The sequence below is a fragment of the Apium graveolens genome, chromosome 8 (assembly GCF_009905375.1).
Source record: "Apium graveolens cultivar Ventura chromosome 8, ASM990537v1, whole genome shotgun sequence".
NCBI classification, from domain to species: Eukaryota; Viridiplantae; Streptophyta; class Magnoliopsida; order Apiales; family Apiaceae; genus Apium; species Apium graveolens.
The window spans coordinates 187,041,486-187,113,574 of NC_133654.1; the positions used below are offsets into that span (position 1 = coordinate 187,041,486).

The 72,089-nt window shown below is 35.6% G+C and overlaps 2 protein-coding genes across 3 annotated transcripts; both read right to left on the minus strand.

Annotated features, from left to right (window-relative positions):
* Positions 1-23,263: 23,263 nt before the first annotated feature.
* LOC141677824 (peptidyl-prolyl cis-trans isomerase CYP23-like) lies at positions 23,264-31,323 on the minus strand. Of its 2 annotated transcripts, XM_074483897.1 has the most exons (8): positions 31,111-31,323; positions 29,866-29,979; positions 29,625-29,773; positions 28,937-29,009; positions 28,753-28,842; positions 28,584-28,623; positions 23,854-23,936; positions 23,264-23,768 (listed from the first exon to the last, which is right to left on the minus strand). In XM_074483897.1, exons 1-8 carry the CDS (start codon positions 31,237-31,239, stop codon positions 23,748-23,750), a joined length of 699 nt encoding a protein of 232 aa, XP_074339998.1. In that variant the 5' UTR covers positions 31,240-31,323; the 3' UTR covers positions 23,264-23,747. The 2 variants fall into 2 exon arrangements, with proteins under 2 accessions (XP_074339998.1, XP_074340000.1); XM_074483899.1 differs by lacking the exons at positions 23,264-23,768; positions 23,854-23,936 and adding an exon at positions 24,444-28,503.
* Positions 31,324-42,549: 11,226 nt separating this feature from the next.
* Positions 42,550-43,170, minus strand: LOC141680206 (uncharacterized). Its single transcript, XM_074486496.1, has one exon. The coding sequence runs from the start codon at positions 43,168-43,170 to the stop codon at positions 42,550-42,552; it is 621 nt and encodes a 206-aa protein (XP_074342597.1).
* Between the last annotated feature and the right edge of the window lie 28,919 nt (positions 43,171-72,089).

A 72,089-nucleotide genomic window follows, 5' to 3' on the forward strand; every position in this document is an offset into this window, starting at 1 on the left:
GCAAAGCGAGTGTTAGAGTCTAATTTGGTTAAAGTATAGATTTACAAGTGACTTTGGTTTAATTCCAACTCACATATTGTTTATAGGTTACCAGACTCGTCCTGAGCCATTTGTAACCCTCAGTCGCTCAGGCAAGTTTTCTACCCGTATAAACTGTTGTTGTGATGTATATGTGTATATGCATGATCTTGTGATAAATGCATATTTGTTATTAGCAAATTCTTGCGATATATTGGAGCATGTGATATGGTATATATGCATGCCTGTTTCGTATTCTTGATTTATATATCTGTTGGTTCAAATGCTTATTAGTTGCATAATACCTATGCTAGAGATAAGCAGTATTTGAGTTTACCCTTAGTATAGGGGATCAAAAGGTGAACATATTTCTAAACCGGGAGTCGATGTTCCCGAGTATATTATATATATATATATATATATATATATTAAATATATATATATATATGTTGATATAGTTTTCAAAACTATTAATCGAATAAGGTTTATTCGATAACTTTTATTTTATTAAATGAATATTATTTTGAATATTCATTCGAGGGCTTATGACTCTGTTTATTATATTTAATGATTATTAATTGGATATTCATGGGAGGATGTATGACTCCGTTTATTCTATTTATTGAATATTATTTATAATATTCATTCGAGGTATTATGACTCCGCTTATTATTTATTAATATTCTTTATTTTATTAAAGAATAATGTTTCGATAATCAAACTTATTTTCGATTATTCAAATAAGGATAGTACTTTCATATAAGTATATCTTTGGTTATTTAATATCCATTTCAAGTATAAGTTTTAAAACTTCTACTTCGATTATTTTTATAAGGATTATCTTTATGAGAATATTATTTAAATAATAATATTCAGATATTTTCTAATATATCAGGACTGATTTACTTTATTAAATCAGTATTACTCCAAACACTCTTTAAAGTGTTTTCGAGTCTTCATAATGATTCTTAAAGTTAGAGTGGACCCCAAAACTCATTTTTATATTTAAGATCTTCCTTTCAAAGGGGATTTAAATACTCGCTCAAAACCTGGGGGATCCATCTATGTGGTGTATTTTACATTCGCAATGTGGTTGCTGTTTGAGAAAACAAATGAATTGATTACTTACCCAACGTTCGGGAAGTAAGCCCATCTAATTGAGTCGGCATAAGCGACAGGCCGGGGTACGGTCTATCAAAGTGTAAGTGGCTGGGTGGCAGTCCATCAACGCGTAAGAGGCCGGGTGGCGGTCCAGCACAAGGTCTTAATACGACCAGGGTGATGACCGGTGGGGGATTCATCCATCTACTAGTAGAAAAGGTTACTTATTGGTATCTTTGCCTGATCAGCAAGATATCGGGTTTATGCCAAAATTCTTTTCCTTTCCAAAATTCATTGGATGTTACAAACTCTGTTCATACCTTACATAACAGAGGTTCCAGGAAATGTTTAAGAGATATATATGTGGATATATATCGGGACTAAATAAAGTATCTCGTAACTTTATTTCATTCAATAATATTTCAAAGATTGAATCTATTCAAGTCTTAACTTGTGGTCTCATCTATGGAATGACCTTTTTAAACCTATAATACTTTGAACAGTGGTAGTTCAAGTAGCCTTATAAATGATATTAGTATAGTGAAGTATTTGGTAACTTCATCTTCCTTTAAGCTTATATCCAGTAAGTAATTATCTTACACTTGATAAAGGTTTTCAGTAAGTTATCTATTAGATACTTGCATTATTGATTACACTATATATTATCTTGCGAGCTGTAATGCTCACTCTTGCTTTATTTCTTCATCACACAATAACAGTTAGGAAAGATGGCCAGGCTCAAGCAGACCCAGCGCAAGAGCGTGGGAAGCGCCCCACGCCTTCCCGTTGAGATCGTAGCTGCTATAGCTGCAGAGGTAGATCTATCTGTAGATCAGACATTCTACTTTTGAGAATCAATTATGTATAATTATAACTTGTGGCAGATAATGGCAATTAACTGTAAACTTATCAAGTAATCATTTTGGGTTGTAATAACTTTTAATTGTGGATTCAAGGACTTGTACTTATTTCAATTTCATCTCTGAGACTATGACGTGTGGTGGTGTGTGTTAGTGTGGGGTCACAGCATGAGGTTGTTTATTATTAATTAAGTTAAGTGATAATTGTGGGAAGAAAGACCGTGACGACCCGGATCCCTGACCCCGGATCTGGGGGTGTTACAGGCCTAACTGCTTCTGGCAAGGCAGGAAGAGGAATGTTTAAAGTTCCCATAATAGCCCCCAAAGAAACAAAATTTTACATTTGTAGGTGTTTGTGGGAGTCTATTAGGGAGACCTGTTACTATAGAGACTCTATTTATAGATTGGTTGAGGTGGAGATTGGTTGTTGTGAGTTGGATAAGAGAGGAATACCGAAAGTTGCTTGAATAGATTCTTTGATTCCCTCCATCAACAAGGCCGATGTTTCATACCTGGTTTTGTGAAGTTGCTCCAACTTGACCTTTATGTCATTATTGCTAGAGATTTGTTTTTGAACAACTTCATGAAGAGCCATAAATGATTGCTTTAAATTTTTGATGATGAGCTCCACACCAGTCATATCAAACTTGGCCATCTTCTCAGAAAATTTATTGAACTTATTTTTTATCTAAATCAGAGATGGAACAAGTTGATCAATCATGTCTATCACCAACTTCCTTATCTTGTCTTCATCACTATCCAGTGTCTTTTCCAATGCTTTAATAATGGGATGGAAAGCTTTGAGTTGTTCCTTATATACTTCTGTGATAGCATCACTTTCTATGGACTGGGAGCCTTGGAATTGCTTCCTATGATGGTGACATACTCTTCTCTGAATCTAGCCAACACCTCATCCATAACCAAACTAAAATCCTTAGATAACCAAGCATCCACATTCTCATCCTGCTCAGCTTCATCAACAATCTTGTTCTGTTGTTCTTCAACATCTTCTTTATATAACAAAAAGATAGCTTGATAATCCTGATTGGACATGTCAGTTATGAGTAACTGTTGAGTAATATTTGCAAGGCCAACTAATTAATCTACAAGGAGATCATTCATTGTAAATGGATGAGTTTGAGCATCCAGCAGCCATTGGGAGATGAGGTGAGAACGGTGTTGAGTAGTGTTTGAGGTAGATGGGATACCTGTTTGATTTGAGGTGGAGGGAAAAAAGTTGGTAGGTAACCCTGTGACAGGAGTCACAGTTGAACTCACAGGGGGGACTGTGGTTATGACAGTGTGTTGTTCACCAATAATAGGAACCTCCATTTGAATTGGAAGGGATTTGACCAGGTTACTGTCATGTACCATGGCCTCAAACCCTTGTTCTTCTTGCAAAGAACTGGCACTTGAATGTGCTATACTTGCCTCCCCAATAGGTGGATCATTGGCAATTGTACTCTAAGCTTCAATTATTAGTGCAATTTCAGCTAGGGTTTTGAGGGGAGTTGTCCCCACTTGAGGAACCTTCAATTGACTTGGAGAGGATTTAGATAGCTCCCCCTCAGGAGTACTACCCTCAAACGTATCAATCTGTGAAGATTTTTTAGCATATGAAGGTTCTTGAGTAACATCCACATGGTCTTCAGTTAAAACTAATGAAACCCCTGTGGTTTTGATGGTGTCATCAAGGTCTACCCCTGCTAGTAGCCTCTCACCATCTAAATGTGGTTCCTGGGTGGTGAGCACAGTTTATTCAGCAGTGTCCCTTGATTTTGGCAACATTGAGAATTGGATTCAAGTATTTCATTACATGATGAAGAAATTTGAGATATGAGATCGGTGATGTTAGCACTGAGTGTTGGAAGCTCCCTCTGAATGAATGAGGGAGCGTCAAGTGATGTGCTCTCAATATTAGTTCCAACCTTATTTCTTTTTTCATCAAATTGAGAGTGCTCAAGTTGGGGTGCAGACTCTTTACAGATTGCACTAGGGAAAGTGCTTTGTTCAGTAGAGACACCCTGTTGAGAGGATGCCTCTAGAGTCTGTTTGATTCCCTCTTTTACAGATCCATCCTTTCGGGAGGATACGGAGTTAGCTTCATGAGTGATCAGCTCAAATTTCTTAGTCTTCTTTGGTTTTCAGACCAGGTTAGACTCTGTTTTTGTTTGTTCCTCACCACTCTCAGTAATTACAGTTAAGGGTGTCTGCTTTCTCTTCTTCTTACTCACTCCAGCCTATTTAGAGGATGGAGTGGTTGGTTTCCTAGCTTATAGTGGTACTGAAGAAAGGGTATCAGTTGTGGAAGGCCCCTGTTGGTTATCCTGTGTTTGTACTTCCACAGGTACAGGAGCCATAACTATGTTAGTTACTGCACTTGACCTCATGTCAGGCATAGGGTAGGGGTAGGTCCTAAATCTTTCTTACATGAAGTCAGTGAGATTTAGTGCTACCTCCACCTTATTCTTTGTAATTAGTGACCCAAATAAAATTTTGGACACTTACTTACAATTGCCTATTTTGTTTCTATCAATACCTTCAAGCATATGTATGTCTGCAACTTTATAACTTAAAGTGGACCTAATAAATCTAGGAAAGAAAATTTCCTTACCTCTTGTGGCCATCGGCATTGTGAGCCTTGTACTGAGTTCTTCCAAGATCAATAGCCCCACATTAATGTGCTTGTTATGAGCCATGGAAAACATCAGTTTCTGGACCACACTGGATATGTTGTCATACCCAGTCAACCTGCAGGTGAAAGCTCTCACAATTGCATCAAAGAGAAAAGACCATTCCCTCTAGAGATTCTTTTTGTTCAGGATGGACCGATTGAACTTCTCATTGTAGTTTATGAGATCCATAAACTCAGCTAACTCCTATTGAGTTGGTACTTCCACCATGCTGGCTGTAGGAATGCCTAGTGCATTATTGACATCCATAGCATCAAATTCCATTTATCTACCTTGAATTGAACAGTTCACCACCATGGACACGGCTTGGTCCTCATGCACTACTGTATTGATCACAATAAAGTTCCATAAATCATTCAGTACATCCAGATACAGGATTGGATTGGTAGTAAGAGCACCTACAAGATATGACTTAGAAAGAAACTTCACAAAATATTTGAAGCTATCAGGAGCCTGGTTAGCATCTATGAAATCCAAGTAGTTGGTGCCCTCCTTTGGAATGAAAGCTCTGACATTGTTTGCAGCCATTGTAAGTGTTTGAATTTGAGTGGGTGAGAAATTTGAAAGAGAAAGAGCTTGAAATGAGAGAGAATGGTTAAGATTTGCAAAAACTAGATCAATTGAGATCTCGAAAGCGTAAAGAGGGTTTATGTCGAGATGTCTGGGTATTTATATAAAAAGGTAAGTGACTTGTTGAGAAGTAAAAATAAACGATAAGGATTTGCTTATCGAGAGGTCACATGAATGAATAGATGCATATCGAGATGTCACTTTCTTGACTCTTGTCGAGAACTAGATAGTGACTTATAGAAATGTCAAATAAATACCCAGTTTGTCCTGAATAGACTGAATTTTTCCATTTTTTATTTGAATAAATCAAAATAAAATTAGAATGATTTTATGTCAAAAGTATTTTTTTAAAATAATTTATTAGAGTAAATTATTTCATTTTTGAGTTATCAAGAAGTCTAAAATGTATACTCGTAGAGAATTCTATGAATAAACATATGTCGAGATCTCTCGAAGACTTATTGAGAAGTCATAATGAGGCTTGTCGAGAAGTACCTCGAGAAGTCAGGAAAATGACTTATCGAGAACTCTATCGAGAAGTCTCAAAATGACTTGTCGAGAAGTCATTTAGACTTATCATGAACTCGGTTCTCTATATACTTTTATTCTTTTTACTACTGTCTTATATTAATTTTACATATTAAAAATGTAAATTAAGAGTTAGACAGTTTTTCTTAGAATTTGAAAAATTCCAAATTGAACTTTGAATTTTGAATAATAAATCTACAGAGGACTCTGAAAAATTTATAGATCTTCCAGTTCATTTTCAATTAAATCAAATTAATTTTGATTTATCAGGAATAAATCTGCTGCAACATATCAGCTGAGTTCTTGCCTTTAGGATGAAGAATTTAACATTCCAATTTCACCAACAAGTCTAGTGAAAGTTGTTTCGTCCAAAAGTTTAGTGAAAAATATCAGCTAATTGTTTTTCTGTTGGGACAGAATTGTGCTCAATAATACCATTTGCATGTTCTCTTATAAAATGGTACCTTACATCAATATGCTTAGTTCTAGAATGATTAGCTGGATTAGCAATAATAGATATAGCACTAGTATTATCACACATAATTGGAATTTTGTGTAATACTGGCCAATATCCATTAATTGATTTCTAATCCAAAGCACTTGAGCACAACAACTTTCAGCAGCTATGTATCCAGCTTCAGCTGTGGAAGTTGACACACATTGTTGTTTTTTACTATACCAAGATACAAGTCTTTGACCAAGGAATTGACAGCTCACACTAGTACTCTTTCTGTCAACCCTACATCCAGCAAAATCTGCATTTGTGTATCCAACAGCTTCAAATCCAGTTCCCTTCGGATACCACAATCCCAAGTTTGGTGTTCCCTTTAAGTATCTGAAAAGTCTCTTCACAGCCTTCAAATGTGATTCCTTAGGATTGGTTTGAAATCTAGCACACAGACATGTTGTAAAACATGATGTCTGGTCTACTAGCAATTAAATACAGTAAAGATCCAATCATTCCTCTATAACCTGAAATGTCTACACTTTTTCCTTTCTTATCTTCATCGAACTTTGTAGCTGTAGAAATAGGTGTTGATGCAGGTGAACAATCAACCATTCAAAATTTCTTCAATAAATATTTGACATACTTGGTTTGGATGATGAAGATTCCATCACTCTTTTGGATGACTTGGAGTCCAAGAAAGTAACTTAATTCTCCCATCATGCTAATCTCATATTTACTCTGCATGAGTCTTGAAAATATTTGACATTATTTTTTATTTGTACAACCAAAAATGATATCATCCACATAGATTTGAACTAGGATCATATCACCATCATGCTGCTTGTAGAATAGAGTATTGTTGATTGTTCCTCTAGTGAATCCATGTTTTAGCATAAATTCTGACAGTGTGTCATACCAAACTCTAGATGCTTCCTTTAATCCATAGAGAGCCTTTAGCAGTTGATAAACAAAATCTGGAAATTCTGGATCTTCAAAGCTAGGTGGATGTTGCATATAAACTTCTTCTTCCAACTCACGATTAAGAAATGCACTCTTTACATCCATTTGATACACTTTAAAATTTGAGTATGCAGCAAATGCAAGAAAGTTCCTTGTTGTTTCAAGTCTTGTAACTGGAACAAAAGTTTCATCATAATCAATTCCTTCTTCTTGTGAGTATCCTTTTACAACCAACCTTGCTTTATTCCTTGTTACAATTCCATTTTTATCCATTTTTTTTCCTGTACACCCATTTTTTCCAATTATGTTTCTATTCTTTGGGGAAGGAACCAACTTCCAAACTTTGTTTCTCTCAAATTGATTTAGCTCTTCTTGCATGGCAGATATCCATTCAGGATCAAGTAGAGATTCCTCAGTTTTCTTAGGCTCAATTTGTGAAAGAAAGCATGCATGTAAATATTCATTTGTAGTTGCACTTCTAGTCCTCACTCTAGCATTTGGATCACCAATAATTGCATCTCTTGTGTGACTCCTATCCCATTTCCTGGTGTGATTTTATTGACTTGAATTTTTTGCATTTTCTTCACCATTGGCATGACTTGCAGAACTTTATCCTCTTTCTCTCCCTGAGTTTGTGCCATCAAATTCAGGTGTATGAGATGAGTTTTCATTCTCATGATTCACTTACTCAGTTGACTCTTCATTCATTCAGTTGCTTGTGTTGATCTCACCTTCATCTTCAAAATCACTATAAATGTTTAGATTTTCAAACTTAAGGGCTTCAGCTTCATTCTCATCAAGGCATTCCAAGCCAGGACACTTGTCATCATCAAACGTCACATATGTGCTTTCCATAATTTTCTTTTTTTCAAGCATTTAAACTTTGTAGGCAGTTCTCTCCAATAAATATCCCAGAAAAATTGCTTCAAAAACTTTAGAGTCAAATTTTCCCATATATTGAGAGTTGTCTTTTAGCACAAAGCACTTGCTTCCAAACACATGCAAATGCTTCACAGTAGGCTTCCTTTTTGACAAAATTGAGTAAGGTGACTTGCCAAGATTTTTGTTGATGAGATATATATTTTGAGTGTAGCATGCAATATTGACAACTTCTTACCAAAAACTTATTGGCAAATTGGCATCTTGCAGCATTGTTCTAGCAGCCTCAACTAGAGTTCTATTCTTCCTTTCAACTACCCCATTTTGCTCAGGTTTCCTTGCAGCTAAGATCTCTTGAACAATACCCTTGTCTTTGCAGAATTTATTTAAAATTGCCTTCCTGAATTATGTGTCATTGTCACTCCTCAATCTTTTCACACAATTTTGATCCCCAGCCTGCTTCTCAATCTTCTTGATATGTTCAATAGTGATGTGTGGAGTTTCATCCTTTCAATGCATAAACTCTACCCATGTATACCTGGAGTAGTCATCCACCAGCACAAGTGTTTATTTCTAGAAATAGATAAGATATTAACTGGTCCAAACAGGTCCATGTGAATAAGTTGCAATGGTGCACCTATGGAATTCACAATTTTGCTTTTGTGCCTGGACCTTTTTGTTTTGCCTTTTTGACAAGCCTCACAAACTTCATCTTGATCAAATTCCAGATTTGGCATGTCTCTCACTAATTCCTTTTTCACCAAGGTATTAATTACTTTTTAATTCAGGTGAGAGAGTTTCTTGTGCCACAACTTGCTTTTCTCAATAGATGCCTTGGTGTAGAAGCAACATATACCATCCTTATTTGCTAAGTATAGATCTGCAACAAACAAGCTTCCTTTCCTTACTCCTTTCAAAGCAACTTCACCAGTCTTTTTGTTGATAATAGAGCAGTCTCTTTTGTCAAATTAAACCTTGAATCCTTTATCTGTGAATTAACCGACACTCTGGAGATTCACCTCAAGACCAACTACCAGTGCTACATCTTCAATGACAACATTCCCAGAAATTAACTTGCCATATCCCATTGTGAACCCTTTTCTATTGTCTCCAAAAGTCATCAATGGGCCAGCCATCTCCTCAATTGTGATAGAAGGGCCTTATCACCTGTCATATATCGGGAGCATCCACTGTCAATGATCCATATGACTCTCTTCACTCTGCCCTGCACACAATGAGGATTAAGTATGTTTAGCTACCCAAGTAGTGTTGGGTACTTTCTTCTTTTAAACAGAAGTTGCAGAAGCAAAATTTGATGACTCGGAAAGAACAGTGTTCAAAGATTGATTTGCATTTTCCGTTTTAGTTGTAGATCCAAAGTTAACTTTTTGAGATCTACTCTCAGGTTATGATAGCTTGTCATCACTTTCATATTGCAAGAAATGTAATCAAATTTATCACACAATAAATAGGGATCTTCAGCCTTTGCTTTATTATATTTGCATGCTCCCACTTTTAGCTCACTAACAGCCTTTTTACAAAGGTGATTTAGGTGATTGGTTGAGCCACACTTTTGACATTGGTTCCTGGGAGCATCATCAACAAATGCAAAGTTATTGCTCTTGTTTACTCCAATTTTTCCATTCCTATTTTTCTTCTTCTTTCCTGCATTCTCAGTCTTGACTTTTTTGATTGGTATCTTAGAAGCTTGATTGGCCATGAGCTTCTTCTTAATTTCGGCAGTAGGAGTGCTTTCTTCTTTTTTCTTTTCACTGTCTTCATCTGCAAGTTCTTGCTTGATGACCAACTTAACCTCACTAAAACTAACCTCACATGCCTTGAACAAAGGTGCATCAACTTTTCTCAGCATAGCTGGGACATCTTGCACTAAAATGTACTAAACTACTTTCTAAAGCAACCTTTTTCTATTTCCATTTCTAGCTTAGCAAATCTGTACAGAATCTTGCAGGTCTGTGACCATCCTTTGTCCAGTTAATCTTGTCCCTTGATCTTGTATTCTTCCATGTACTTTGTAAACTTTTAATCTAGTGAATAGATCGTTTGTTGACTGATAATCTTGAATCTTGAACTTGTCTGCATTCTGTATGTAACACCCCCAAATCCGGGGTCAGGGATCCGGGTTTTCACAAGTTTCATTTCCATTAATAACACTTAATCTTGATAAACAACCAACTACTGCATACTGTGACCCCACAATACACACACACACAAACACACACCACAAGTTATAGTCTCGGAGATGAATACCAAAAAAAATGATACAAGTCATATTATCCACAATTATAAGTCATTACACCTCAAAAGGGTTTCTGAATAAATTTACATATTCTTTGCCATTATAACAAGTCATAGATATACATAAGTATTGTACATCAAAGGTTGAAAGCCTAGCCTGTTGGTAGCTACTACCTCAGCCATAGCGGCATCAACGCCTACAAGAAGCTGCAGAACATTTCCAATCTGTTCGCGAATTGGGAGCTTGGTACCGCTCATCTTGCCTTGTTGAAATGAAACAAGAAGGAGCATTATAGCTCACGAGATAATATATAGTTTAATCAATAATGCAAGTATCTGAATCAATAACTTATTGAAAATCTTTATCAAGTGTAAGACAATTACTTACCGGATATAAGCTTAAAAGGATGAAGTTACAAAATACTCCAATATACTTATATCCTTTAGAAAAACTACTTGAACTACCACTGTTCAAAGTATAGTAAGTTTTCAAAAGCTCATCATATAGAAGGAGCTACAAGATATTGTATAGAATCAATATTTGAAATATCATTTAAAAGAAATGAAGTTACGAGATACTTCATTAAGTCCCGATATATATACACCTATATATATCATACACTCCTTGAAACCTCTTTTATGAAAAGTATAAACAGATTAGTAATACACAATGATTTTGGAAAGAAAAAAACTTTGGCATAAACCCGATATCTTGCTAATCAGGCAAAGATATCAATCAAATCACTTTCTTTACCATTTTTATAAAATTAATCATTAAACATTTTGAGGAGACTCTTTCACGAGTATCTTACCAACTTCCTAATCAACCTTGCATAAATGTTTCGTATTCCAATTAGTCTTTTAAGGGCCTTAAACAAGGTCTCAAAGTTATGTGAGGGGTAAGGGTTCATTCGCGAAACACCATTACTTAAAACGGCCGTTTTCCCTAAACCGTAAATCGGATCTAAGCGAGCCATATATCAAAACGAAGCTTACGACATGATCTAGCTAAAAATGAAAATGGTGCAGTTTGGTCAGTGAGTGTTCTGTTCCGAAAGTTAAGCACAAACAGTCTATAAGAAAATGGGCATTATGACGGCTATATTTACGTGATTTCCAAAATTTACCAATCCCAATCAATCTACTCCAACTACAATTCATCCACAACTTCAAGATCCAACCCTAGGCTACTGATCTTAGCCAAAATGGGATCAAGAATCCCAAACTAATCCAACATCATACTACCTCCAAAATCAACTAAACTACTTTATTAAACAAGGTTCAAATCATGCTTATCAAACATAATACTTATTCATCCAAACTATCTCAAATCTCAAAAAATAAAGCTTAGTACTTAAAGGTCCAGAAGTTTTATACCTTTTTTGGAGCTTTGAAACAATGAAAGAGCCTTGAAAGTCCTAGGGGAGCCTTGATCTACTCCTAAACAACCTTGATCTTGCAAATAAAATCAAGAACTCAAAGTTATAACTTTGAAAACACTATTCATCATCTCTTTTGACGAATTATTTAGGTTAGCTAGGAAGAGAATTTGATGCAAAGATTCCTAGGATAGCTATATCTAAACATTAAGAAGCCATAGTAATTACCTTGGAATTTATGCTTCAGTGGAGCTTGGACTTTGGATTTTCTTCCTTGCTTTTTCCATGAAAGGCTGAAGCAAAAGATGAAGAAATGGAAGAGAATGATTCTTGCTTTTGCTTTATTGAATGTGTGGTGAATTATCCTTTGTTAATCCTTAACTTTGGTTTAATCAAGGTTAATTTACTTGGCCACAATTTATCCAAGCAAAATATCTACTACTTCTGCTTATATCATCATTCTTGTGTCACTACTTTTCCATTTGTCAAACTCTTATGGCTTGATGACATCATCTTTCACTAATCCTCTTGATTAGTAATTAATTTTTTGGTTAATCTCCTTGTTATTTGCATAAGCTTGATCCTTGATCGCTTATTTATTTTACGGTTCGCTTAACTCTTGTTCTCGTTGTTCGATAGAGGGATCATATCTGGGATCTTATTACTTGGGCGTCCCTAAACCTTTCTTAATATTTTATATTCCTTTGATGATCCTCAGTCATAATCCTTTAATTGTATTCCGTTTAATCATGTTACCTTGTACTCAGTTCTTTCGGTATCTGGTGGATTTTTGGGAAAAATCAAAGTTTCTGAATTCGAATTCTGACGACATTTACATACACTCATTTACTTTATAGAATACTAATACGATCTCAGAATTTGCATAACACTACTCCTATATAAGGTGGTCCGATAATTTCACTCAATCAGCAAAATCAGCAAAAGTTACTATTCATCAGGGTTTCAAAAATTTCCAAAAATTGAGGTTATTACACTGTATTTGAGAAGTATGTCGAGAACTCCAGTTTGTTCTATAGAGAAGTGACATCTCGATAAGTATAACGAATTATCGAGATCTCTGAGTTCTCTATAGGTATACTTGACTTGTCGAGGTTTATAGATCATTGCATGTGAAAAGGCTTGTCGATATATCTGAGATCTCTACATGTAGTAATGACTTGTCGATATCTCTAAGATCTCTATATACACATTTTGACTTATCGATATCTCTGAGATCTCTATATAAGAAATTGACTTGTCGATATATCCAATTCTTCACATCTTCATTTGACTTGTCGATATCTCCAGTTCTCTACATCTTCATTTGACTTGTCGATATCTATGAGACTTCTCTATAATCCATTTTGGACTTCTCCATAAGTCATTCTGGACTTCTCAAATGACTTTTCGATATAACTTGTTCTGTGACTTGTCGATATCTTGACTTAAACCATTTTTCATAGAACAGCTTTATTCAACTCCAAGCTTCTACACTTTTCTCTGAAGCATGATCATGGCTTGATCTTCTTCCAGAGTTTATTCCTTAGCTTGAATCTGTTCACAGAAAATCCTCCAGTCTAATCTTCTAACCATTTTACAGACTCAAGTTATCCAATATAGAATACAAAATTGATTATCAATCAACTTGATCTTAGGGTTGTCACTGTGACTTAGTCTTGTTATTGTATAGGCATGTCTTGGAAAACACATACAATTATATAAAATAAATCGATATCAGGATGTAAGAACAATAAAATCAATAACAGTTTATTAATTCTGGTATAAACTGTTATAAAAATCTCTCAAAAAATTCTGATGTTCTTGAGAGCTGCTAGGTTACAATGATACTCGTGTAAAAACTAATCAACAATGATAACCTGTTTTGTGTTTATATAATACACAACTGCTCTATCAATTATAAGATATGATAAAAAAAAGATAATTATCATGTTTTTATACATATCTTAGATAACAGCTACGTTCCTACAAATCAGCAACCGACACTAAACTACTCCACAAATACCGGGACTGTATAAATCAGTAGATCCTGATTTATTATGTGATCCTGACGTTAGTCATATCCTTATGACTTTCTCTATCCTAATGCAAATCCTGATTGGTGACAGATCATGATTCTCAGCAAATCCTGATTCTGACTTGGACAGTTTCTTCTAACACTTAAAGCATTACTTTTTAGTCTGATTATGTTTCCAATTACAGTTGAATTCGTTGTCATTAGCTAACTATTGCAATGGTTTACAGGAAAAAACAAAAAATAAGCATCGTAATAGGCTATTGCAATGGCTTAAAAATGTTGTTGTAGAGACAAATATGTGGCTTTTCGCAATAATTATTGGCGTTGCCATATCGTACTGTATTCATTGCAACATCGACCTACCGTAACACAACATAAGTTAACGCCAGTTGTTGGCAAAAATATTAAATAGACTCTACTATAATGGTTTACGCCCCTAAAATAATATTTTCATGTCATTTCTTGAATCCAATCTATGTAGTGTCTATTATAAATTATAGGAACTCCTTCATTTATATCATCTTCTTCAGTACCTTGAATCACCCTTAGACTTTCTATAGGTTGAACTTGTAAGTGTCTAGGCAATCAAGGCTTTAGGAACTTGAGGTTGTTCAGTGACTTCCTCAATCCTGGTTCCACTAGACCTTGTTCTCCTTTATACAGATACACTGGGTTGATTAATTATAGGTTAATTATCATATATGTCACTTAGTACATTCTAATATATCAAATGAGTCGTCGCGAAATTTTTGGTCTCAATTAACTCACTCAAGTAAAAATGTGTATCATGCTGTTAAATTTTTCGATAATCAACGCCAAAATGAACGTTTTACGTTAATGGTTGTGTGTTATCTACGTGAACGTGTCATAGTCCTTGACTCTATGTTGTTGTAGCTATATTGGACGGTATAGTCATTAAAATAAACATGTTTTTAGTATGAAGAACCTTAAAAATTCAACTGAAAATCATATATATATATGCATGTATAATATGAAATGAACTCCAATAAGGCACATTTAGCCATCAAAATGCCACATCATCTTCTTCCGATAATGCTTTTTAAATTATTTAATTGAATGAAACATGTCATTTGATTAATGGTTTAATAGAGACGACAAATTTTACGGTGACTCACTTGATATATTAGAGCATACTAAGTGAACTATATGATAATTAATCCATCTATAATATTAGTCATTACTCTTACTCCTTTACCTCTTCTTTTTCCCCCTCTAACTCTTCCACTACCTCTAGCAGGAGTGACAGTTTGTGTTTGAAATTTTCTGATTAGTTTTTCCAGTTGTTTTAACATTCCTTCGGAAGAGAGATCAGTAAATTCTTCAGATAAATGAAGAAGTGGCTTCTTGTCATGTTACTGCTCAACTCTCTTATCTTTATGATACAAAGTGACTAACTTTTCAGTTTTTGCCTTCTATGTTTAATAGAAATTATGTGCATCCTCAGTATTACCAATACTGAATTCATTACTTTTAGGAATTGCATGTAGAGGTTTATGACCTTCTGTCATGATTTGGTCTTCCATCAGGATTTGAGACCAAGTTATAATTTCAGTTCGAACAGTTCTAATTCTAGAAGAATAAAAATGAGTTGACTGTTTGGTTTGCGTTTTACAACTCACCCTAGTAACATCAGAGGTTTCATTTTCTTTTCCTCCATCATTACCAGCTTTATTATCATCATTTCTTAATATCAGTTCAGGAGTGCATTTTGTTGAACTTGCCTTCTCCCCCTTTTTGACATCTACAGATTGTGTGTGTGTATGCGCGCGTGTGTGTGTATGAGAGAGAGAGAGAGAGAGAATAACATCTAGTTTGGTGTCTAGACCATCCACCTTAGCTTCAAGAGAGACCAATCTAGCATCCATAGAAGACTGATTGGTTTTAATAGCAGTGATCTTAGTGAAAAAAACAGACATCTTTAGAGTCATAAAAGTATTTTTCATGAAAGTTTTCCTAGAGACCTTGATGCCTTCATTTATTTTCTTTGCCCCATCCACAGATGAATGAATACCTTTCAAAATATTGGTCAATTCAGGCTGTCTAGATAGATTGTCAGAGGCCATATACTGAGAAAAAAGATCCATGACCAGTCTTTAAATAATCAAAAATCATATACTGTAAAATTTGAGCATTAGCATCATCATCATTACTAATATCTTCATCAGTAGTATAAGCTTTATCAGGATCCATATGAGGAAGTGATTTCTCGTCTATTCCCTTCATATTATTAAGATCAGAATTAGGTTGGGAAGCTGATTGATCCTAATGAACACCTTAAAATAAGAACAAAAGTAACACCTAAATCTCTCTTTTCTTTTTCTAGTGATCTCATAACTACTCACACATATATTAATTTTAAGAGTAATATTTCTTTAAGTATAATTACTATGCTTCTTTCTCATTACTACCTCTCGTTTTGCCAGTATAACATACTGCCTCTCATTTTGAATATTTTTCTCTCAATGTTTACTCACATGCTCATAATAAAGGTTCGGATCACACATCTTAGAAGAAATCAGAGATGGGAAATATGGTAATTTTACATTCATATAAATAGGGTTTCCTTATGTAAATGACTATTTACAGTCATACTAGCAAATCAAGAGTGATATAAAGTAGAAAGAGGTGTACCTGCAGCTGGAGCATCCATTAGAAGGGCTATAATAGGCTTGACAAATACAACTCTAGAATGCTTCTTTAAGCTTTCAACTACTTCAGAATCAGGATGTGAAGTAGTATCAGGATTTGATCTGTAAGGATTTGCAGTAGTGCCTACATCAGTACTTTGACTTGATAATTATTGTGTGACTGGAGGCTTTAAAGCTTTTTTAACCTTTTCAGTTAAGTTTCTTGTGCAATTCCCTCAATTTTAGAATCATTAATCATTGCATCCAGATTAAAAAATGGTCCAAATGAGCTTCTTTATCCTTAGCATGTTGTTCTTCATCAAGTTTCACAGAATCAGGACCTCCTTGAGCATTATCAGGAATTGTCCTTGTAGTATGAATATCTGCGCTTTCACTTTGAGAATGTGGTTCTTGTGGGACTGGATCAATATCAGTTGTTGAATCTCTTTTAGATTCAGGTTCTTGTGTCTTGTGATATTTCTGTAAAGTTGTAAACTTTGTCTTTTTCCAGAGAATACAGCTTCGTCCGTTGGTTTTCGTTTAGAAGTACCCAAGACAATTTTTTCAATAGCCTCTATCACTGTAGTCCGTGAATTTTTTTTTGAATTTAGAGGCTGGAGTCTATGGAACAAGAATATCATCAAGAGAAATGAGCTTTGTCTGAGATTCCTCAAGACTTGAAGACTCGTCAGAAAATGCATCATTAGTAATTGGATGGACATCAGGAGTAACATCAGTATTTCCTCCAGTGTTTAATTTTGATTCCTCCTTGTCAGGAATTGCAGAGTCTGCGATAGCAAATTTATCAATTGTTGGTAGAAGTTTCACCAACTTTCTATTCTTCTTTGGCACATGAATTTGCCTTTTCAACAATATGCTGAACAATAACCTTGTCTATGTGCAACTTTGAAATTAAAGTTGCAGTTTCATCATCATTAGAGCTTGATTCATTCACCATTCTCAGTTTTCTTCTTTTCTTAACTAGAGGCTTCACTGACTTAAACTTTTGCATAGTAACTTTTTAAGTATCTCCACATTATGTCTCCAATGTTTTAGGTGGTGTGTGAGAAACCCTTGAACCTGATTGTCCTCCTGACACGTTAGTTCTAGTTAGTTTCTTGATTTATATAATTATTACTTTTTGAGAAGCACCAGAGGTGGTGGAGTGTTTGGATATGTGTTTGGTTGTGATGCTTTGGTCAGGAACAAAATGTGATGTGATATGTCTTATAGCATCAGAAGCAAAATCAGGAGTAGCATTAGGATTTTCTACTCCATATTAAGTAGGCAATTTTCTTTGAAGAAATTGCCCGGCCTCATCAAGAATAAAGGGACTACTAGTTAAATCATTTTTCTTATCCCTATTTTGGTTATCATTAATGACCTCCAACAATTTTAAAATAGGCAACAGTTCATCATCGGTAAAAACAACATCAGGACAAAGATAAGAAAATATAAGTTGAAAGAATCTAGTATATCATAAATTGAAGTATTATATTTCCATAATCAAACACAAGATATATAGATGAGAGAATACTCAATATTGAGAGAGATTGAAGGAAGGAAATCAGAATTTGTTACCTTATTGAGAACGATATGCTTATGCAATCAAAAAAGGAATCCTTTATTGAGTTTTGTTATATACAGTTCCCCAATTTTGTTAACATTGTCCTTGTAACCCAAGCTTCTGACTATTTTGAAAAGATTTTATTTGAATAGTATTGTCAAGATCATGACCATTTAAGGATGAAAGATGTAGTCATGATCAATAACCTCTATAGTAACAGTATAAGTATCACCATTATATTAAAATGAGAATGTCCCATATTCAGGATCTATAATTGCAATAGTACTGACGTCCTTGTATGACACTCTCACTATATTAGTCAACGCAAACCCATTATCACTTTCAAATAGAAAATCATGAATTACATGAAAATCAAGAGATAGATCATCATGTGACAATAATGCAGCAAAATTATTAGGACCAAAAGTATGATCCTGGATTATGTATGTTTTGTTGAAGAAATGAAAACTTAGGATGCAGCATTAGACGCTATTAATGAAAATTAGGGTTTAAAACTTGAGGTTGAGTCGGGAGAGGAAAAAAGTGAGTAAAGGGATGAAAACTGATGAGATGTGAATATGATTAGTTTTGTAAAACCTAATTTATTTTTTTAAATAATTTTACACAAAAATAACATATCTCATGATATAATTTGTGAAATAATAATAATTGGAGCAAATTACATGATAATGTAGTTAATAATGCACATCTTCTAATGTGTATCTATATAAGACGTGTGCAACATTCGCCTAAAACCACGTGTGTGCTAAATAATCTCCACTAATGAATTGTAATTGTTTCTTATCACATCAAAACAATAAATTACATCAATTAACTTACAAAAATCACACAATATCAAGAGAAATACAATTTTCATTTAAGAAATAAATACTGATATTTGAATTTATAAAAGATTTCTGACATGTCCATCAGTATTTGACCACTTTCAGTATTTACCTCCATCAAGATTTAGGATCCATCAGGACTTGCATACTGTTGGTATTTGATCAATGATTTCTTGGCTATCATAACTCATCATTCCAACTTAGAGAACTTCATCCACGGACATTTGTACTAAGAGTAAATTCTTATCAAGATTCAAAGTAAAAAGAGTTTTATCAATTGTACCTTTTTAAAACAAATTTTAATTAAGAAGCAAAGATCTCGTTATATCCTGTTTTTTCGTAAGTGACACTATTGAAAAAAGTCAATAGACATCAGTTTTGGGCTGATGTAAAAAAATCTGAAAAACGATGTTTAGGTGGGTATAGAGAAAAGTCCATAATTTTTACATCGGTTCTAAACCGATTCTAAAAATGGCTTATTAAGAGGGGTGTATTCAATCAAAATTTTAAAGGATTTTTTTGGTTTCTTGAAATCAAGAGGTATTCAATTTGGATTTTAAAAAATCCTTTGAAATCTGATGGTATTCAATATAGATTAGGAAAAGTCTTTTAAAATCTGAGTGTATTCAATTCAGATTTTAAAAAGTCTACTAAAATCTGACGGTATTCAATTAGGATTTTTAAAAATCCATCAAAATCTGATGGTATTCAAAAATCCGTGGATTTTTTTTAATTTGAAAAAGTTGTGAATTTTAATGAATTTGCTAGTTCATTTTTAATCTTTTGAAATCTCTTTAAAATACATGAGATTTTGAAGGATTTGTGGAAAACTTCAGAAAATCAGCAAGACGCTGCAAGATTTTTCCATCAACTCCGTCAAAATTCACGAACAATTAAAATCAACGAAAATCTTCTAAAATCCATAAATTATTATCAATGCTTTAAAATCTGAAATGAATACACCCTCGTAAATCATTTCTTGATTAATATATGAGGTCTAATATATATTTGATGTATTACCAACTACTCAAAATTAGCATAAACAACGGATTTATATTTGTTTAAACATACGTAACTCTCGTAAGCTCTTTCCATAAAATGTTATAATTAGTTCGTTTATCTATTTGTTGGAAGGAGTCATAGCTATTAAAGGCCTTTATTTAATGGTTGAAGGGAGGTCATAACTATTAAGGGCGTTTTTCGAATTTTGACCCAGGATGAAGATGAATAATATGCAGGACCAAGTTACTTTAAAATATTTTAAACTTTTACAATAAAATTCTTATGAGTTTGGAACGACTACCTCAGATCTCATATCTCTGCCTCACCAAGAAGTAACCTCTAGTTCCGCCTGGTCAAGAAGTAGTAGTATGTCACCAAGAATTTGGCTAAAAAACATCTTCAATAACTGTTGTCAACATATTGTCAAAATTAATGTGGCAAGACAATTTTAATTACTTATCCATTGGAGTTGGCTAGTTGTCAAAAAATCAATATTGTCAATTTTTAGCAACTTCTGGAATAATTAGAACACATATATAATTGCATAAATTATATATGTTGAATACTTAATGTAATATAAAGAGAAAAATGCTTCTAAATACGTAATTAGGGGGCGTGTGTATTTTTATGGTAGAATTATATTTTTTTTATTAAATTTTGTAATTATAATAATACCTCTTGTGTATTAATATTAAAAAACTATTTATACTCATCTAATTTAGATGAGTGCACGTACTTAGGAGTATCAAGATATTAATATAGGTAATTTTCAAAATATTAACATAAAATATAGTTTAAATAAAAAAACTAATATAAAGGATGATTTGAATAGGGTCGACAACTATTTTAAAAACGGGCCAAGGACATAAGTACCCTTTTTTGGAGGGGATAGACAAGAACCAGCGTCCGCGAAAATGGGCCATTTCTCCTCTTCTATTACACATTCCTAACATAGGTAACACCTGTTACGCATTTAACAAATACATGTTATGTCTAATTTTTATTTTTGTGAAGGATAGATAATAGAGTCTAATACGAATTGGTAGAATGGGTAATTTTAATATGCATATTTCATATGCATTTTACATCTATAGTTTTAAATATTTTTAAAACTTAAATAAAAAATTATTAAACCCTAAAATATTAAAAACTTTTAATTAGATTTCATAATTAAATTAAAGTTTTTTTAAGATATTTAATATTTTTAAAATCTAAATTAAGAATTGTTGAACCCTAAAATATTAAAAAAATTTAATTAGGTGCCAAAATTAAAATTAGATTTTGGTTACTAGGATTTACGGTCCAAGGCCCTAAATCCTAAATTAAATTAAGGTTTAGGATCTAGAGTTTATGGCCTAAAGTTCCTAAACTCTAAATCCTAAACCCTAAATCGTTGTATTATTTATTTATTTATTTTCTAAATATTTGTAAAAATCAAAAGAAAAATTATTGAACTATAAAATATTAAAAATTATTAAATTAGGTTAAATTTTTATTTTTAAAACAAAGAAAAAGTATAAAAATATAAAATATTAATATAAATATATTTTTAAATTATGTTTAATCATTAAAAACATAATACCAAGTGTTTTTAAATTTTTCAAATATTTTTAATATTATTTTGGACTGAGTTCAAGCAATACGGAGGGGTAAATGTTAGAATGTTAGGTCAGGCGGCTTACATCAATCAGATTTGATAAAGTTTTTTTATTACGCATTTGATGAAAGTTTATTAGAAAGGTATAATTGGCCAGCCAGTGTCAAATGTATATTTTTGTCAAGCACGTGAATAAAAGAGGTAAAAATGTCATTCTTTCTTTAAAAACCTTTAATAAAGATGCTGTAAGACTTAACGTCTGAAATTACCCTGAAATTATCCTTTTGCATTTGCTAAAAGCTCGTCTCCTTCCAGGGTCCTCAACAAGGGATGTACTATGTGTCATGTATCCAATAACTTAGTTATTTGGAGTCTTAAACTCTAATACAAGGAATATGGAGAAAAAAAATACTCCAACATTATTTTAGTTATTCCTTAAATCACTGAAATCCACTAATATCTTGTTTCAATTCCTTATCTTTAGCTAACCTTTCTTCTTTTCTAACTTTTATTTTATAATATATATTTAAAAAAAACACTTTATCTTTCTTCATTTTATATAATAATGTTACTCTTTAATGATTAAATATTGTATAAAAAATGAATATAGGGAATGTTGTTGGAGTTGATAATAACTATTTATGTCTTAAATTACTAAAATTTAATATTTTATATTAAATTTAGAAAATGAATTAAGAAGCTGTTGCAAAACTAAAGCTATCAATTATATACAGTTAATAAATATGTAGGATTGTAGGTCAATAGAAAACAGTAGCATTGACTATCTTGTTCGACAACCAGCATGTGTGTATTATAAATTAGTTAAAAAAAATATCAAGTAACCGCATTTCTCTTTCATATTTTCTTGAACAATTAATAAGGGATCAGAGTGATAACTGAAAAATAGATTTAAAGAATATAAATAACAATCATAGTAATTAAAAAAAAATCTTAAGTGATTCTTGAACAGTATATGATCCCAATACCTGAACGTGGGCATTTAATGATTTTGGGCAACACACAACTAGTAGCGGTAGAATACAATGGCATCATGTGATACTTGTCGATAAAAAATTAAAAACAATATATCTAGTCTTTCTATTTGTATTTTTCTTGTGCAAATATAAATAAAAAACCACTAGTATAATGGTATTCAAATCCTGCATTGCATTAACATGTGGCTATGTTTTCTCCTTACTTCTGTAGTCACTTGTCATTTTTTTTTTAACATTTGCAGTGTCTTGACTTATCTAATGCATCCAAATAATAACCAAACAAAAACTAACTAGTTTACAAACAACTAGGGGCGTTTACCTTTTATCATAGGAATATGTCCAGGCAATGCCCAAGACTATACCCCCGGACAATATACACAAACATATGTGTATGTTGTTCTGTAACTACCAGTGTTGGTTTTATCTCAGGCCAATGTCTGACTTCTAGTGTACAAATATTTCATTTAAAAATTGTTAAAAAACAATGTTTCATTTCGTCTGGACCAGTGTGATAATCTAACAATATTCTCCTCCACTTACCATTCTACTGTCCATGTACAATGAAATCGGAATTTACAGTGTCTCGATACACCAGGAGTCCTCGGACAAACATTGTTCAGCTATGCACGTATTATAAGTTCGGACTTCACAAAATTTACCACTCAAAACACAAAGAGTATCTCTACATAGACTATATTGTCCAGTACACTAGGCCTATCCTGGAGACAGGATAGTCGATAGCTATATGAAGTAAGCAGACTAATCTAGCCCCTGTGGCCTTCAGGTGGACATGTTCAAAACTTTATTTTGTACATGTATGGTTAAGGTAAGAGGACCCTACTATTTACCATGATAAATTGATTAATCGATAGACCAGGCATGTGAAATAAAAATCATAATATGACAATTCCATAATAAGTCCACAATGTTCCATGTCTAGGCTTACCGACAACAACAAATTAACAAATTTGTCGATCCACAAATAGGGTAAACCATTCTACATACTGCACCTTTCCACAGATATGTATAGCTTCATTATAAATATCTAATATAAAATTAATAAACTTTCACCACAGACCTTTTTACCAGAAGCAAGAATTTCTTTTTGCATGTTGTTCATAAAGTGATCAACAAAGGCATCTGCTAAACTAGTAGGCTGAGAATCAACACCCTAATTTACTTAAATATCAAGGGCTAGAGCAGCTCTAGTCCTTGATAGATGATCCGCTTAGGAGGAGGATCCTAGCTGATATTTACTACTCTGTATTCATCAAGTGTGCCTTAGTTTCCTTCAGCAGACACTGAAAAGATTCAAGTAGCTTACGCAGAATTTACAGTCTTGCTTGCATCATATGAGCTTCATTGATCATGGAAAACATCTCATCCTCTGAAAAAGGAAAATTACTACTTCACTACATCGCTAAATGAGTCATCATATGGTCACAAACCATCAAACTGGCAACAAGCTATACCTGTCTTTCAATCTCAATAGCAGACGCTGCAAGCCTCCTCCTAAGCAACGATGACTCCTGTTCACAGGTTTCCATCTCGGGATCTAGCATGAATATCAACCCAGGCAATTTTGAATAATTAAAAAAAATATATGTTACAATTTTTTTTTAGGATTTCACAAAACATCTGCCTTAAATTCCCAATGAAGATTCTGAGTAGGTTTTATATTGTTTATTGCTCTTTAGGTTTTAGAAACTCCAAAAAATTACAAGTAAATGTATTATGCTACACTTTTAGTGCGACATAATGACAGATGCAATCCCGCGACTATGCAAGAATCTCATGAAGGCGATTTTAAACATAAATGTAGGAAATCATATACCAGAATATTTTTTGATAAAAATGTCTCCTTTATTTTCCTGAGCAGACTTTGGCCTATGGGTATAAAGCAAGCTTCCACAAAATTGCACCTTATGACAGTTACTTATACATTTTAACTTGATATGCCTAATTCAAGATTTGAAGGGATTAGATTGCCATAACAAAAAGTAATTATAAAGTTTAGTCGGAAGAAGATCTTAAAACAAGTTCGCATAGAGTTCTTAACAAAATCGTCTTCTTTTTTTTGGGGGGGGGGGACAAGGTAAATTGCACAAAGTTGAATTCTTAGAACATGACAGCAGAAAAGATACGTTAAAAGCTGCAGGATGCGAACTTGGTAGAATAATCTGCTTTCTTTTAGAAAGTTATAAGCATTGAATCATATAACATTGGAAAGATATGGAAGTTTAGTTTTTCATGCAACAAGCGGTTAAGAAAAGTAAATTTTCTACAGAATGTTATTGTTGTTTAATTGCAGGGTGTCTATTTGTCCAGAATTTCTACCATTCACTAAAACTGCATACTTCTACTAGATGTAGGAGTACATTCTGGGTCCTTAAGATTAGTATTTAACGATTTATTATGTTAGCATTTCCCCAAGTCTAGAAAGCACAAAATAATACACACTTAATTCAAGTACCATCCCCTGACAAATGTATTTAAGGACCTATTTTGTTGTATCATGTATTGAATAGGAACGATCTTAAAACTTAAACTTGATATGGTTTGCCTTCGTGTTTAAATGTGAATTATATTTGATACTCTCATCCCTTAGGTTGGGTTCCTTTGGGTGGCGAGATCGCTTTTATCTCTAGGGTAAATTCCTTGGGCAAGTATTACTCAATCCTTCTTCACTCATTGCTTCCCAAGTCAATTTGTATCAAAGTTCAAGGGTTAGACCAGGTCTGCAAGACAAAGTCAAGGTGCTATTATGGAGAGCTTAAAACAGCGGTGGCAAAAGTTCAAGGAACGTCTTGATAAATTCTAGGATGGGGAAGTTCAAAAAATCAGAGAGGTTACTATACGGTGTGATGAAGAAGACGACGCCCGAGATGATGTTGATAAGGTTATTTATGAATGTCACGTGTGTAGTGAAGATCCACAGCTGCAGACCTCTGTCTTGTGCAAATCAGATGATCAAACATCAAATCTCTATGATTATAACAAAGAATTTCATGTTATCAAGGCATCTGTTGATGCTGCTATCTTCAATATTATCCAGACGTTCAATCATAATGTGGAAAGAAGATCCCTCGTTAGGCCTGAACTGCCCTTAATCTATTAAATTTAATTGGGAAAAGCATGGAACTGCCAAAGCCTCCTTATGACATAATTAAAAAACTTTGGCAGTTGAGTCATGATTGAAATTATAGATTTTTAACTGTGTAGGCTGGTTACATGTCGAATGGCTCACAAGCTAGAACTAATGTGGCACAACTTTCATGTAAGTATTCTAGCAATGACATCTAGGCACTTTCGTCAAATAAAATTTAGAAGTACCGGAAGCATGTCCAAAATGAAGATCATCATAATGAAGAGACCACAGAAAAATTTCCAAGGGCCTGCAAATAGCTAGAGATATTGAACATACCAATCTTGAGGAAGCAAGATTTATTACCCAGGGTGCTGACAGATTTGTTGTCAAGCTTTTGGTGAAGGTTGTTCACAAATACTCAAAATCAGGGTTCTAAAAATCGGTCTAGGCGGTGCCTAGGCATTAGACGGCAGCTAAATGCCCCGAGGCGGGGTTTGGCGGTTAATTAGGCGGTTTTTTATAAAATCGGTTAAAATCGCTAAAAACGGTCTAGACGGTCAAAATCGGGATTAATCGGTCAGTAATTAGGCGGAATTAATCGGTCAAAAATTAAATAATGGTCAAAATTAAGGGTAAAATTGTAAAAAATAACTTTTTTAATAAAAAATAAAGCTAAAATATGAAATTCGAATATTTACCTATTATTTTCAATAATAAAATGAGGGTATTTATTTTTCACTTATATAAGATATATTTTTTAATATTAAAATTAAATATTATATAAAAAAATATTTAAATACAGGCAATTAATGATCCGATTAATCTCCGCCTGGGCCGCCTAGCGATTTTTACAACATTGCTCAAAATATTGGTATGGGAAGGAAGATATCAACATCAATGTATAAACTTGAGCACGGGAATCTTCCAACTGGGAAGAATGAAATGTTAAAATCTGCAGAAAGGCGAACTTAACAACTTTATATATAAAGTTATAAGCGTTGAATTGCATACCACGGGAAAATTCTGGAAGTTTACTTTTTATGCAACAAATGGTTCAGAAAGATCTTTTTTTTACAGAAAGTTAATGTTATTTTACTGCAAGGGTGTTTAGCTGTGCAGAATTTCTACAATTCAGTAAATCTGCATATTTCTCCTACATTAAGAAGCATATTTGTAATTTAATAATCACAATCGCATTCGTAATATTAATCCATATGATTATTTTTTACTATGTTAGCATTTTCCAAGTTAGAAAGCATAAGCATGAAACTCTAGTACTTTGAACTTATTCCTATTTCATGAAGGATGTTCCTGGCAAGTTTATTAAGGACTTATTTTTTTACGTTTTGTATTGAATTCTTATAATCTTAAAACTTAAATATAATCGGATTTGCCTTTGTGTTTTAAGGTATATTACCTTTTATACTCTTATCCCTTTAGTTAAATTCCTTAGCGGGATTTCTCTTATCTCAAGGGTCGGGAGCGAGTATTTGACCCGATCCTTTACTTATTACTTTCGGTGTTGGAACATTCCAAGAGACTCTCTATATTAGTATCTTGGCTCCTAATTTGAAATTTAATGAGTGAGAATAAAATAGTTGCTCAAGAGACTCTTAAGCATCACCAACAAGCTCTTTAATAGGCTCCCAAAGTCATAATTGAGGAGAATATATTGAAACCAAACTCCAACAACCTCTTAAAAGTTCTCTAAATTTTAAGATCCCTTGATCCTCCTTAAATTTAAGAATCTATCACCTCTCCTTATTTCATTCTTTACTAATATACTACATTCCTTCAACTTTTTACTAATATTACATAGTACATTCATTTATAAAAACTTTTTTAAGAGGCAAGGGTAAAGAAGCTGCTGAAGATAACAGATATTAGAATGTCTTGAACAAATAGGAATCAATATTTTATATTGATTTTAAGGAATATGCTAAAGAACTTTGATGATGCTCTTAGTGCCGTTTCAAATCACCAAGAGCCTCTCACTCTTCATTTACAAGGAGCTTCCTCCCACTCCTAAGTTATACTTCACAAGAAACTAAAAAAGACACTCTCTTTCTCTCTACACTGTATTTTGTTTTCTTATGAATTCAAAGTACTTTTAACGGTTCAATCATGTATAAGTATATTAAACAATAAACATATTAAATAATTATTAGCTATAACATGTACAAGATATAGCACGAAACATGAGTGTAATATACTTTGCAAAAGTTGAGAATGAGATTTACTTTGGTTTTAGTGGAAAGTGAAAAGAAAAAAGTAAATATAAATTCATATATGAGAAGAATTTCAACGACAATTGGTATGCAAGATTACTAGTTTAAAATTATAATTGTTGGAGTCAGCGTCAGCAGAGTATATTAGACACACAGTTGGTTAATATAACTATAGATCATTCCAAGGGCCGTCTCTTTTTCTTTAATTCTTGGGGTCATATTTCTGAATAGAGAATGTAAGATAGTAAAACTATGAACATAATTAGAGGTTTCTACCAATTAGGATGTGAAAATAATAGTGAATGAGGAAAAGAGAAGGAATCACAATCATAATGAGAGTATCAAACCATTAGGTGGCATATTTAGATTATCATATTTAATGTTCATTGCATTTAGCAAAAACATGTTCAAATGTATGATTCTGGATGTCAAATTGTTAAATCAAGTAAAAGGGAGAGCATCATTTACTGGCCTGAAATACATTGCATAACATCATCTCAAATTGGTGTCAAGAGTGAAGCATATAAACTAAGAAGAAAAAAGAACCACGATAATGCTGGAAGCACTATACATTAGGGTACAAAAATATGATAGTACTATGAATTAGGATGATCCAAACACATGTTTCTTTCAAATCTTAGTGAAATACTTACACAATAACAATCTGTGCTTTGTATTAAGTTGTACCAAACCATCGAAAAATCAACGTTCTAGTTGGTACCTGAAAAAGGTCGACTGGCAATAGTGTCCTAGTGCGATATAAAATAATTGGCTCCGGATCTTAGTTCAGTAAAACGTTAGACATCCTAATTGTCAGTTAAATAAAATTTAAATATCTATACAGATAATCAAAAAAACTAGATATATAGATAGGATGGATTCTCACCATAATAGTAGGATGACAAAATGGTTATGCGTTCCGTTGGCTGTAAGAAAAATATAAAGAGCTAGTATAAAGTGAAGAACAGTTATGAGGTAAAGAACTTATAGCTATCATTTTGCAACACAAAATTTCTTAAGCCTAAACCGCGAGAATTTAGCAAGACGGATGATACCATTACAAAAATCCCTTCACGTCGTGTAGGAAGTTGCTCGAGCTTTTTTAGTGTATCGTCACCTTTAGTAAGTTTACCGAATATTGCATACTACAGAAAGGTGGTTGAGGCAAACATGATTAGATAAGATCAAATTCAAAATGTATGATAAAAATTTTTGTTAGCTACTGCAATGTATATATACCTGGCCATCTAGATGTGGTGCATCCCCTAAAAGTATTGAAAACGAGGATTGAGCACTGTTTGGATCTGAATACCTGCACCAAGTCATGATTGTTCAAGATACTGGTATGGGAAACACAAGCAAACATCAAAAAGCATATTATGTATAGAAAGAACTGTTCAAGTTGTAGTGTCCTCGATTAAGGAAATCGCTAGCAAAATTTTGAAATTCTGTGGAGTTTGACATTAGTCTATGCTTGAGTTACTGATGCACTCTGCTGCTTTGCTTTATGTTCAATTACTGTTTTAGCATAATACATACAGACATTTGAGAAAGTTTGAGTCCTTTGTATATATTTTATAACTATAAAATACATACTGTTTGGATGAAATGATAAGATTAATGACAATGCATAAAGAGAACACAAGCCAGACAATATTTTAGTATGCATCTCCTCTTGTTTCTTCTAACTCTGATTACATTTAAATATGGAGCTCGACACATAATGAATTTGTATTGCACTGATCAGTATGGAAACTAACATGTTCTACCACATTTAGCAAAATATAATCACCGCATATTATTTGAAGTTCAAATAATTACTGATATTGCATCTACACTTATCACATCAAACATTTATAATAATTTACAACAAAATTTTTATACAAGATATTAGTGAAGAATAAATAAAAATAACTACAAGCCTTACCTCCCCATCGAAAGAATACCTCTAACATGCTTTACATCACTAAATTCACCAATAACAGTTTTTTCAGCTTCCCCCCTTTGCTCTTCATTCATGGGAGCTAATCTTCCATTGGCAACATCAGCAACTTGGGCAACAAACCCATGATCTACCTGTAACCTCTTAACACTTTTATTAAACATATTTGAATAGTAGAACATACAGCTTTTAAATGAAACCTATCTTTTGAAGCTCAGTAGGGTACCCGAAAGAAATGGTTGGTGTTATAGCCTCCTAAACGAACAAGTTTGTATATATGCTCAACTGTTTTGGGAGCAACACTGGGATAGAAACCAAATTCAATATCTCCATAGTTAGTCTGCAAATAAAGCAAAGACATGTCAAAATCTCGTCATGTTATTACATTGGGCGCATATATTACCACTTAAATGCAGGACTGGAACTAGATATGCTTTAGAAACTATTTTGTGTGTGTGTGAAAAAATTCTGGAACTGGATACGTTTTATGAAAGAAGAGTTGCGCTCTTATATGTCAATATTTATCTGAAAAAATGGTGTTTTTGCTTATATGTAATTGAACTTTGTAACTCGCATATATTTTTATCAAATTTGTGCGAGAACTGGACCCTTTTGCAAAGCATCCAAGCTTTCTCTTTGCTTAAACGTTATGTCACAACAACAAGATTGGTTAGAGCTTTATGATTCTTAGGCCAACAGAGGAGAATGAGTAAGTTCCCAGAGTGGCAATATAGACACTACACAACCAAACTGCAAGACGGACTGTTACATGGTTAGTCCTAGAGCAAGAACAATTATGTGTAGAGCTACATATGCAGTTTGGTATAGTTGTAAATACTAATAGAATTCATCTAATTGTCAGTGTTTTGAGATTAATGAATTGGTCAGCTTTTATAACATCTATGCCTTAAAATATTGTAGCATCTTAACAACTATCCTCACATGTTTGGCTGTACATCCGATTAACTAGTGAATACAACTAAATTAAACCTGTCTTAGGTCTCTTAGCAATGAGCATGTCATGTGATCAAGTTCAAACTATGTAATTCACATCATCAAATACCTAGTATATACTAAAAGTCCCTGCATTCAGTCACTATATTACTAGCTCTAGGTCACGGAAATAAAAGCCTATTGCTAGTTCAACTAAAAACCATGTATGTGTTTCGCTATACATTGTAAACATTAGCCCTATATAAAATTTAAATCCACAGCAAACACCTACACCAAACTAGGCAACTAATACCTACACCAAACTAGGCAACTAATATCAACACTATAATGCATATATGTAATAAATAAACACAAAGTCTCATTAGCAAATTAAAGAATTTCCTATACAAAGAACACTATCATTGCATCAAAAGTCAGAACTTTATCATTTTTGCTATATAAACATGATTTATTCATATACAATCATTCTAAAAATTACTTAAAACAAGAATTTAGAGAGCAACAAAGATTATTGAACCTGAAAAACGACCCGAGCAGATCCAAGTTGAGGTTGTTGAGAAGATGATGCTACAGTTAACACATCATAAACAAGAAATGTTATATATATAATTTTAATAAATACAGCTCTATTTTTACAAATTATCATCTTTCATTCATTCAACAAACAAATTTAACAGAGCAGGTGGATTATAATTCTACTTCAGTTTAGTATTTCATAAAAGATGAACACTAATTTACTTAAAAAAAAATGAACTACAATAAAATAGTGGTTTATATACAATGTTTGGGCCTAAACAGACGAGAAATGAAATGGGTATATCTCATATTGGGTAAATGGGCTCTCACGGGCATAGTCAAGATCAACCCTGTTATGGGCTATCGATTTCATTATAATTTTTTTGAGATTATTTTCTTGTTAAAGCTTAGAAAATATGTAATTTTAAAATTTGCTAAAACAAACGCTAAATAATAGTTCTACTATTTACTTAATTGAAATTAATGTTTTTATTTTAAATGAGAAATGTTATATTTCTAAAACGAAACGTTTCCCAAATACCGAGTTGTATTGTGTTATTTGTGACTTTTCCACAAATAAAATGGGCCTGTTATACATTAATATGAATCCGCCATTAAAAGATATGAACTTGTCATTTTGAAAATGTTTTGGAATTATTTTCACAATATTTAGCATTCTTATTTTAAAAAACACACTTACCTAAATTCGATTACAATTTACAAGATAATCTACAATTAGGGCAAATTCAACAATGATCCAAAAATCCAAATTTGGGGCCGATTACCCCAAATTCTATTCCAATAGTGATCCAAATTTGGATCACTTGATTTAATATAAAATAATGATTTTGTTATTTGTAATTTATGAGATTTTAAATTGATTTTTGATTTTTTAATTATACAATTAATAACAGGATATAATTAATAATTAACAAATTTTATTTTTAAAATAATGAGAAAACAAAATTTCACTAAAATTTAAATAGAATTATATTGCATAAAATAAAAAGTACATAAAATGCATAAAAGAAATTACAACACACAAACTTACTCGAAAACGATATTAGAAAACATAAAATTTTGATTTAATCGGACAAACTATTTATGTTTCCTCCGAAATAAATCAAAATATTGTTCGTAACTGGTCATATTATTTTGAAATCCTTGACCTTCATTTTCATTTCCTAGAAGATGAACGTAATTTAAGTGTGTCCGTTAGAAGAGTCAGAAGTGTCAGCTCTAGAAGTTGAGTTAGAAGTTGAGTCTATCCTGATTGATAAAAAATACTCGATTTCAAGAATTTCTGAATCTCCACAGAAAAATAAAAAATAAAAAGGCACATATTGTACTTAGAGATCATTAATTGAGCATTTTTGGGAAAAATATACTAATTCTGAAAATTAATATGTATCAATGATATTTTGTATGTTAATTATTGCAATAAATGTGTTTTTCGTAAATTAAATGCACAATTTTAATATTTTTATGTGTGTTAATTTTTTTTGATTTAATTAATTTATGAAATGTTAAATAAATTGTTAATAATGATTAAACAACAAATTTAAGAAAAAATTGTTTAATATGATATTTATATATTATTATATGTAAAAAGTAATTTGGATCACTCTCAGAAATTTGGATCAGTATTTAGATCAGTTGGTAATATAATTTTGAATTTTTGGATCATAACTATTGAAAATGGCCTTACTGTTGAAATATATTTTATGTGAAAATATTTGCTTTTGTATATGATTTTAAAGTAGAACTTCAGTGTTAACATGACCTGATTCGAAATCCTCTGTTATAAAAGAAAAATATGTAAATGCAGCCAACTAGTTGGTAAAATATACTTTAGTTATTCAACTTGTAATGATTCTCAGAAGAAGTTAGATTCTGTTTAAAAAAAAACCTACCATCCTAATCATCATCTACAATGCATTTTTTAGAGCAATGCATGTTTTAGAACATCTAATTGCTGTGGACTGCGGAGCGGAGTCAGGGTTGTAAATTGATCCGATTATTCGCTATCTCATTTATATTCAGATTATTCGCTATCTCGATTTATATTCAATTCGAAAATATAATAATATTTCATATTTATTTTATGAATAATTTGGTAAAAAAAATTATGTTCGGAAAAAATATGATCCCGAATATGAACACTTATATACGAGCTTAAATTAGGTTTTATATTATTTTCTATAAAATGATCCTACCGAATATTCAAATATAATCTATACCTTATATTCAATTCGACCCCATGTAGAATATATTTTCAACCTATTATATTTCTAAGTAAATAATAATTTTATAATTCTTTACCTTTATGATTATTATTTCTATAGTATTATATTAATTTTATACCAATAATCATCTGAATAGTTGAAATAAAAATGATACTTAATATTAGTGGGTCATATTTGACTCGTATCCGGTGGATCATAAACTACTCAGGTAAAAAATAAAAATACGGTACCAACTCATATTCGGTTTGGATCCGGTCCTCATATACTCGCGATCAGTTTATATCTGAATAATATGATCCCGACCTAAATCTGGACACACTAAAAATAAATCGATGCGATATTTGAGAACGAGGTGTCTAGTTCTACCCGAATTATTTTACAGCCATAAGTGGAGGGGCTAGAGAGTATACGAGGTTTTAACCGGTAAAAAATAGTGTAAATTTTATTTTCATTTCCTATTAAATTAGGAATGTTATTGTTGGGGATTTTTTTAATATAAATATCCAAATTTTATAAAATATTATTATTTTTTAAAAATATTTGTAAAAAAATGTTCAATCATTTTTGCAATCACGTTTGCAACTTGAATTTATAAAAAAAAAAAGTAAAAATACGTTCTTTAAATTGCAATCATATTTGTAACCTGAAATGCAATCTGAAATATAACATACATCAGTTACACAATTTAAACTAAATTATAACCTATATGCAGCATCAAATTTTTACAAATATTTTTAGATTAAAATAATATTTTTATAAATCTTTTCGGAAGTTGATAATCGTAAATGATTTTACAAAAATTATATTTTTGGTAAATTCCCTTGTTGTTGAGGATTCTTCTTTTATTTTTCTTTTCTTTTTTTTTTCGCTCCAAAAACATAAAAACTCGTTATATAAACATAATTGGATGGAGGATGCATCTTTAACATAACATGGATGTACGTGTAAGAAAACACAATTTTCCTAGCTGGTATAAAAAATATTTAATTTTAAAATATTAATAAAAAATTAACATAATTTTTTTATTTAATTTTAACAAAAAATAATTACTTTTTTAAAAATTACTAATATTTTCAATTAAGTAGAAATCGCCTCTGATAAAATTTACAAACACTATCAACATATACAAATTATGTTATCTATTGCTTTTTTAATATATAACTCTCTATAATTCTTCTGTTTGTCATGAAATTAGTTTTATTAAAATTGTGTTCCAGAGACTATTTTATGAAAGAAGAAAAAAAGTCAAAATTTAATAAAAGGCCTAGAATAATGTATGACGCAAGTCGAGTATCCGATGGTTGCGCGGCACCGTAAATTTATGATTCTTTTATTTTCAGAGGTGTACATTATCATTTATACTTATCCGGCATGAATATTTTTAAAGAACTTCATTATAAAAAAACAACCAGTTTTTAAGTATCGTCATGGTCAGAAATGTGTTGTAGAAATGTGTTGTATGATAGTTTTTGAAAAGTAAGGATTTCACCTAAGAAACAGCTAAGAAAGAGGCACTTGTGAACTTTCATACCCTTAAGGGTAAGTTAGATCGACTCTTAAACCGGCTGATACGGGTATACAGTTGAAATATTGAAAAACATACTTGTATTGATCTTGGAGGAGTTCTTCCGCTAACAAAGGTTAATAAGCATGATCATGTGTGTAAGGATAATCAACATAGTTTTATACAGTTTGATTTTTGATACATTTGAATTTTTGACTTTTGTTGCAGTTGAATTTTTAAGAACAATACACAAAGTTATGAATAATAATGTAATGACTGAAAACTCCGGTGAGCGGGGTGGCTCCTTCTGACGCCATGCCTGGACCTTCTGGGTGTGAATGAGGTGTAGCTGCTGTTCGGCGCCTACAAAACAACACCGGAGGGGGGTTTTGTCCCCGCGGCGCCTCCGGTGTGAGAATAAGAGCCTGGTTGGGGAAGATGAAGATGAAGGGGACAAAGGTGGCTGTGTGTGTATATGCTGTGTGTATGAGAGTATGTAATGGAAAATGTGTCTAACCACTAAACCCTTCATCTTTGGGGGTATATATAGCCCAAAGGTAGGGTTGAGGGGTTGGTACCTCTAGATAAGGGCCGTTGGTTCTTGGGTGCGGAGGACGCCTGGCTTGGGTGGATTGCATTAACGTGTCCAGGGGAGGACCACCTTCAGGGTGTCCTAACGACACCCTGACATGCACCGTGTTTGTCATATATGTTGGTTGTTGATAGATGTCATCGTCACGTGCCCACGTACCCTTCCTTGACGGGTTGTGGAATGTGCATGTGCTTGTTGGGACCCCCCCTCAGGGTGATCCTGGTTCTGGGCTGGATCAGGATAGGTAGGTGATCCAGGTCATGGGATGGACCCTGGTAGGCAGGTGATCCAGGTCATGGGCTGGACCCTGGTTCGAAGATGATCCAGGTCCTAGGTTGGATCCTGGCTGGGAGATGATCCCGGTCCTAGGTTGCCCCTGAGCCTGGGTCTCTCCACTCGATTGCGCTGGGTGAGGGGGGTGTTGGTCCATCAATTGAGCCTAATACCCCTTAGATCCAGGTTGGTCCCTAACCAGGTTGCTTATACCTTATCATTTGCCCCCACTCCCTTATGCAGATTTTATGGATGAGGGAGTAGAGTAGTATCACGTAGCTGTTGTTTTAGGAGAAAAAATCCTGCTTCTTTGATGCCCCCCAATCTAGGTCTGTTGTTAAAGGGATGGATCCGGATTAAGGTAGTGGAACTTTGTTGCTTTTGAAAAATTTCCGCTCCCTGATTGCCCCCCAATCCGGATCTGGTGTAGTGGATGCCAATCCGGATTAAGGTAGAAGGATTTTGTTGCTTTAGAAAATTTTCTGCTCCCTGGCTGCCCCCCAATCCGAATCTGGTGTAGTAGATGTCAATCCGGATTAAGGTAGAAGAGTTTTGCTGTAGAGAAATTTCTGCTCTTTTTGCCCCCAATCCGGATCTGGTGTGAGGAGACCGATCCGAATTAAGGTAGGTGAAGATTGCTTCTTAGAAAAAACTTTGCTTCTTCGCTGCCCCCCAATCCGGATCTGGTGTAGTAGACGCCAATCCGGATTAAGGTAGAAGAGTTTTGATGCTTTAGAAAAATTCTGCTCCTTTCTTGCCCCCGAATCTGGATCAGGTGTAATGGAGACCAATCCGGATTAAGGTAAGGAAATATGGTTGCCTTTTGGAGATGCCAATCCGGATTGATCTTATATCTGGGTAGGCGTCCCTGATCCGGGTAAGATGCTTTAGGTTCTGTGAAATATTTAGAATTTGTAACATTTTTTGCTCAGTTCCCCCCATTAATTTGAAATCTTGGCAGTTACCCCCTTGAAAATCGCCCGCATAATGATTACTGGTTTTAAATGTGATTTATGCATATATATTAATGTATATATTTTTTTTAACTGTTGGGTTAACCAACCCCCCGATTGCCACGTGCAGGGGTGGTTTCTCCCTCTCTCCTCCTATATAAAGCAGCAACCCCTTTCTTTCTTTCTTTTGTTCTCACATAGATACCCAACAGTCACCATTCTTCTCTCTCTTTTTTCTCTCAAAACATTTCGAAGGGCTGCACCTTTTGTTGGATTTCTCCGCCACTTGTTCGTTGCTTTTCTGTTCATCTTTGACTTGTAAGTTTCTTCACTTTTTCCATTCTTGATTTACCGTATTTTCTCTTCGAGTTATTTCGATTTTCACCGAATTTTGCATGCATCGATTTGGGTTCTTTTTCGCGAATTGGTAGTATATATAAGTGTTTTTGTGGTGTTTTGGTTTTGATATGACTTCTTGGTTGCTATTTGTGTGTAGATCTATGTGTTTTTGGTTGTTTTTGCTATATTTTTGCACAAAAATCGGGTTTCTGGGTTTATTTTCTTTGTTCTTCGTGTTCTTGAGGGGAATGTGTGTATGTATATTCAAAAGTTATGTTTTTTGGTTTTTGATTACCTATATGTTTGTTCGTGGGTGGGGTTTTACTTTGATCCGGGTAGGGGGTGCAAGACCCGGATCCAGGGTAGTTTGTTTGGTAGAAATGCATAACTTGGGGTTTTCGATTTGTTTTTGGTTGCTCTGGCTCCGGATCTAGGTATTTTGATCCGGATTCGGATTCATTAGTGCTTTATGCTATCCGGGTTGGTATTGAATCTGGAACCACGAAAATGTTTAGGTGATTGTTTTTGTGCTTGTAGTTTGCATGAGCCGGATCGTTGATGTTTTTCCGGGTTGGACTTGCATTAGCAGTCCGGATCATTAGGTTATGGTATGATTAACATAACATCCTTGATCCGGACCGCTTAGCAAAAAACTTAAAAAATGGTAGGAATCCAGATTGATGCACCTTCATTTTAATAGGTATATGGTCCGGATCAAGAAGCTTCCTAGAAGAGCTTTCAACTGCTATCCGAGTTTTTCAAGTGAGGAGAGTGATCCGGATTCGACCGAGAGGGCACAGATCCGGGTAGAGATGGGTAAAAAGGGCTCTTCTTCCACTGAGATAATCATGAAGTTCTGGTACAAAAAGCTTCCAGATAATTCGGTCCCCTTCACACTCGAGGGCTACTGGACCGATGTTAAGTACCACTTTGTGGTCAAGCCCACAGAAATTGAGAATGATGCCTATTATGGGAGGGTTAGATATGATAGGCAGCATAATGGCCACCCCGGGGTGTATAATCAGAAGGCCCTTGAGAGGATGTTCGCCGAGTTCCCTATAAGCTGGGATCATTATCAACTGAAAGACTTATAGGCCGAGGCGGACCCGGCTGAGATGGATGAGGTGGTCCGGGCTGCTTTTCAGTTGACCCCTGATGTTAAGTGGACCTCATGAAAGGATCTATCACCGCCCGGAAGATGGGTTTATCCCGGTCTGGATGGAGCATCTTAGATACGGGTGGAGCCCCCGATGCCATATGTTTATCAAACACCTCTTCAAGCATGTGTACAAGATATCCCCAATGCATATCACACCAAACGGGATAAAGTCTATGACCTAATTCATTGCCTGTTGTAACAAGGCCCGGTTCCTGCCAACCCTGAAGCTCTTCCACCAAATCTTCTATCTTTCCAAATCCAACCAGAAACCTTTTTACGAGATTAGGTTCTGGGTCGCGGAGTGTGGGTATGGCCCGGGTAGAGCCAAGCCTATTATGTACCAGACCTCCTTGAAGTTATGGAATGGGGAGATCATTCTGCTGAAAGGATATGATCTAGGTTATCTCCCCTACTTTACAATGGAAGGTGTTCAGACCAAGTTTAGCCCGGCTATACTTGAAGGTCGGGCCTTGTCCCAAATGAGGTCCTTCTGTGATTCCGTCGGATTCCAGCCGACCCGGGACACCTTTATGAACCACAAGCTGCTCTTTAAACTCGGTTGTAAGTTTTTAAATACATAGACCCGGGTCCTTTCCCTTTTGAATTTTTCTTGCTTTGCTACTTGGTTGGTCTGGATTATATGTTCCTTCTGGTTTACCTTTTTAGTTGCTTGGTCCAGATCATTTGCTCCGGTTGTTGATCCGGATCCTCTCCCTATTTGCCTTTGACTTGTAGTTTAATATCTTGTTGGCTGTCGATCCGGGTCGCCTGCTTCGTCCGTTGATCCGGATCCCGGTCCCATTTTTCTTGATTATTATTTGTTTATATGTGCGTGATCCGGATCGCTTGTTCTGTTTAGATTTGCTTTTTCTACTTGCATTTGACTTGTAATTTTTTTAGAGAACATGCTGGCCCTTGATCTGGATTTCTTGCTTCACTTGTTCATTCGGATCCTGGTCTTATTTGCTTTTGAATTCTACCTCTTTTATATAATTTGTTTTGTCCAGATCCGGATCCTTTATTGTGCATTTTGATCCTGATCGTCTTTGCCTCTTATTCCGGAATTTGACGTCCTTTTCTTATATTTCTGCAGGTCTACCTCATTTTAACCGTGACTTTCTCGGAATCATGTCTTCTTCCGCGTATGCTGTAGCTTTCAATACTCTTGGCCTGACCTTCAAAACCACTAAGAGGGCCCCAGAACTTGGATCCGGGTCTGCCGATATCGAGGGTGGAGCTGAATCTTCTGTTCCCCAGAACGTCTCGGAACCGGGTCATGAGGCAGGGGACTCTGAGCCCGAGGTCCAGGAGATTCCGGATAATGAGGATCCTCCAAGGAAGAAAAGGAAGACTGTCCCAACCAAGCCTCCCCGGGGCAAAGCTGCCATCTCCAGCCGGGTCATCTGCGACTCGGAAGGAAAAGGCCTGGATGGGGATCCTGTGAAGGTTGGGACCAAGTCCCTGGTTGATTTGGCTGGATTCATGTCTAACATCCCCTCTGAAGATGACTGGGATGAGGTAGAGGGCTCCAGTATGGCTGCTGCTTTCAAGAGGGTAACTGGCCAATGGGGGCAGGTAAACTTCAATCATTTTTTGGTTTTCCATCCGGATTGTATTTCTCTAAGTTTCTTCTTTGCATTTCTATACTTAGTCTCTTTTCTAACTTATTCTAGGTTGGGAGCGCCATATCCATTTGCTCGGATATCGCCTTCACAAAGGTCCGGGAGGCCAACAACCGGACTCGGGTTGAGAAGATTCGAGCTGATGGTTTGAAGGATGAGTTGGATAAGGCCCAAGAGGGCTTCAAGACTGTCGAATCCGGGTTAAATGAGCAGCTGAAGGATAAGAAGGCCCGGGCTGATGGTCTTTCCAAGGAAGTGGAGAGGCTCATGTCTGACCTGGCTGCGAAGGAGAACCTGGATAAGGAGGCTATCATCGCCGAGTTCAAAGCCAGCGATGTTTATGATTTTGAGATCGACCAAGCCAGGGTACCGAGGTTCGCAGGGCCTGGATCGTGGCGGAGAGGCACATCAAGACTGATCCCCTGGCCAACTGGGGTAGCTTTATTCAGGAGTTTCTTGCTGCCAAATTCGCTGTTGAGCAGGGTCAGGGTGAACCGGAACCTTATGACGGTCCTAGCCCCAGCTTCCTTTAGATTTTCTTCAGATTTGTTAAGCTTTTCGGGCCCTGCCCATGTAATTTCCATTTTCTAGGATTTCTGATTCTCGTACTTTGATTCAAACCATTTATAATATTTGGACCTATCCAGATTGGTGACAATCTGGATCTTGCTTTTAATTAGACTGATGTTTTGTTAATTTGCTTGTTTAGAAGATATCATATTTGTTTAAGCTCTTGATCCGGGTTAGACGGCCTACCCGGGTGAGTTCGCTTTGCTGGTTGATCTGGGTCCTGGCTTGGATTCTAACCAAAGTTGTTGCTGGTAGTTAAAAAATATTTAGTGCATAAATGATTTTAATCCGGGCTGTGGCTATGGCCCCCAACCCAGATTGGGTTTATAGCCGGGTGGTTCCGGGTGTGAAGCCTTATCAGGGTTTATTTTTGCTTTTCATATTGCCTTTTAATCCGGGTATGATATCATATCCGGATTGATGATTGCTTTTGCTTCTTTGTGTACTTAGAGAATAATCCAAGAACACAATGGTTGTTTTTGACCCGGATTTGGATGTTTATCTGGGTTAGTTTTGCTTTTTATATTGGATTTCAATCCGGGTATGATACCATAGCTGGATTGTTGTTTACTTTTGCTGCTTAATGTACTTAGAGAATAATCTGAGTACATGATAGATGTTTTCAACCCGGATTTGGATGCTTATCCGGGTTAATTTTTGCTTTTAATAATTTCTTTCAATCTGGGTATGACGCCATATCCGGATTGATGATTGCTTTTGTTTTTAATATATGCTTTCGATCCGGGTGTGCTGACAATCCGGATTGATGATTGCTTTTAATATTTGCTCTATTTACTTAGAAAATTTCTAAGTAAATAGTGGTTGCTGTTAATCCGGATTTGAATTTCTATTCGGGTTTTCTGCTTTTATTTTTTGCTTCCAATCCGGGTAAGAGACCATATCCAGATTATTTTTTTTCTTTTTTTTGCTTTACTGCTAAGGTAAAAGAAATAACAACTTTTTGAGAAAGGAAAACTCTTTTCATTGATTTGGAATTTTCATACAATGGTTGCTTGCCATAGGCTACAAGTTTTTGTTTGCTTTTGGTTGCTTTTTCTACTGATAGAATTTTCTAAATCTTGAGTCCATGCCAAGTGTTCGGGATTTCGGATTCATCCATGTTCATGAGCTTGTATGTGCCTGGCCTTAGAACTTCCTTGATTTTATAAGGGCCTTCCCACCTTAGCATTAGCTTCCCAGTGTTGGTTGGATCTGAGGCTTCTGTGTCTCGAAGTACTAGGTCTCCAACTTGAAAGTTTTTGACCCGGGACTTCTTGCTGGAGTGCTCTTTAGTTTTTTCCTTATACTTTTCCATTCTCTTAACAGCCTGGTCTTGGACTTCATCGATTAGCTCAATATTTGTTCTTAGCCCCTCCTCATTTGCTATTTCATAAAAGTTGATAGCTCAATGGGAGGGGGATCCTACTTCAATTGGTAGAATTGCTTCAGTTCCATAAGCCAGTTTAAAGGGTGTTTCTCCCGTGCTTATCTAGGGGCTGGTCCTGTAGGCCCATAGGATATTAGGCAATTCTTCTGGCCATTTGGTTTTGCTTTCCCTGAGCCTCTTCTCGATTCCTCGGAGAAGGATCCGGTTGGTTACTTCTACTTGACCATTCCCTTGAGGGTAGGCTACAGATGATTTCTTGTGCCGGATACCCCGCTCTTGAAGGTACGATTCAAATTCTGATCCAACGAACTGTGGCCCATTATCCGAGACCAGTACTCTTGGGATCCCGAACCTCATCAAGATGTTGTCCATGAACTTGATGCAATCTTGCTGGTTTATTGTTCTCATGGCCTTTGCCTCTACCCATTTGGTCATATAATCAATTGAGACTAGCAAGTACCTGAGGTCTCTTTTGGCCCTGGGGAAGGGTCCCATGATATCAATACCCCATACAACAAAAGGGATTGGTGACAAGACTGAGGAGGGTAGGACTGGGCTCATTCGGGTCACATTGCTGAAGAGCTGGCATTCCTTGCATTTTTTCACGAACTCTATTGCATCGTGGTGAATAGTTGGCCAATATTACCCTTGTCTTATGATCTTATGAGCTAGGGCCTTTGCGGACTTGTGATCCCCGCATATCCCTTCGTGAACTTCCATCAGACAATACTGTGCCTCCCCTGGGCCGATGCACTTCAGGATTGGGGATGAGAAGGTCCGTCGATAGAGTATCCCTTATACAACGAAGAATTTTGCTGCTTTGGCTTTTAATCTTTGGGCTTTCCCTCTATCTTGAGGGAGCTCTCTTTTCTCCAAGTAGTTGATAAATGGAGTCATCCAATTCGGGCTGCTGTCTATTTCCATGACCTCTTCGGATTCTATGCTAGGTCTCTGTAACTCTTCAAAATAGACGAAACAATCCAGGTCTGATGAGTTTTGAACTAGTTTAGATAGTGTATCGGCCTTTGAATTCTCCTCTCTGCAGATTTGAAGGACTTGTGTTTTTGGTATTAAGGCAAGGTAGCTTTGGACCAGAGCCTGGTACTTGGCTAGAACTGGATCCTTAGCTATGTACTTGCCGTTTGTTTGCTTTACTACGATCTGTGAGTCGCTGTAGATTTTGAGATCCTGGATCCTGAGGGTTTTTGCTAGCTTCAATCCTGCTATCAGCGCTTCATACTCTGCCTGCTTGTTGGTTGCTGTGAAGCCAAAGGAGATGGCAGTTTGAATTGTGAAGCCTTCTGGGCTCTTTAGAATGAGACATGCTCCTGACCTTTCATTTTTTGAGGATCCATCAACTTTGAGAGCCCAGGTTCCCGTGTTATTGTCATTGCTGCTCTCTGGTTCAATGCTCATGGGCCTAGGCTCGTCTTCCGGGAAGTTACATTCTATTATGAAATCGGCCAACGCCTGGGCTTTGATTGTTGTTCTTGGGATGAAACTCAAGTTGAATTGGCTTAGCTCAACTGCCCAATTTACCAACCTTCCTGAGACATCTGGCTTGTGTATTATCTTCCTCAAGGGTTGGTTAGTTACAACCAAAATCTCCCTTCCCTAGAAGTAGTGTCTGAGCTTCCTGGATGTTGTGACCAAGGCAAAAGCAAAATTTTCTAGCCTTGGGTATCGGGTTTCCGCGTCTTTTAGTACTTGGCTCACATAGTAAATTGGTTGTTGTTTGCCATTCTCTTCCTTGATCAGGGCTGCTCCAACTGTCAGGGCCCCTGCTGATAGGTAAAGGGATAGGGGTTCCCCGGGTTGGGCTTTGGTTAACACAGGAGGTTGAGAAAGATACTGTTAGGTCACACAACACTATAGAAGGGGGTTGAATATAGTGTTTTTACAATCAAATCGATTTCGAACACAAGTATCTAACAGTAATCAAGTATATTCAATATAATAAACTTTGTTACAATAGAACAGTTGTTCTCTCTCAGTGATGAACAATATCACTAAGAGCTGCTAGGTTACAATGTATAATCTTTCTCGATAATAATAACACATATAGTGTAAACCCTAAGCTGTGTTTATATAGTACACAGTTACAAGATATCTTCTAATTGATATGGAATATAATTCTGTCTCCTAAAATTTATCAATCAGATATTATCTTCTACAAGTCTTCTAGTCTTCTAACTCTTTATGCATATCTTCAGTTGTTTTAGTCACGATCCTTTCCTGTAAATCAGCTGCTTTCCTTATCAGAAGTATCTACACTTAAGTCCTGATATAAATTCTGACGACCTTAAGTTCTGATATAAGTTCTGACTTCAGTAAGTTCTAATTTCCAGTAAGTCCTGATATTAAGTTCTGAAAACTAAACACAACAGATTAGACATGACATCTCAAATATATCTACTGATGCTCCAGTATCCTTATCTAACTTGGTTGTAGTGGCCATGGGAGTGGATGTAGTTGAACAGTCTTGCATTCCAAATTTCTTGAGTAAATTTCTAGTGTGCTTGGATTGATTTATGAAAGTACCTTCTTCATTTTTCTTGACTTGAAGTCCCAGAAAATAGTTAAGTTCTCCCATCATACTCATCTGATATCTTGACTGCATTAGATTTGCAAACATTTCACAGAGTTTGGCATTTGTAGAACCAAAGATGATATCATCAACATATATCTGTACCAAAAGTAAGTCCTTTCCATGGTTGAGGTAAAACAGTGTTTTATCAACTGTGCCTCTGTGAAATCCACTTTCCAGAAGAAATTGAGCTAAAGTCTCACACCATGCTCTTGGAGCTTGCTTAAGCCCATTTTGTGCCAACAATTGATCTGTTCTTTGGTCTTGGCACTAGGGTCTAAACTTTATTTCTTTCAAATTCATTTAACTCTTTCTGCATTGCTTGCACCAAATCAGCATCTTGAAGAGCTTCTTCCACTTTCTTTGGTTCAGTCTGAAATAGAAAGGAATGATAGAGACACTCATTTGATGTTGCTATTCTAGTTCTGACACCTGCTTCAGGATCTTCAATTATTAAGTCAGGTGTATGTGCTTTAGTCCACTTCCTTGCAGATGGAAGTTGATCTCTAGAACTGGATCCTCCCCCATGATCCATGCTATCTCCATCAATATTTTTTGATGCTCCCCCTGAAGTTATGCTCTCTGAAATTTCAAAATTTGAGTTGGATCCTTCAGGAATTGAAGAATCAGAGTTTCCAGAATTATAAGAATTTGGCTCATCAGAACTTGATGAATCAGAACTTGAAGAACCAGTGACAGGTTCTGATGCTTCTTGAGGGTCTTGAGATGTGGTAGGATCATTGGTTTGCTCCCCCTGAACAGGTGCATTTTCCCTTGGAGTAGTTACCACAGTTTCAAAGACATCAGAATTTAACCCGTTAGAACTTACAGGATCAGCATTTAGGTCATCAGAATTTACAGAATCAGAATTTAAATCTTCATTTTCAAATATCAGCTGATCATGATCATTGAAATCTTCAAGTCCAGTAATCCTTTTATCATCAAAAGATACATTGATAGATTCCATGACAACCCTTGTTCTTAAATTGTAGACTCTAAAGGCTTTTGTGGAAAGTGGATATCCAACAAAAATTCCTTTATCAGCTTTTAGATCAAATTTTGACAGCTGTTCAGGATGAGTCTTAAGAACAAAACACTTACATTCAAATACATGAAAATATTTCAGATTTGGCTTCTTTTTTTCACCATCTCATATGGTGTTTTTCCATGCTTGTTTATGAGTGTAGCATTCTATGTAAAACAAGCAGTCTGCACAGCTTCAGCCCAAAAGTAGGTTGGTAGCTTTGCTTCATCAAACATAGTTCGTGCAGCTTCAATGAGAGTCTTGTTCTTTCTTTCTACAACTCCATTTTGTTGTGGAGTTCCAGGTGCAGAAAATTCCTGCTTTATTCCATGCTCTTTGCAGAACTCTTCCATGATTGAATTCTTGAACTCAGTGCCATTATTACTTCTTATTATTTTAACAGAATCTTTGACTAATTTATCCAGCTGTCTGATATGATCAGTTAGAGTAGATGCAGTTTCATTCTTCTTGTGCAAGAAATACACCCAAGTGTATCTTGTGAACTCATCCACTATAACCATAACATATTTCTTCTTTGCAATTGACATGACATTGACTGGACCAAATAGATCAACATGCATTAGATGATAAGGCTCAAGAATTGAGGATTCAGTTTTGCTCTTGAATGAAGATTTTCTTTGTTTTGCCTTTTGACATGAATCACAAAGGCCATCAGGAGCAAATACTGATTTTGGAAGTCCACTCACAAGATCTTTCTTTACTAGCTCATTTATGTTGTTGAAATTTAAATGAGAGAGTCTCTTGTGCCAATTCCAGCTTTCTTCAATTGATGCTCTACTTAACAGACAGATTTCAGAATCATCAGAGTTTGTTGAAAGTCTGTCTTCATATATGTTACCATGTCTGTAACCTTTCAGAACCACTTTTCCTGTAGAATTACTTACAACTTCACAGTGTTCTTCAAAGAAATCCACATGATAACCTTTGTCAAAGATTTGACTCACACTTAGCAGATTGTGATTAAGTCCCGAGACAAGAGCTACTGTTTCAATGATGACATTCCCAAGATTGATATTGTCATATCCCAGAGTTTTTCCCATGTTTCCATCTCCATAAGAAACTCCTGGGCCAGCTTTCTCCACAAAGTCTGATAGCAGGGCTTTATTTCCAGTCATATGTCTTGAACATCCACTGTCCAGAACTAGGATACTTTTCATGTTGCCCTTCAATCACAAAGACCACTATTGGTTAGTTTTAAGGACCCAGACTTGCTTGGATCCTTTGGCTTTTTTAAGTTTGTTAGCATTTGTAGCGGATTTAGTTTCAGAGTTTATGCTAACATGCTGTTTATCAGAATTTATATCAGACTTTGCATCAGACTTTACACTAGAAGGAATTGCACTAACTTTCTTCAAAAAAGGTTTTATTTGATAATAATTATAGTACAAACTATGATATTCCTTACAAGTATAAATGGAATGCCATAAACTACCACAATGAAAATAAGGATTTTGTGGTTTAAACCTAACAGACTAACTCTTAACTCCTGATTTAGGAGGTAAAGAGTTTATATCTTTATTTTTCCTGTAAAAAGAAGCAAGATGGTTAGAGTTTCCACAGTTATAACATTTCTTTCTAGGAGCATTAGGAACAGGCATATAATTATTGCTTTTATTCACACCTTCCTTTCCATTCCTATTTTTCCTAGATTCCTTTACCTTGTTCACATTTCTAATCTCTTTCAGCTTATGCTTAAGTTGCTTATTTGTCATTAAACCAATATTTAATGCAGCTGGTTTGTCCTGTTTTAATTTGTCAGAAGTTGACTTTTTCTTTGACTTCTGTCCTGGAATCTATCATCTTTTCAGAATCAGACACTACAGTTTTGCTACAAACTTAACAGGATTAAATTTAGGCTTTTCAGCTTTCTTGGTAAAGTTTGGTTTAGATTACACAGTTTCCATTTCTTCTTTATCATCTTCATAACCTAAGCCCTCTTTCCAATTTCCACTACTTAGTATATTCTGAGTTGTTCTTCCAGAGTTAGTCCAAGTTTTGATGATTTCTCTTTCCTTTTCTAATTCAGATTTAAGAGATTTATTCAGTTTTAGCACTTCATCTCTAACATACAAAGCATCATCTCTTTCTTTCTGAGTTTGATGGAACATAACTAACTCTTTTTCTAAATAGTCATTTATGTTTCTAAGAGCAAGACTTTCAGATGTTAATCTTTCATTTGTTAAAGTCTGATCTCTAAAACTAATGAACATGGTTTTAAGATATAATCTCAACTCAGTAATAGAATATAGTATTTTTACAATCAAATCGATTTCGAACACAAGTATGTAACAGTAATCAAGTATATTCAATATAATAAACTTTGTTACAATAGAATAGTTGTTCTCTCTCAGTGATGAATAATATCACTAAGAGCTGCTAGGTTACAATATATAATCTTTCCCGATAATAATAACGCATATAGTGTAAACCCTAAGTTGTGTTTATATAGTACAAAGTTACAAGATATCTTCTAATTGATATGGAATATAATTTTGTCTCCTAAAATATATCAATCAGATATTATCTTCTACAAGTCTTCTAGTCTTCTAACTCTTCATGCATATCTTCTATTGTTTTAGTCACGATCCTTTCCTGTAAATCAGCTGCTTTCCTCATCTGAAGTATCCACACTTAAGTCCTGATATAAATTCTGACGACCTTAAGTTCTGATATAAGTTCTGACTTCAGTAAGTTCTGATTTCCAGTAAGTCCTGATATTAAGTTATGAAAACTAAACACAACAGATTAGACATGACATCTCAAATATATCTAACAGATACCTTTTAATTTCTTCAAATACGCTTTGGCATTCCGGGCTCCAATTAACTTCTCTCTTGTTGGTTGCCCCTTTCAATAGATCAAAGAAGGGTAGGCATCTCTCAGCTAGCTTTGAAATGAATCTTCTAAGTACTACCACTGACCCTACTAACTTCTGTACATCCTTCTGTGTTCTGGGAGGCTTCATCTTTTAGATTGCTTTTATCTTTTCTGGGTTGGCTTCAATTCCCCGGTTGCTGATCATGAATCCAAGAAATTTTCCTGCCCCTACTCCGAATGTGCACTTTTCTGGATTGAGCCTGAGTGAGTATTTTCTCAAGTTGTCAAAGCATTCTCTTAGGTCTCTTATGTGATAGGGGATGCTTGTGTACTTTGCAATCATGTCATCAACATAGGATTCCAGGTTCCTACCATTCTAGTCTTTGAAGATTTTATTCATTGCTCTCTGGTAGGTTGTTCCCGCATTAGTCAACCCAAAAGGCAGCATTACATAGGCATAGACCGACTTGTGGGTGATGAAGGTTGTCTTCAAGATATCTTTCAAATTTATTTTAATCTGGTTGTACCCCGAGTAGGCGTCCATAAAGCTCAGAATTATGTGCCCGGCTGTGGCGTTGATCAATTGATCAATGTTTGGCAAGGGATAAGGATCTTTGGGGCATGCACTATTCAACTCGGTGTAGTCGACACACATTCTCTATTTCCCGTTTGCTTTTTTCACCATAACAACATTTGCTAACCATTCCGAGTACTTGACCTCACATATGTTCTTAGCTTTCAGTAGTTTCTCAACCTCTACATCTATTGCTTTCTGCCTCTCTGGCGCAAAATTTCTTCTCTTCTGCTTAACTGCTTTCCTCTCGAGGTTGACGTCCAAGCTATACATTGCTATGGATTCATCCAGCCCGGGCATGTCTCTCGGGCTCCAAGAAAATATATCAGAGTACTCTCGGAGTAATGATACCAGGTCTTCTCTGAAGGTAGCCTCGAGTCCGGATCCTATCTTAACCTTCTTAGAAAGATCGCTTGCATTGATCAGAATTATTTTTGTTTCTACAACAGCCTCAATCTTGGCATGATCCATGTTTGATACCAACTGCTGGATCCGGGCATCTGTATTCCTCTTCATATAGACCTGACCCTGGGCTGTCATTTCTTTTTTGTTGCTTTCCCCTACTTCACTTATTTCAGGGTTGGTTGCTTGCACAGTAGGATTGCCTTGGTCGAGGCCTGGCCTCAATTCAATCTCTGCTGTGACTTGGTTACTTTTTTGCTCTTTGGAGGTTGGCTTGGTTGCTTTTGAATCCGGGATGGATTCTATAATCTGGACTTCTTTTCTCGCATCATCCCTTGAGGGGGGCGATGTTTCTTAATGCTCTGCTATTTGCGGAGGACTACGACCTTCCTCTTGTTATCTTGGTGAGTTTCATCCATGACCTGGGCCTAGCTATAGCATCTTTCAGCGACCTCATAGTCTCCCTTGACTTCTCTTATTTCCGTTGGAGTTGGGAATTTGATTTTCAAGTGTGATATGGAGGTGATTGCTTGTATCCTGGTCAGAGATGAGCGTCCAATTATTACGTTGTAGGATGATGGAGTGTTGATCACATAGAATTTTATGACATGGTTTACTTGGTTTGGGGTCAATCCAAATATCATCGACAAGTATAAGGTTCCCTGGATCGGGACCAAGTTATTCGCAAATCCATAGAGAGGGTCCTCTCGGCATTCATTGGAGCGCACACTCCCTATCTTCATTCGGTCCACAGTATGTTTGAAGAGTATGTTTACTGAAGAGCCATTGTCTATCAGCATTCTCCTTACCTCGTTATCAAAGATGTCAAGTGTCACCATCAAAGCTTCATTGTGGTTCGGGTTGACCCCTTCATTATCCTTGCTACTGAATGAGATTACCATCTGTGGGTAGGATTGGATTGAGAACACCTAATCTCTTGAACCCGGGCTCCTAGGGGGGAATGAGACCCCCTAGTACCACATTCACTACATTCTTTCCTCTCCTTTGCATGTCATCCTTCTTGTTTGTATCCCAGGAGATTTACTGATTCAGGTTACCCTTCTTGATTTGGGCTTCAATGAAATATTTGAGAGAGAGAGACAATTATCAGTTTTGTGCCCATGGGTTTCATGATAGTCGCATTGCCTGTTGTAAGGCCTGCTCTCTGGTGGAGTCTGCATGGGTTTCGGTGGGTAATAGAATGGCTTCCCCTTGATCTCCTTTAGTATCTCTTCCCGGGTCCTGTGTAGTGGTGTCCATTCTGGCTCTTTCCTAGGCTCTCTGGCTTGCCTAGGCGGACCGGGATCGCTTTTTGATTCTTCCTTAGGACCAAGTCTTTAAGATATTGGAGTATTTTGCACCACATTTGTCTGCTGGGCTTGTTGGGTTTGCTTGAACCTCTTTTCCTGATCGTAATCCCCTTTCGATCGGTCATCAGAAGTTTTGTTCCTGGATCCTCCATTCCCGGTCATTCTCATTGCTTGGAGGACGTCCGTTTCCTTTATGAACCTGGCTGCCATAGAGTAGGCCGCAGCTAGGCTTTGTGGCTCTTTGTTTATCAGCTCTACAATGTACCTCTCATTGTGTTCCGGATCCAGGTTCCTCCGAAATATGCTTAGAGCCTCCCTCTCATCAAGATTCGAGACTTTGTTGATGGCTTCCTGGAATATCTGCATATAAGTTGAGAGTGGTTCGTAATCGTATTGGTGGATTGTTTCTAGGTGAACATGTGCATTTCATGTGTCTTATTGGCTCTGAATCTTCTAAGGAAGGCCCCCCTGAAGTCTTTCCAGGAGTGGATGCTTCGTGACGGGATCCTGCTGAACCATCTTTGAGCCCCTCCTTTGAGGGTCGAGGCGAAGAATCTGGACTTGGTTAAGTCGTTGTAGTAATATATTTGGGATATTTGTTCAAAGTAATTGAGGTGCTCTTCCGGATCCCCCAGCCCATCAAAAGAGTCAAAATTGTAATGTTTGAGATTTTTCGGTCGAGGGATGGCTTCTAGGGAGTGACTGAAGGGTGTAAGGGTTTCCCCAATCTCCAATCTGGAATCTTCTTCCATTTTTCGTTGGAGCTCATGAATTATATCTTTCAGATCTTTCTGGCCCTCCTCTTCGTCATCAGAGATGACCTCGGAGGTAGGGTCCCTCCGGGTCCTTTTGCCTCTTGTCCTAGCTAGGAGCCTCTCCTCTTCCTGCTACATCCTTTTCTGAATCTTTAGCTCAAGCTTTGCCTCTTCTTCCCTTCTTATTTGTTCCCTTATCTCTTCCAATTTTTTCTTCCTGGTTACTTCTGTCTTCTTCTTACTAGGCTCTTTTTTTATTCTTTTTTGCGTTAGTTCCGATTCGGTCGAAGACAGATCTCCTAGACTGCTGAGAGTTCCCGGACTCTTCTTGCTCATCCTCTTGCTCATATTCTATCTGAGCCCGGGCTTGTTCATCTCTGTAGAGCCTTATTGTTTCAGCCAGTTCATGGCTTATTAAGTTGGCCATATGCTCTTATGCCACTGGAACATTTGTATACTTATACTGATTGAGCTCAATGACGTTCCTGGCATCTCGGGGTGTTACTATCCTTTCCAAGACCGGGGTATGCTGAGCCAATAGTTGCTCCTGGAGGGTCTCTCGGTCTCCCCCAGGTTCGTGAGCCTGAGAGTGGTCCTGATCCTGGACCTGGGTACAGGCCGGGGGCCTACCAACCGTACTTTTTCCTGCTCTTGCCATTACCACAATTGTACAAACAACTGACCAAGGTTCGAGGCTAAAAATTGGATCTAAGGTTACTTTTTTGAAGATTACAAAAAATTCCAGAATAACACCAAACAAACTTTCTGGGTTTTGCTAACAATACTACTGAGCAAGAACAGAAGGCTCTAGAACACAAAGATAATATGCAAACTAGAGTAGATATGGGTTTTAAAACTATCAAAATTATCAAACCCCAGGCTTTAAGAATATCAAGATTATCAAACCCCAAACAATCAAAGCTAACAAACGAGACGGGCTCACACAAACATGGCCTAACGTAATGAGCTCACACAAACATGGCTAAAATGAACAATATTCATATTCAGAGGGGGTATGGTTGCTTGTGTTCTTACAGGTTTAAGATGTGGACTCTCTTCAGAGTTTGTTGATGAAGGTGAATCCAGGGGCACCGAGACCCAAGGATGGAGCACCCCTCCTTCTAGCGCCAAATGATAACTCCGGTGAGCGGGACGGCTTCTTCCGATGCCGTGCCTGGACCTTTTGGGTGTGAATGAGGTGTAACTGCTGTTGGGCGCCTCCAAAACAACACCAAAGGGGGGTTTTGTCCCCGCGGCGCCTCCGGTGTGAGAATAAGAGCCTGGTTGGGGAAGATGAAGATGGAGGGGACAAAGGTGGTTGTGTGTGTATATGATGTGTATATGAGAGTGTGTAATAGAAAATGTGTCTAACCTCTAAACCTTTCATCTTTGGGGGTATATATAGCCCAAAGGTAGGGTTTAGGGGTTGGTACCTCTAGATCAGGGCCGCTGGTTCTTGAGGGCGGAGGACGCCTGGCTTGGGTGGATTACATACATGTGTCCATGGGAGGACCACCTTCAGGGCGTTCTAACAGCACTCTGACACGCGCCGTGTTTGTCTGATATGTTAATTGTTGATAACTATCATAGTCACGTGCCCACGTACCCTTCCTTGGCGGGTTGTGGAATGTGCATGTGGTTGCTGGGACCCCCCTCAGGGTGATCCTGGTTCTAGGCTGGATCAGGGTAGGCAGGTGATCGAGGTCATGGGCTGAACCTTGGTAGGCAGGTGATCCAGGTCATGGGATGAACCCTGTTTAGAAGATGATCCAGGTCCTGGGTTGGATCCTGGCTGGGAGATGATCCAGGTCCTAGATTGGCCTTGAGCCTGGGTCTCTCCACTCGATTGCGCTGGGTGAGGGGGGTCTTGGGCCATAAATTGAGTCTGATACCACTTAGATCCAGGTTGGGCCCTAGCCAGGTTGCTTATACCCTATCAATGACAGTATGGTCGACTGAATACGTTTTTTAAAGATTAAATTTTGCGATTAATGAGATTTGGCGGCGCAGCTTGTTGTCCGTTCACCTAGCACATTTATAACTTGATTCTTTAATTTGTTCCCACAAGATTTTTGAAATAGGAAAAAAATGATATTTTAAAATTTAGAAATAAAATTATCGTCATATTTTTTTCCAAGATATTATTCTCACTTTTGAAAATATTAAAAGAGGAAAGAAGGGAATTTGTGTTATGTTATTTTCTTAAGTTATTTATGGACTGTGAGAATGTAAAATATAATTTAGCTCAAGTAAGCAGGAGAATCAAAATCATGAAGGATGCTTATTTCTGGCAGGGGTATTTATATTTGCTAGAGTTGTGATGGCATGTATATTGTTCCGAATGATGAAAAAGAGCATAACCCCTGAATCTTGCCAAGCTGCAAATTGGGCTTTTCTCGAAGGTGCAATGAAGATATTAGCGTTTTGAAAAAAAAACAGTTCAGTTTTATTATAATTTTAAAATGACAAAATTATTTCAAAATAAATATTTCAAGTACGTTATGATACTCTCTTTTAATAAATTAATTAATCATCCAATTAATGGTTAAGAGAAACATATTCCAAGGAATGATGTTGCATTTTTATCTCTTAAAAGCCTATTTATTTAATTAATAAATGGAGAATATGTGTCTCCTTTCAATATTACTGTATATGACTGTTTAATTAACTTTCAGTATTTTCAAAATTTGCAGCATATATACTATACTTTTTTTAAATCAAAGTGGGATGTATAATATTATTTGGGCATTTAACATTTTATTAAACATAAAATTTTGTTTGAATAGATTTTATATTAATTAGTAATTTATAAAAAAAATTGAATTAAGCCCTACACAAATGTAATTTTAATGTAGACATATAATTGCCAGAAATGTGTTTATGTACACGCTTATGCCGAAAGATACGGCTGTAGATTGTGACGTATGTAAGGAAGTGTGTTTATGAGAGGGAAGGGGTTGAAGGCGATATTTTCCTAATATTATTAAGACTTTAAAGAAAGACAAGTTAAAGGGAATACTTTGCGCTTATTTATTCCACTCGTCTTGTAATTAGACGCCACAAATTACACGTCTTTTCTCTTGACCAATTTCCAGTTGCCATATTTCGACTTATTTCACGTTTCCATGTCCCTCGCCTTAGGCTTCCTTCGGATTTCATGAATATAGGTCGATTCGTTTATTCTGCTTTCGTAACTACAAACACATATACTATATTTTTAAAAACGGTTTCAAAAATATTTTCAAAATATTTAGTTGAATGCATATGATTAGTTATTATTTCATTAATGATATTGATTCTATATATAGATGTGCTCTACCTCTAAAATATTGATTGTATATTTTTATTCACAAAAAAATAAATTTGAAAAATGTTAATTCTAACAATACAGTCAAAACATTTAAAGATAGTGTGCCAAATGTTAAAGCGTCAAGTACATATATAGGGGGAGATGGTCAAATACAAACATCCCTTAAAATAAAAACTAAAAATCACACTATTCACTCATCTCGCTTTCACTTTCACTTTGTCCTCAATCCCCGTCTCTTCTCCCGAATCCAAAATCTAACCCTTGAACGTACCCACCAACTACCACTGTCATCACTCACACTACTGCTATCATCCCCCACCACCGCCATCACAATTTTTCTCCGTCGGCATCCACGCCAGTTCCCCTCTATCATCCCTCATCTTCATCTTTATCTTCTCTGAATTTTTCTTTTTTTGATAACCTCTTTCTTCCCCAACTCCTTCTATCTTCTCCACCCCTCTCTACACATACTTATTACTATATTAATAGTTATAATTAGTTATTTTTATTTGAGATTATGATTGTTGTACCATAACAGTGGTAAACTAATTTGAGGTGAGATAGGCGATAGGGGTATAATGGCCCCGTTTAATATATAACAAACCAATATCAATTTTTAGTCTTTTTCATAATATAAATCGATAATTTTTATAGCACATATTACTGATTTGTGTAAGATAAATTAGTGATCTCAGCTTTAATCTGGCATTTCATTAGTTTGTGTAATATAAAATAATATTTTCAATTAAATCTCAGAAGTGTCGGTGAACTTTGTGTATAAATCGTCAATTTATGGTATAATTTTAGCGATTTTAGGTATAATTTTGACTGTAACACCCCCAAATCCGGGGTCAGGGGCCTGGGTCATCACACAATCATCCAATTATCTTAAACATGTATTAACTCAATAATCCAATAAAGTATATCATAGACCCCAAACTCTCACACACACAAGTTATAGCGTTAGAAAATATATACAATATGTAACAATTGTTTTTAAAACCAAATTTACATTCCAGGACCTTACACCATTACTCACAACCTCTACATGAAGTCGTAGTAATTTCTAATAATAACTGGAACCCATCTGAATACTCTGGCTCACTTGAGGCAAGCCTGCAAGGAGTTTACTTTTCTTTTTATTTTCCACGTGTTGCAGTTGGTTAACTTCCTCACCGGAATATTGGTTATTCGTTATGTTGTGACATTTAAAGAAAGTAAGAGTAAGCAACAACGCTCAACAATAAAATAAAGCAGTTTGAAAATGACTGTTAAAGTAAAATAATACTTTCATACTTTATTGTATGATAGCAAGATTGGAATTTTAGTGGTATACACCTTTTTCAGTTTTTCTCTTCAAATCAAAACATATATTTTTGTATATCAAAATATCTTACCAGTGCTCTCGATAGTATTATATACTCAGGATGGAACATTATTTAAGAACTGCTGGATACTCATCCATGTTGAAGACTCAAGCTGCTGATTTGATTTAGGCTTATTGTGAAAAGAATATTAAAAGGTACAATCAGTTCAAGAATAAGCTGAAGTCAGTTGGAGTTCAACCAGTCAGACCAGCAAGCTTCACTTCAGAAAAGGATCGTGTCTTTGACAAGGAGTTGCTTCAAGATTTAGAAGAAGGTGAAGTCAGAAGAGAAGACAACTGAAGTCAATTAGCTCAAAACTCAATGTAATATGATTAGAGCTTTATGAATCAAGATAGACTAATGTAGTTATATGTTCAGGCTAGAGGAACATCTATCTTGTATTCACTTGTAAATTTCTTTTGGAATCTGGAAAATGTTAAATATAATCCAGAACTTTTCTGCTATTTACTTTGCATTATTGTTTATATCTTTTTCTTATTTGTTAGTTGAGTTATCCTCTAGGTATTTGTTGTTATTGTCTAACAAGCAAATAGGGGGAGATTGAAAGGCATATGTCATAGCCTATTTGTTTATTCGAGGATTTAACTCAACTCAAATAAGAATGTAATAAGTAAATAGTGGATCTATCGTCAGAGAGATCTCACAGAGTAACATATGTCAAAGGATTAAGAAGCATTGTTCATCTACAGACTTGATGACTTAATTCACTGGAAGAAGCTCAAGCAATTGATCAAGCCTCAGTGATATAAATCAAGATTGTGGATTTAATCAAGTGACAGAGATTTCGTCAGGGTATCAATTAATTACAAGGATTTAGTATGAAGAAAATCAAGAGTATCAAGGTCAAGGCATGAAGAAACATCACGGAAGTTAGTCACTCATGAACCAGACAGTACATCGAGTGTCAACATTGAAGTGGTGGAATTGATTCATATATTTCATTGATTTTCAGAAGATATACAGAAGAATGGATGCTGCTCAAGATTAGTATTAATTCTCTATTAATTAATTAAGTCATATAATTTAATTAAGAAAATAAATTATATCTTCAAAGATTAATTTATTTGATTAATTAAATTAATTGATTAATTAATTCTGAATTAATATTAAGAATTTTCAGAATTTAAATTGGTTTAATAATCTGTTTTAATTCAACAAGACAACTGATTGTATTAGTATGACAATCGGTATGCCAATCAATAGTCATACCGAAAGTCATGCTAATTCAAAAGGATTGTCTTACCAGAATTATTATAGGATTTAAATCTATTTATTTTCAGCAAAAATAATCTGATTGTCCTACCGAAAGTCTTGCTAGTTCATTCTGATTGTCTTGCTAGCTCTAAAGATAGTTCTACCGATTTTCTTGCTGAGCCAAGGGATTGTCATTGCAGTTCATTTCAATTCGGCTGTTTTGATAAAAGAAGTAGAAGACATTCATTCTATTAACATACAGAACACACAAGTCAAGAACACAGCAGAAACAAAAGCAAATCATTTCATTTTTCATCTGCTTTATTCAAAATCAAAATTCTAGATTGTAAAGTTAAATCCAAACCACTAGAATTATTTATCTTGTTCTTGTGTAACAATCTAGCGGATCAAAATCCCTAGAACTTAATCTCAAATCGCTTATAGCATTTGATCTTTTTTATTGCAAAAATAGAAAAAGTTCATGTTGAATTTATTCTAGATTTGTGATAATTGATTTGAGATTAATCCCTTGTAAACGATACCGTTGTTGTAACACCTTTCAAGTTTAATAATAATTTTATTTAACTTAAATTTTGTTTCACTTTTTTATTCCGCATTTTATTCGATTAAACGATATTGTTTGTATTCAACCCCCCTTCTACAAACATATTGAGACCTACAATTGGTATCAGAGCCTTCTGATTAACGTACAAATCAAGATCCTAGACTTTTGTGTTTCTTTCACTCCTTGAATTTTTTATTCACTCTCAAAAAATTCATATTGACTACACAAAAAGTTGGAACCGTTAAAATTCCACTATTCGATAAAGAAAATTATGTTATGTGGAAGAAGAAGATGTTATTGTTTTTACAAGTTGCAAATTCCAAATATCTGGAAGTGTTAAAGAAGGGTCCAAAAATTCCAATGGTTATTGAACCAGAGGTAATAGAAAATGATGTGGTGATCACCAAAGCTAGAACTTATGTAAAGAATCCTGAGGATTTTTCTCCTACTGAAAAAGAAGAAGCCTCCCTGGATGCTAGCCTTCAATTAATTTTAGTAGATTCCCTTGATCCCTTGATGAATAGACATGTGATGAATTGTAAAGATTCCAAACATATCTGGGAAACTATTGAGGTTATTAATGAAGGCACAGAGGAAGTTAGGGAGAACAAGTTAGAAATCCTAACCTCTGAGTATGAATACTTTAAATCCAATCTAGGAGAAGGAATCACTGAAGTGTTTGAGAGGTACAATACATTGATCAACAACCTGAACATTAATGGTAAATACTATTCCATCAGGGAGGTCAACAAAAAGTTCCTTTTAACACTGCCAACTCATCTCGAACGTAGAATCACTGCCATAAGAGAAGCAAGAGATCTGAGTGAGATTTCTTTGGAAAGGCTCTATGGTGTGTTAAAGACTTATGAGTTGGAGCAGATTCAGCAGAAGGAAGTTTACGGGAAAGGAAGAGTGGTCAGCACGTCTACTGCTCTAGTAGCTGAAGATCAACAACATCAACAATCTCAACAGTCAGAAAGAATGGTACAGTCTTCCAAGGTTGAAGAAAATGTGATAGTAGCAGAATTTGATCCTCCTAATACAAATGAATCAGGAGATGATTTTTATTCCTTGGAAGAACTGGAGCAATTGGAGGATGAGTCAATGGCCCTGATTGTCAAGAGATTCTCAAATGTCAGATTCAAAAGGAATCCCAAGTTCAAGTACAAGTCCAACTACAACAGATTCCAGAAAGGTGGATCTTCATCATCTAACACCAGCAGTGGTGGGTACAAGACATGGATAATTGATCGAAGCACCATTCGATGCTTCAACTGTAATGCGTTGGGACACTTTGCCACAGAATGCAGGAAACCAAAACAATTTAGGAAGAACTCTTATGATTCTAATCAGAAGAGTAAATCTGAAAGGGCTTACCTGGCAAAGGGAAGAAGCTGGGATGATACTGACAGTGAAGATGAAGAAGTTGGGAATCTTGCTCTCATGGCTAGTGATGCAAATACCTCATCGTCAAGAAAAGAGGTAAAATTTACTGATGCTGAATTAGTTTATCATCTAGGAGGTTCCTTAGATTGTGCTCGTCGTGATAATGAATTGTTAAATCAACAAATCAAAGACCTTGAGAAGGAGGTCAATGAATTAAGACTTGTGCACATTAATCAAGATAAATTAAAAGAACAAGTATCTTTTCTAGAGAATAGAGTTGACTGTTATAGACAACTTGAAACTATTCTCAAAGACAAGATCACCGGTCTTGAGGCTAAGGTTAAAGCTTACTTTAATTCTTGTTCGAAGTCCAAAGAGTTTTACAATAAGCAAGCTGTTAATCAAACATCTGGAATAGGTTATGATTACAATGCTGCTATTGGAAAATTAGGCATAAACTCCCCTCCTCATGTCTGTGCTAAAGGCAGGGAAGTACCACATGTGCTTAAGGGTGTTGATGAACCCCTCTATAAAGAATCAATTGCTGAACCATTTGATGAGACCTCATCTATCATTCAAGAAGAAATCTGTGCTGAAGATAATGCTAATGAGAAAGCTGTCTCCAAGTCAAGTGTGTCAAAAGTTCCAGTCAAGGTTGTGAAAGCAACTGAGACTAACTCAGACACACATGAGTTGGATAACACAAATGCCATGTCTACCATGCATAAGTTGCCTATTGTTAATCCCTCTCATAAAGCATGTGGTGTTCCTGATTGTATGTCTTGTGCTTTTAATCTGATGTATGCTTATTTTAATGGTAAGCATGTTTCTAATGATAAGACTACTCCTCGTCAGCATGTGAATAATAGAAAGCATGATAGGTCTAAGACTGCTAGTCCTCCTAAAGCTAGAAAGGAGACATTTGTGCCTAAGCCTAAACAGAAATTTGTCAAGGCTGTTCACAAGGTCAAATGTCCAGTCATTGAGAAAGTTGAGAATATTAAAATTAAGAATGTTGTTTTGCCTGATAAAGGCCAATTTTACAAATATGCCGGACCCAGCCAAGCTTGGGTTCCGAAGAAGGTCTAATCCATTTGTATTGCAGGGCATTAAACAGGTACAACTGGTAGTGTGGATTCTTGACAGCGGATCGTCAAGACATATAACCGGAGATAGAGCCCTGCTATCAAATGTGGTTGAGAAAGCTGGCCCAGTGGTTACCTTTGGAGATAACAGCAAAGGTTTAACGGAGGGATATGGCTGTTTGCTAGCTGGAAATGTTATCATTGAAAATGTGTATGTTGTGCAAGGACTTGAACACAATCTGCTTAGCATTAGTCAGTTCTGTGACAACGGCTACAATGTTTTATTCGACAAGCTGAAGTGTCAGATTCTGCACAAGAAAAGTGAAAAACCCTCCTTGATGGGAATCCGGAAAGGAAATCTGTTCGTAGCTGACATGAACTCTGGAAGCAATCCTGAAGTCAATTGTTTCTATGCAAAGGCATCGTTAGATGAGAGTTGGCTATGGCACAAGAGACTTTCTCATCTCAATTTCAAAACAATGAATTCTCTTGTCAAAAGAGAATTGGTCAGAGGTCTGCCTCAGCTGGAATTCTCCCCAGAAGGACTATGTGAGGCTTGCCAGAAAGGAAAGTCAAAGAAAGCAAGTCACAGAAGCACTAACACATCTTCCATAACTGATGTTTTGCAATTATTGCACATGGATTTATTTGGACCAGTTAATGTCCTTTCGATGTCAAAGAAGTGTTACTGTCTTGTGATAGTTGATGACTATTCCAAGTATACGTGGGTTTTATTTCTTCACTCTAAGGATGAAACACCACAAGTTGTGATTGATCATATCAAGATGATTGAGTTAGATTCTAATGTCCATGTTAGAGCAATAAGGTCAGATAATGGAACAGAATTCAAGAATTCACTTCTCAATGGATTCTGTACACACAAAGGGATTACCAGACAATTTTCAGCTCCTAGAACCCCTCAGCAAAATGGAGTGGTAGAAAGGAAGAATCGTACATTGATTGAAGCTACAAGAACGATGTTAAGTGAATCAGGTCTTCCAATGTACTTTTGGGCTGAAGCTGTCAATACTGCATGTTATACTCAGAATCGAACTCTAATCAACAAAGACTTCATGAAAACTCCTTATGAGATTTTGAATGAACAGAAACCTTCTATCAAATACTTTCATGTATTTGGTGCCAGATGCTTCGTGCTCAAGGATGGAGATGATCGTCGTGGTAAATTCGAGGCAAAGGCATATGAGGGTATTTTTGTTGGATATGGAAGAAGATCATACAGAGTGTATATCATTGATCAACCCAAAGTAACTGAAATTGTCAATGTTACATTTGATGACACTAAACTCCCTAGTATCCAAATTGAAGATCCTTCTGAGAAACTGAAGTTTGATGATATGTCAGATTCAGAATCAGAACATGGTCAAGAACCTGAGGTTGTTGCTGGTGAAGAACCTGTTAATCATGATGATACTCAAGGTAATAGTGATGGAAACTTTGGCAACAATGGAGATACCACTGCTACTGACGGAGAATCTTCAAGTCAACATGGCAACAACTCAGGGGGAGATGCTGAAGGATCATCTAGTAGGACACAACATCCCAATGAATTTCAAGGCGAATCATCAAGATCAAATCTTCCAAGACAGACTGTCTGGAATAAAGCTCATCCTTTTGAGTTGATTATTGGTGATCCAGATGTTGGAGTCGGAACTAGACGTGCTACTCAAAATGAGTGTTTGTTCTCAGGATTTCTTTCTGAGATGGAACCTAAGAAGATTGAGGAAGCACTAACTGATCCAGATTGGGTGATTTCTATGCAAGATGAACTCAATCAGTTTGAACATCAACAAGTCTGGAAACTGGTACCTAGACCTACACACAAGAAAGCTGTTGGTACTAGGTGGGTATTCAGGAATAAACTAGATGAAGATGGTGTGGTTACAAGAAACAAAGTAAGACTGGTAGCTAAAGGGTATTCTCAAGTTGAAGGCATTGATTATGATGAAACCTATGCTCCAGTGGCTAGACTAGAGGCCATCAGAATATTTTTGGCATTTGCAGCATTCTCTAACTTTAAAGTTTATCAAATGGATGTCAAGAGCGCCTTTCTGAATGGAAAGCTGGATGAAGAGGTATATGTAGATCAACCTCCTGGTTTTGAAGATCCAGATCATTTGGATTTTGTCTTCTTTCTTTTCAAGGCTATCTATGGACTCAAACAGTCTCCGAGAAAATGGTATGACACTCTATCTGAATTTCTTATTGAAAATAACTTTATTAGAGGTGTCATAGACAAAACTCTCTTTTCTAAAAAGCATAAGAATGATACAATATTAGTCCAAGTCTATGTGGATGATATAATATTTGGGTCTACTAATGATAATCTCTGTAAGAGATTTGCTAAGTTAATGCACAACAAATTTGAAATGAGCATGATGGGAGAGCTGAAGTTCTTTCTTGGATTACAAGTAAATCAAAGGTTAGATGGAACTTTCATTTGTCAATCCAAGTATCTCAAGGAACTCCTCAAAAAGTACAATCTAGAGGATTCTGCATCAGCAAGGACTCCGTCAACTACAGCTGTCAAGCTTGGACCATGTGAAAACTCCATTAAGGTAGATGTCACAAGCTACGGAGGTATGATTGGCTCATTACTCTATCTTACTGCAAGTAGACCAGATATTATGTATGCTACATGCTTATGTGCAAGGTTCCAAGCGGATCCTAGAGATATTCATCTCGATGTTGTTAAACGAATCTTAAGATATCTTAAGGGAACACCAAATCTAGGTATTTGGTACCCTAAAGAATCTGGTTTTAACCTTGTTGGATATACAAATTCAGATTACGCAGGAAGTGTTGTTGATAGGAAAAGCACCTCAAAGAGTTGTCAATTCCTAGGTAGCAGGCTAGTCTCATGGTACAGCAAGAAACAACAAACAGTTTCCAACTCAACGGCCGAGGCTGAATATATTACTGCTGGAAGCTGCTGTGCTCAGATCTTGTGGATTAGGAACCAGCTACGAGACTATGGCTCTGTATTGAACAAAATTCCTATTTTATGTGACAATACAAGTGCAATAGCCATCACCAACAACCCTGTGCAGCACTCGAGGACAAAGCACATCGACATCAGGTATCGTTTTATTAGAGAGCACGTCATGAATGGTACTGTTGAACTATTTTTTGTTCCAACAGAAGAACAAATAGCAGATATTTTCACTAAACCTCTTGATAAATCCACATTTACCAAATTAGTTGGTAAATTGGGTATGTTGAATAGCTTTAGTGATTAAACTTTTGAATATCTGAAATCTGTTCTTGAGTGAATTTATAAATGAATTTTTCATAAATGAAAAATTCATTTGCAAATTTATTTTATAATTTTCCAAAATTTCCTGCTTATTTTTATGTAATTTTTATTATCTCATGTTTTATTTACTCTACTTGTTAATTTTAAATATCTCAGAATATTTTATTTTCACTAAAAATATTTTTCTATGAATTTTACTTTCTAAAATTCAACAGAAATCTATTTTTGGAATGAAAATAATTAATTCTGAAATATTGTCTTTGTTTTTGTAAATATTTTCTGAATTTTTACTATTAATATAAGACTTTATTTCAGTTTTCCATATTTGTTAATATTTTCTGTAAATATTTAATTGTCTCTCTACTGAAATGACAATCGGCAAGACAATTGAAATTGTCTTGCTGAAAATCATTTCAGTACATATATATATATATATATTTATGTGTGTTTATTTTGATTTTAATGCTGCTATGACAATCAGCAAGACAATTGAAATTGTCTTGCTGAAAGTCATTTCAGTCTAATTGTGTTTTATTTTGTTAATCAGTATAGTTTTATACTGGCAAGACAATCGGTATGACTATCAATTGTCTTTCCAGTTATAAACCTTATATATAAATATTTTCCTTTTATTTTATACTGGTATGACAATCGGTATGACTATCAGATTGTCATACCAGTTATATATATTTAGTATTTATTATTTTTATTACTTTTATTTCTTCTATTTTTCAGAATTGCCTTGTATGACTATCGGTATGACAATCGGTAAGACTATCCCGAATTGTCATACCAGTTGTCTATTTAGTGTTTCTTTGTCTTGTTAAAATCATTCACTTCAGTTTTTCAAAAAAATTCCAACAGTTTTCTTCATTATTCTCTCATTTTTTTTCTCTCTCTCTCTACTCGATCTTAATCAAATCCATCTCCATTGTCTGTCTTCCTTGCTCGAGTTTTTACTCAGCATACTAAAACTTCACTCCTGTGATATATACACACGTATATACTTACAGAAGTGCTGCCCATTTTTTTCTTTCTTTTCTTTTACTTCAATTCGATTTTTCCCCAAAATCAGTTTTTTTTATTTTTAATTTTAATTTCTGTTTTGTGTCTTTTGGCTTTTCAAATCTGCGTTTGTGAGTTAAGAATTTTAACTAGATACATTTCTGTCTAAATTTTTTGATTATAATTAATTTAATTCAAATTATTAAATTAATTTAATTAATTCGAATTTTCTTAATATTATTCTTAAAATTCTGAAAGTGTGTGTCTTATTATTATTTTAAATGGCTCTCAATTTCCAAATTGTTTTGCATAATCTTGTTGGTTATTTTAATCCAGATAAATGTGATGTAGAAAAATTTAAGCCGTGGATTAGATTTTTAAATGACCATTCAATTGTTAGCTCTGCTATTAAATCAAATGTGATTTTAAATGTTGATCTGCTAAGACTGATTTGCACAACATCTACTGTGGCCGATGATTTTAAATCGTTTTCATTCACCGTGGCAAACACACAGTATGTGGTTGATGAAACAGTCGTCAATCGAGCTTTAAATTTTCCTATGGACAATTTCTGTAATTTACCCTCTGAAAATGATATTTCAAACTTTTTCCATGCTATTCACTATCAGGGGGTGATCAATTTAACCAAACTTTCAAAATCCAATTTGGTGTCTGAATGGGACATTTTCTTCGATACACTTTCTAAAGTGTTTGCCAACTGCACTAAATCCAACTTTCACAACATCACTTCCACTATGCAGTATATTGGTCTTGCGGTTGTTTTCAATCAAAGAATCAATTTTGGCAAACTACTTTTACCCATTCTCTTAAGACGTCTCACTACTGCTTTACGTGATCATTCTACAAATCGTAGGGTCTCGTGTTACCATGCTCGTTTTCTCATGCTTATAGCAGATCATCTTCTCACACCTGAGCACAAAGCCCTTTTTGCTAACTCCGCAGTAACCGAACTCCCTCCTGTAAGCAAAAAGATTTACACCCGCCAAGACACAACCTTCAAATTCATGCAAGTTCCAGTACTTGTATCTGCTTTCATGGCCACTTATATTCCCTTACCTATTTTCAATCTTCCCGGTCATGAACAACAAGCTCAACCTCCAGTTGTTCAAGCCACCCAGGCTCCTCCAACATCAGATGATCTTCCATTACAGGTAGTAATTCCTCACTCTCACTCAATTCCTACTTCTGTTGAAAGACCCCCAGTGGTTGATAGGACTGACCATGAAGTTGTAGAACCACAGCTTTAATCCCAGGTCATAGAGCCAAACACAGAGTCACAACCTATCTCAACCTCTCCCCCACTGTCTAAAATGTTACCCAGAAGGTTAATAGGAAGTAGTGTATTGGTGGATGTGAATGAACCCTCAGCTCTGCCTCCTCCGAAGAAAAGAAGAACATTTACTGAGGCATCTGAAAGCCCATCCTTGTCCTCCCAACAGGACATGGACTTTGAAATGGCCACTGAACAGTTACTAGAAACATCCTCTCAACAGGATGAATCTATTGAAATTCGCCATAGGGCCATGACATTCTGTACTGAGTCAAGCACAATTCCATTACTCACAATGGAACCATACATACCCACAGATGTTATTCAGGACACAGAGCGAGGAGTGCACATAGAGTCGGTTACAGTGCCTGCCATAGTTACGGCAGAAGAGCAGTTACATGCTTCTGAGGGAAAATCTGACTCTCAGCCACCTTTAATAGAGTCATTTTCTCCCCTCCCAGATCCAACACCTCTGGCTCCCTCACGGGATTCTCCACTCGCAGATTTATCTGGAGAAAGTGGAGGGCAACTCGGTCAATCTATCCCTGAAGCAATTCAGACATCTATTTCACATGAAATGATAGGTTTCACTGAGGATCGGGACTCGCGAATTCCCATTGCACCACCACTGACCTCTCTTGAAGAGGCTAGGGTGATTTTAATTGCAGGTACAGAAGAATAGCAACAGGAAGACTCCTCACGAGCAATTATATTAAGAGAAACACAAGCACGTGAGGTGAGTGAACCAAACACGAGTGAAATTCAGGTGAGAGCACACACAGACACAGACACTGTAAACCTGTTAGCTCAAATTGCTGCTTTAAAAGAAGAACTTGCTAAAAGCCAAGCTGAAGCTAAATCATTCAAAGCACAAGTGGTTGAACGGTCTTCTTCTTCCACCTCTGTCAACAATCAGCTGGCACTCATCAGGAATGATATCTCAGATCTCAAGACCACTGTCATACCAAAGCTCAATTCCATTCAGGAAACTCCAACTTTATCAGCTGATGACATTTCTAACTTCTGCTCTCTACATACAAGAATGACTTCTCTTGAAGACCTGGTTGAAATGAATCATTCACTGGACTCCTCCAGAATTCTAAAGATAGAAACGGGCATGGAACATCTCAATGAAGGGATGAAACACTTGTATTTCATGATCAAGAATTCTCACTGCCCTAATGAAGAACAAAGAACTTACTTTGAAGGGCCGTCTGGTGGAGGCTCAGGCTCTGGAGGTGATGGAGGACATGGAGGTTCTAAAGGAAAGTCAGTAGAGGATCCCTCAACTAAGGGGGAGAAGAAAGGGAGTAGTGGAAAGGGAAAAGAAAAAGATACCTCTGCTGGAGACAAAGGAAAGGCTGATGATTTCTACTACAGTGGAGAACAGGATGACTTTGATATTTTTGACATTCCCACTGAACCAGTCTTGGAAGATAAAGATGGTTTATTTGAAGCTGAAGAGGAAAGTGATTTTGGAGAATGGGAAGAGGAAGCTACAGTGGATCCTATCTTTGAGAAAGAGTTTCAGCAACAGCAGTCAGACTTGAAAAGAAAAGAAGCTGAACTCAAAAAGGTATCCCAGATCATTGACATGAGGAAAAGCATTGAACGAACAGAAACTCTTGAAAAGCAACGTCTTCATGACATTAAAGCCAAAGAAAGGAGAAGAGATGTAAGGCTGAAGATTGGTGAAAAATGGGATGAGGCTAGGAAAGTACTTGATATGCCTCAGCTGAGCACTAACAATGATAGGCAGTTCCTACATCTTCTTGACAAGCTGGAAATCTCAAATCCTAACAATAACATGTACATGAATGCTATAAAGACTGAAGTCTCAAGGATCACAGATGCTTTTGACAGATCTCTAAATGAAATGAGCATATTTGTATATTGTCAAAGCGAAGGATCTTTCAAGGTGTCACTTCATCTTTTTGAGAATCGTTCTTTGTCAGAGATTTGGGTTCTTCTCAACAAAGTAAAAAGAAGCTCAGAATTGAATGAAGTTCTTCGAGAAAGGCTTAAAGAGTTTGCCAGCAGGGCTAGTCCTCAAGTGGTCAACAATCCTCATCAGGTGAGATTCTTTAAGTCTGATTGTCTTCAAATCTGTCAGCTAGATGCACAATCTCTTAAAGACTACTCAGCAAAGCATCTGGTCTGGATGGAACATCATTTAAGAACTACTGGATACTCATCCATGTTGAAGACTCAAGCTGCTGATTTGATTCAGGCTGATTGTGAAAAGAATATTAAAAGGCACAATCAGTTCAAGAATAAGCTGAAGTCAGTTGGAGTTCAACTAGTCAGACCAGCAAGCTTCACTTCAGAAAAGGATCGTGTCTTTGACAAGGAGTTGCTTCAAGATTTAGAAGAAGGTGAAGTCAGAAGAGAAGACAACTGAAGTCAATTAGCTCAAAACTCAATGTAATATGATTAGAGCTTTATGAATCAAGATAGACTAATGTAGTTATATGTTCAGGCTAGAGGAACATCTATCTTGTATTCACTTGTAAATTTCTTTTGGAATCTGGAAAATGTTAAATATAATCCAGAACTTTTCTGCTATTTACTTTGCATTACTGTTTATATCTTTTTCTTATTTGTTAGTTGAGTTATCCTCTAGATATTTGTTGTTATTGTCTAACAAGCAAATAGGGGGAGATTGAAAGGCATATGTCATAGCCTATTTGTTTATTCGAGGATTTAACTCAACTCAAATAAGAATGTAATAAGTAAATAGTGGATCTATCGTCAGAGAGATCTCACAGAGTAACATATGTCAAAGGATTAAGAAGCATTGTTCATCTACAGACTTGATGACTTAATTCACTGGAAGAAGCTCAAGCAATTGATCAAGCCTCAGTGATATAAATCAAGATTGTGGATTTAATCAAGTGACAGAGATTTCATCAGGGTATCAATTAATTACAAGGATTTAGTATGAAGAAAATCAAGAGTATCAAGGTCAAGGCATGAAGAAACATCACGGAAGTTAGTCACTCATGTACCAGACAGTACATCGAGTGTCAACATTGAAGTGGTGGAATTGATTCATATATTTCAGTGATTTTCAGAAGATATACAGAAGAATGGATGCTGCTCAAGATTAGTATTAATTCTCTATTAATTAATCAAGTCATATAATTTAACTAAGAAAATAAATTATATCTTCAAAGATTAATTTATTTTATTAATTGAATTAATTGATTAATTAATTCTGAATTAATATTAAGAATTTTCAATTTAAATTGGTTTAATAATCTGTTTTAATTCAACAAGACAACTGATTGTATTAGTATGACAATCGGTATGACAATCATAGTCATACCGAAAGTCATGCTAATTCAAAAGGATTGTCTTACCAGAATTATTATAGGATTTAAATCTATTTATTTTCAGCAAAAACAATCTGATTGTCCTACCGAAAGTCTTCCTAGTTCATTCTGATTGTCTTGCTAGCTCTAAAGATAGTTCTACCGATTGTCTTGCTGAGCCAAGGGATTGTCATTGCAGTTCATTTCAATTCGGCTATTTTGATAAAAGAAGTAGAAGATATTCATTCTATTAACATACAGAACACACAAGTCAAGAACACAGCAGAAACAAAAGCAAATCATTTCATTTTTCATCTGCTTTATTCAAAATCAAAATTCTAGATTGTAAAGTTAAATCCAAACCACTAAAATTATTTATCTTGTTCTTGTGTAACAATCTAGCGGATCAAAATCCCTAGAACTTAATCTCAAATCGCTTATAGCATTTGATCTTTTTTATTGCAAAAATAGAAAAAGTTCATGTTGAATTTATTCTAGATTTGTGATAAATGATTTGAGATTAATCCCTTGTAAACGATACCGTTGTTGTAACACCTTTCAAGTTTAATAATAATTTTATTTAACTTAAATTTTGTTTCACTTTTTTATTCCGCATTTTATTCGATTAAACGATATTGTTTGTATTCAACCCCCCTTCTACAAACATATTGAGACCTACAATTGGTATCAGAGCCTTCTGATTAACGTACAAATCAAGATCCTAGACTTTTGTGTTTCTTTCACTCCTTGAATTTTTTATTCACTCTCAAAAAATTCATATTGACTACACAAAAAGTTGGAACCGTTAAAATTCCATTATTCGATAAAGAAAATTATGTTATGTGGAAGAAGAAGATGCTATTGTTTTTACAAGTTGCAAATTCCAAATATCTGGAAGTGTTAAAGAAGGGTCCAAAAATTCCAATGGTTATTGAACCAGAGGTAATAGAAAATGATGTGGTGATCACCAAAGCTAGAACTTATGTAAAGAATCCTGAGGATTTTTCTCCTGCTGAAAAAGAAGAAGCCTCCCTGGATGCTAGCCTTCAATTAATTTTAGTAGATTCCCTTGATCCCTTGATGAATAGACATGTGATGAATTGTAAAGATTCCAAACATATCTGGGAAACTATTGAGGTTATTAACGAAGGCACAGAGGAAGTTAGGGAGAACAAGTTAGAAATCCTAACCTCTGAGTATGAATACTTTAAATCCAATCTAGGAGAAGGAATCACTGAAGTGTTTGAGAGGTACAATGTATTGATCAACAACCTGAACATTAATGGTAAATACTATTCCATCAAGGAGGTCAACAAAAAGTTCCTTTTAACACTGCCAACTCATCTCGAACGTAGAATCACTGCCATAAGAGAAGCAAGAGATCTGAGTGAGATTTCTTTGGAAAGGCTCTATGGTGTGTTAAAGACTTATGAGTTGGAGCAGATTCAGCAGAAGGAAGTTTACGGGAAAGGAAGAGTGGTCAGCACGTCTACTGCTCTAGTAGTTGAAGATCAACAACATCAACAATCTCAACAGTCAGAAAGAATGGTACAGTCTTCCAAGGTTGAAGAAAATGTGATAGTAGCAGAATTTGATCCTCCTAATACAAATGAATCAGGAGATGATTTTTATTCCTTGGAAGAACTGGAGCAATTGGAGGATGAGTCAATGGCCCTGATTGTCAAGAGATTCTCAAATGTCAGATTCAAATGGAATCCCAAGTTCAAGTACAAGTCCAACTACAACAGATTCCAGAAAGGTGGATCTTCATCATCTAACACCAGCAGTGGTGGGTACAAGACAGGGATGGTTGATCGAAGCACCATTCGATGCTTCAACTGTAATGCATTGGGACACTTTGCCACAGAATGCAGGAAGCCAAAACAATTTAGGAAGAACTCTTATGATTCTAATCAGAAGAGTAAATCTGAAAGGGCTTACCTGGCAAAGGGAAGAAGCTGGGATGATACTGACAGTGAAGATGAAGAAGTTGGGAATCTTTCTCTCATGGCTAGTGATGCAAATACCTCATCGTCAAGAAAAGAGGTAAAATTTACTGATGCTGAATTAGTTTATCATCTAGGAGGTTCCTTAGATTGTGCTCGTCGTGATAATGAATTGTTAAATCAACAAATCAAAGACCTTGAGAAAGAGGTCAATGAATTAAGACTTGTGCACATTAATCAAGATAAATTAAAAGAACAAGTATCTTTTCTAGAGAATAGAGTTGACTATTATAGACAACTTGAAACTATTCTCAAAGACAAGATCACCGGTCTTGAGGCTAAGGTTAAAGCTTACTTTAATTCTTGTTCGAAGTCCAAAGAGTTTTACAATAAGCAAGCTGTTAATCAAACATCTGGAATAGGTTATGATTACAATGCTGCTATTGGAAAATTAGGCATAAACTCCCCTCCTCATGTCTGTGCTAAAGGCAGGGAAGTACCACATGTGCTTAAGGGTGTTGATGAACCTCTCTATAAAGAATCAATTACTGAACCATTTGATGAGACCTCATTTATCATTCAAGAAGAAATCTGTGCTGAAGATAATGCTAATGAGAAAGCTATCTCCAAGTCAAGTGTGTCAAAAGTTCCAGTCAAGGTTGTGAAAGCAACTGAGACTAACTCAGACACACATGAGTTGGATAACACAAATGCCATGTCTACCATGCATAAGTTGCCTATTGTTAATCCCTCTCATAAAGCATATGGTGTTCCTGATTGTATGTCTTGTGCTTTTAATCTGATGTATGCTTATTTTAATGGTAAGCATGTTTCTAATGATAAGACTACTCCTCGTCAGCATGTGAATAATAGAAAGCATGATAGGTCTAAGACTACTAGTCCTCCTAAAGCTAGAAAGGAGACATTTGTGCCTAAGCCTAAACAGAAATTTGTCAAGGCTGTTCACAAAGTCAAATGTCCAGTCATTGAGAAAGTTGAGAATATTAAAATTAAGAATGTTGTTTTGCCTGATAAAGGCCAATTTTACAAATATGCCGGACCCAGCCAAGCTTGGGTTCCGAAGAAG

Coding starts and splice junctions, on each gene's coding strand:
- LOC141677824 (XM_074483897.1), bottom strand. CDS start 31,239: ATGATAATTTGTAAAAATAGAGCTGTATTTATTAAAATTATATATATA. Junction 28,624..28,752: donor GTGAAGGGATTTTTGTAATG/GTATCATCCGTC, acceptor TTTTTCTTACAG/CCAACGGAACGCATAACCAT. Junction 23,769..23,853: donor CTATTGAGATTGAAAGACAG/GTATAGCTTGTT, acceptor TTCCTTTTTCAG/AGGATGAGATGTTTTCCATG.
- LOC141680206 (XM_074486496.1), bottom strand. CDS start 43,170: ATGAGCATTGAACCAGAGAGCAGCAATGACAATAACACGGGAACCTGG.